The 72,089-nt window shown below is 39.7% G+C and overlaps 2 protein-coding genes across 2 annotated transcripts; one reads left to right on the top strand and one right to left on the bottom strand.

Annotated features, from left to right (window-relative positions):
- Nucleotides 1–4,291: 4,291 nt before the first annotated feature.
- On the bottom strand, nt 4,292–5,357 carry LOC132363465 (heterogeneous nuclear ribonucleoproteins A2/B1-like). The gene is given in 2 exon segments (XM_059919153.1): nt 4,292–5,027; nt 5,029–5,357. Coding segments are annotated over 2 exon segments (1,065 nt in total).
- Nucleotides 5,358–29,793: 24,436 nt separating this feature from the next.
- LOC132363984 (zinc finger protein 709-like) lies at nt 29,794–56,601 on the top strand. The gene is made up of 4 exons (XM_059919718.1): nt 29,794–29,911; nt 53,253–53,379; nt 54,308–54,368; nt 54,749–56,601. The coding sequence occupies exons 1-4, from the start codon at nt 29,873–29,875 to the stop codon at nt 56,226–56,228; spliced, it is 1,707 nt and encodes a 568-aa protein (XP_059775701.1). The 5' UTR covers nt 29,794–29,872; the 3' UTR covers nt 56,229–56,601.
- Nucleotides 56,602–72,089: the final 15,488 nt, after the last annotated feature.

Consider the following 72,089-nt stretch of genomic DNA (forward strand, 5'->3'; position numbering starts at 1 on the left):
TTACTAAAGACTCTCACCACTCCCACCACAGTGACCTCATGGACAAAACAGGTTCTCTCTTTCCTTACACAGTGCCTGAGATCATAGAGGTGCCTTCACCGGCTGATGGTCACTTCCTGCCACCCTAGCCTTGGTAGAGGGCAAATAATCAGTAGCTTCCACCAAACCAGAGAATATACATACCTGAAATAATTTTCATAAAACATTCCACGTTATGTTTTGGTAAAAGATACAGAAGCAAGCCGAGAGGAAAGGAAATATGAAATGAGACAACTGGAAGGGACAAAGATTGGGCAGGCAGAGATCCTCGCACAGATGAGAGAAAAGGTCAGCAACCCTCCACTGCAGCAGCACCTGCTCAAATGATCAGTGTTAAGGCATTCCAAAAAGAACCAGTAAGGAAACAAGCACATAGGTTCTAAACGTCTCCTCACTCTTCTGAAGACATGGGCATGTTGAGAAATGTTGCAGAAGCACTGCTTACTCTCTAAACCAACAAAGCACGAACAGAACACAGGATGCCTGATGTAAACCCATTTGTTAAGCATCAATACTGTAACTCAATCAGAGATATGCATGCCACACAATTAGATAAAGTCCAGATTTTAATACAGTGTTCATCATTTTTCCTGGAGAAGTTAATGATATGGATAAATATGAAGGGCTTTAGCCTCTTCTAAAATATTATCTACTTTTCTTCTTTTGGCTTCTAGGATATTGGGCTAAATACCTCATTCTTGATGGGACTAAATGAATGATATTTAGAGGAACTTACTTTTTAGGGTGGTGAATCCAAGCCATGTAGGATCTCTCCAGGGGGGCACATTTCAGCAATGTCTTTGTCAGCAGTGAGCTTCAGGCTGAGCCACTTTCTCCTACGAGTGCCCTCAGGCCAAGGGGATCAGTGACTCAAAGGGATTGTGTGCTTCAGTCTAAGGGCCCTGGCAGTAGGAGGGGCAGGGGTTCAGCAGTCTCACTAATTCTAAGTCTTCCAAGAACTGATCTTGGGTATCCTGCTGATGGAGTGGACAGGAAAGATGCATAATTCTGTCCTCTGTCTTAAGAAAAGTGAGGAGAGGAGCTTCCCTGGTGGCGCAGTGGTTGAGAATCTGCCTGCCAATGCAGGGGACACGGGTTCGAGCCCTGGTCTGGGAAGATCCCACATGCCGCGGAGCAACTAGGCCCGTGAGCCACAATTACTGAGCATGCGCGTCTGGAGCCTGTGCTCCGCAACAAGAGAGGCCGTGATAGTGAGAGGCCTGCGCACCGCGATGAAGAGTGGCCCCAACTTGCCGCAACTAGAGAAAGCCCTCGCACAGAAACGAAGACCCAACACAGCCATAAATAAATTAATTAATTAATTTTTTAAAAAAGTAAAGGAAAATAATTAGCATAGTTAAAAAAAAAAAGAAAAGTGAGGAGAAAAAATTTTTTAAGGTAGTACAGAGACAAAGAAAGGATAGAATGTTCAGAATCCCACTGGTCTACATTTCTGCCATTTCTGTGTGCACCTTAGATCATTTTCAGGGGGATGAAACACACACACACATATGCAAACAAGAACTTACAAACTGGGTGACAGTTGTTTTGGCCTTCTCAGGAAGGAGAGCTGGAATTCGTCTGCTTCCTGATTCATGAAATAAAGGGGAGAAACCCACCCACTACCAGATTCCCATCTCTGTAGACACTTGGCTTCTAGTATAGCAAACAGTCCTCAAAATCCACTGTGCATGCACTGTGTAAAGGCTGCAGGAATAGGAAAAGGCAAATCAGAGAGAATGACATGGCACAACAGAGAGACAAAACCCTGTGTCTAAGCTGAGCTGAGGAGAAGATGGATCAGGGGCGAGTCTACAGGCTCTGCTTTAAGAAAGGAAAATCCCCCCTCGTGTACACCACAGCCTATGCCCACTACCACTCTGTCTCTCAGCCTGTGGAAACACTGCAGGGCATGTGCCAGGCTGGTGTGCCAGACAAGGGCACAGTCAGAATCATAAAGTAGGTATTTATAAGGGAGTCACAGTGCAGAGACCTCACCCTCAGTGTCACTGTGACGGGAGCAGCCTGGCTTCCCCTTCTTTTTACTGCTTCATATCAGTCCCAACAAGGACCTCTGGGAATGCTCCTGTCCTGGGGCTCTGCACCTGTCCCCCTCCATCTTGGAGAAAAACAATGAGAAAAACATGTTTTTTCCCCTTGCCTCTATGATTTCATCATGAGTGTGACCACAAGACTTCATGGATGGGGAGGGAGTGGAGAGGGAGGTGTGGAGGAGACAAGCCCATCCTGACCCTGAGAGCTCTGTCATCCTGTGTCCATGACTGATGTCCCTGCAAGGAGCTCCTGGTGGTTGTGTCAGACACACCAAAGGGGAACTTTGTGCACGCTTGGTGAGAATGTCAATTGGTGCAGCCATTTTGAAAAACAGTATGAAAGTGTGTCAAAAAATTAAAAATAGAACCACAGTAGGAACCAGCAATTCCACTTCTGGGTATATATCTGAATAAAATAAAGCCACTGTCCCAAATAATCGCCTACACTCACATGATCATTGCAGCATCACTTCCAACAGTCAAGACATGAGAAAATGACCTAAATATCTATCAAAAGCTGAGTATATCAAGAAAAAGTGATTTCATGGGACTTCCCTGGTGGTCCAGTGGTAAAGAATCCGCCCTACAATGCAGGGGACGCAGGTTCGATCCCTGGTCAGGGAACTAAGATCCCACACGCCGCAGGGCAACTAAGCCCATGCACCACAACTACTGAGCTCGCATGGCTCAACTAGACAGCCTTCATGCCACAAACTACAGAGCCCACGTGCTCTGGAACCTGCGCGCCACAACTAGAGAGAGAAAACCCACACGCCACAACTAGAGACAAGCCCGTGTGCCACAACTAGAGAGAGAAAACCCACACGCCACAAACAGAGAGAAGCCCACACGCTGAAACAAGATCCTGTGTGCCTCAATGAAGATCCCACATGCTGCAACTAAGACCCAATGCAGCCTAAAATAAATAAATAATAAATAAACCTTTTAAAAAAGTGATTTCATATTTTATACATATGTAAGTGTCTGTGTATATATACACACACATATTTTATATACAGATACAGACACATATATATATATACACACATGCAATGGTATACTATTCAGCCATAAAGAAATCCTCCATTTGAAACAACATGGACGGCAGTTCTGATAAGTGAAATAAATCAAAGACAAATATTGTCTGATCGTATTTATTTGTGAAATCCAAAAACAAAATAAACTCATGAAAAAAAAAATCATGCATTGTGCTCATGGTTCCCAGAAGCAGAGAACTGGTGGGAGGAAATACAGAATGGAGGTTGTCAAAAGGTACAAACTTCCAGTTATAAGATAAATAAATACAAAACAGGTAATGTACAACAAAAACTCATATACCACAATAGCAAATAATCAAACTATAATATGGACTAAGGAACTGAATAGACATTTATCCAAAAAAGATATACAAATGACCAATAGGCACATGACAAGTTACTCAACATTACAAAAGATGTAAGGTACAGGATGACCAAAATTAGCCCAGCTGTAGGATGTATATCAAAGTTGTTAAGGCAGTAAATCCTACAAATATTCATCGCAAGAAGAAAAACTTTTTTCTGGTAATCATTTCATAATGCATGTAAGTCATATCACTACCCTGCAAACTCTGATATCATACAACAAGAAAAATATTTAAAAGGTAAAAACTAAAAGTGCAAAATTATCAAAGAGGACAAACTACTACTGTTTTACCTTTAGAATTATTTTATTAAATCTTAAAGGTGCAACAGTTTCTTAACTCTGCACATGAACTAATTTTCTTTAGAAGAATGATGTTATGTCTCATCACACCATGATTCTAGCTAATAGTTTTTCAAAATTTTGAGAAAAGTCTTGAAAAAGGATTCAAATATCATCCAAAACTTTGAAATTTAACATTATCAAAGAGGGGATGCTTCCACATTCTTACAGAGACCGCTGGAGAGACAACAATTCAAAAGCTAAGAAACGGTCTCAAAAGCATTTTTTCATAGTCTTTCCTCCACAGGAAGGTATTGTTCTTACATAATCGAGTCTACTCACACAACGGCTCTCTGTACCTGCTCTGGTGTCTTCTGCCATATCACTGCATATTTATGCATGACTGAGATAAGAGTTTCCCGAACGCTGTTATTTCGATAACCTAAAGCTCTTCTGTTACCTCTGGGCTCTCAACGTCTCCTATTTATACAGCCAAGCCCATGGCAAATAGAAGCTCAGTATCGGCTGGTCACTGCATAACGCCCACGTCTTCCACCGCCTCCTGGACCATAGTTTCCTCCACCGTATGATCCTCCCACATTCCTGCTACCACTCAGTTTTCCAGTCTTCAGTAAATCGTACTTAGAAGGTTTCTGCTTATAATTTCCCAAATCATTGTAATTACGACTTCCATAATTTCTTCCTCCATAGCTGTCAAAACCACCTCTGGAGCCCCCATCCAGGTCGCCATATCGAGATCCTCTACCACCGTATCCTCCTTGTCCTCCTCCATAACCAGGGCCAACCCCCAAATTGCCACCTGCAGATCCTCCTCCACACCCATGATAGCCATCCCCAAATGTATGTCCTCTTCCATATCCATCAGATCTTCCTCCAAGTTTCCTTCCTCGTCTTGGTCCTGCTCCAACATTTCCACCACCACCAGGAGGGTCTCCAAAACCGAAGTTGCCTCCTCTTCCACCTCTAGAACTTTGGACTCCCTGCATTTTAGGTCGAGACAAGGCCTTTCTTACTTCTGCATGATGACCATTGATGCTATGGTCTTTCTGCAACACAAGCTTATCCACGGGATCATGGTCATTAAAAGTAACAAATCCAAAGCCTCTTTTCTTTCCAGACTCTCTATCGGTAATTATCTCAATGGCATCGATTTTTCCATATTTCTCAAAGTAATCTCTAAGATGATGCTCCTCAGTATCTTCTTCAATTCCACCAACAAACAGCTTCTTCAGTCAAGAAAGCGCCCCGCTGTCCAGAATCCTCTCTTGGGACAGCACGTTTGGGCGCAACAGTTTTCCCATCAATGGAGTGAGGTCTGGCAGCCATGGCAACATCCACCTCAGCCATGGATGAAAACGTGACAAAACCAGATCTTCCTGGTTTTTGGCTGGCAGGATCCCTTATTAACACACAGTCTGTAAGGTTTCCCCGTTGCTTGTAGTAGTTCCTCAGACTTTCTTCCGTGGTTTCAGAGCTTAAGCCACCAATAAAGAGTTTACAGAATTGTTCTTTTTCTTTCTTACTCCTCTCCAAAGGAACAGATGTTGAAGTTTTCTTCATCGCAGGCTTACTCGCTTGAGCCATTTTCCCGAAGCTGAGGGGGATGAGGGAGATCTCCGAAGACTAACATGAACCGGAGGGTCCCGGCCCCGCGGTGAGAACCGAACCTCCGCTGCTCCAGCAGCAACACCTGTAGGAGAACCTCCACCGGGGACCTGGTGATGTGCTACTGCTCTGGAGCCGCTGCCACCCTTGAACCAATCTTGAGCAACTTTCAGTTTTTCTGCACAACATCATTTTGAACCGAGTGACCTTTCCTGATCCAGTAATCAAACTTCTTATTACATTTCCTCTACATTGATTTTTTTTTCTGAACTTTTAATTTTCTCTGCATTGTTATCTCTTTTTGATACAGTTTTCCTCACTAAATTGGATATTCAATGAAGAGATCACTAATGTGGACTTTAAAGTTTTACACCAAAATACTTACCTATTGCTTTGCCCTTACAATGAGTTCAGATATCTTTTTTGAAAGAAACTATTCAGACTACAAAAAGGATTTTTCTAAATTTTACAAATAAATTCACTTAGCTGCAATCATGTAATGATATAATCTCTTTTGTGGTAGACTGCAATCAATTGTCATTAGGATTCCAAATCCTTTCTCTGTCTAATCCATAAGACTCTATGATCAAAATAATATCTTTAAAATTTACATTTAATCAGTACACCTTTCCTCTTAAGTCTCTTATCTGTCCTCAAAGATATTTTTTAAAGGGGAAATCAGTTCATTCCTTTTCTTCTACCATAATTGTTAATACTATCCTTTTCATTACTCAAGATATCCCAGTTTTCAGGGAAAATTATTTGATCCTCCTAATGATAGAGCACCTAATATACGCGAAGTTGTGTCCAAAAACCCAGGGTTCAGAATTTCACTTAACAAAGTCATTGCCCCAGTTTATTTGGATCTTGGTGAGAGGAGAGGGGTAATATACTAATGAATGTCTAATCTAGTGTTAGGTATAAGAAGTGTTGTGGTAAATAGTAAGGTCCACACTGAGACAGAGAATGAGGGAAATATGGGGGAAGTGAAATAAGGGATAAAGGGAGGAAGAAATTAAATAAAATTACTGATGATGAAGAGCTTAGGGAAAACCTAACTGAGGACATATATGAGAAGAAAACTTAATTTTCAAAAAAAGAAAGAAAGAAAAAAAGATCAAGCACAGTGTGGGTAAAGAATTTTTCAGAGAACAACAGAGCAGAGACAAATATACTTCCACTTCCTAGTGATGTCAATATTTTTTTTTAAATCTCTCCTGTTATTCCAAGAAAGTTTTAAATACAAAAATATACAAAACCTTGAGTATTTTGTAATATTAATACTTAGGATATAACTTTCAATAACATAATTTCTTTTAAGAGCTAACTTAAATAGATTTTACCAAAAAAAAAAAAAAAAAAAAAAATACAAATGAACATTCTTGCCTCAATACAGATGCCACACTCACCAGAACAGGCTGATTTGTGAAAGAGGTCAATGCTGGTTCCCCCGGTTCCAAGAGCTGTCCTGTGACCCACTCCTGAGATGCAGACAGCCTGTGGCTTGCAGACAAAAGCAATGACTTCTGCCTCTGATTCCCCTTTTATAGAGCGAATGGGTAATCCAGTCCGTGGGTAATTCAGAGACACACCCTATCTCATATCAAAGGGATTTGAGAGATTCCTCAATCTTTATACACTAATGCAAAAATATGGGGTTATTAACACTGTCAGAAAGTATCCCAGGTGAAAAAATGTAATACATCTGTGTATGGGGTGGTATTTGCAGTTTCTATCAACGTGTTAACATTTCCTTTTTCTCCCACTATGGACACAGTCAACAAAAATAGGAATGGAAATTCTATATATAAAGCTTTCCAGAACGGATGTTTTAATAGCAAAAAAAAAAAAAAGAGAGACTGTTTAAATGTTTATCAATAATAGAATATCCACAATGTTTGTTGACAAGTCTGTAATGTCTATATCACACAGCCATTCTAAAAAACAAAAATTAATGTTTTGTGCATTTACCTTTCAACTAATTCCTGGTAAATTTGACATGAATTCAACTACCTTACTCTTTCCTTACCCTTTGACCTAAATAGTCTCTTTATTCCCTTTACTTCATTGACTAGGGTTTAACTCTTTTATTAATCCATTTTTTCTCTTGAAACTTGTTAGTCGAAATTATATACACATCATTGTGTAGTTATATTAGTGATTAAATGATGAATCCTTCCCTTAATAGTCTAATACAGATAATTACTTTTAGCACCTTTCCCAAATGCTAATACCTTAGAACACTTTCAATACCATTTTAACTTTCCTGAATTTCTATTACTGTTGTCTTGCATTTTAATGCCACAAGTATTTTAATGTCCATGAGATGTATCTAGAATTGCTTTATAAAACAAAATTTATTCATATTTATTTCTAAATGAGCCTTTCCTTTCCTCTTCATTTCTTCCTGCATTCTGGTTTTCAGTCTGGGATTATTTTCCTGTGGACTTAATAACTCACTCTAGTATTTTGTCTAATGCAGTGCTGCTAACAATGGAATGTTTCATTTTACATTTTTTAAGACATCTTTATTTGGGGCAATATTGATGCTGGGTATAGAATTCTGGTTTGTCAGGAGTTTTTCCGGCACTTCAAAAATGGTGCCCTGTGGGTATCAAATTTTTATTTATGTTTAGACATAACCAGTTAGCCTTTTTTGTGCTTATTTGGTCTCTGTAGTCTCTCAAATCTTTTACATTAATGTTGGTTTTTAGACCATAGTGTAGCATATCAATTCTTGTGTATTTATTTGACTCAGGGAATGTTGAGTTAGTTGCATCCGTGGGTTGATGTCTTTCATCAGTTTGAAGCACACTCATGTATTTTCATGATACCTCTGATATCTGTTCCTCCCCCACTTTCTCTCTATTCCCCTTTTAATCACATCCCACTTCTCTTTTAGCTCTGTTCTTAGTTTTCCTATATTGCTCATTCTTGGCTTTTGCTGGCATATTTGTTCTTGAACTATCTTGCAGTTTAGTAATCTGGTCTATCGCTGGAATCAATACCTTCTTTTTTTTTTTTTTTTTTTAAAGATTTATTTATTTAATTGATTGGTTGCTATGTGGGGTCTTCGTTTCTGTGCTAGGGCTTTCTCTAGTTGCGGCAAGCGGGGGCCACTCTTCATCGCGGTGCGCGGGCCTCTCAGTATCGCGGCCTCTCGTTGCGGAGCACAGGCTCCAGACGCGCAGGCTCAGTAGTTGTGGCTCACGGGCCCAGTTGCTCCGCGGCATATGGGATCTTCCCAGACCAGGGCTCGAACCCGTGTTCCCTGCATTCGCAGGCAGATTCTCAACCACTGCGCCACCAGGGAAGCCCTCAATACCTTCTTAATTACTAAATTCTTAATTTTAGTTCTAACAAAAACACTATACCCAGCTTTAAGTTTTGAAAAAGATAAGTTTTGTAATGAGGAGAAAATATATTCCCTTTAATACAATAAAACTCAAATACATAGGGGAAAATTGTAACTTAGATCATATTAAGATATATTAGGAATCAGTATTTATCAAAATTCACAAGGACATAGGGGGTGGAAACCCTGTGTGTGGGGAGAGATAAGCGTTACATACATCTGGTAATATACATGAAGTCCAATAACGTAAATACAGTAGTTCTGTCAAATGAAACACACGACTGAAAACCCCCTGGAAAAATAGGTCAAACTCTATAATAAGTACTCCATAAAAGAGGATGAACTAATATTCTGTGTGAATGTTCTCTTACAACTGTAAATCATATGAAATCTCCATAGAGATCAAATAAAACAGGGTCAAATTTAACTTTTAAATTGACATGTGCTGTAAGCATAAAACATTATATTTCAAGGCTCAGAAAGAAAAAAGGGATATAACATATCTTGTTCTTCGTTCTGATGTGGACTACATTTTGAAATGTTAATATATCAGTTTTTTTTGGTTAAATACAAATGTTATAAAAACTAGTTTCTTCTGCTTATGTTTATATTCTTTAATGTGGGTTCTATAAAATTTTAAACTACGTAGGTCACCTTGTTATGTTTCTATTGGTGTTGGCTGGATAAAGCCATGTGTGATGGTCAGTATTTTGTGACTGTGCTAAGGGATACCAAGTTAGGTAATTAAGCATTATTTTGGGTGTGTTCTTGAGGGTTTTCTGGAAGAGGTTAGCATTTAATTGGGTAGACTGAGTAAACAGATCCACCCTGTCCAATATGAATGTGTTTCACCCAGTTTTCTGAGGGCCCAAATGGAACAAAAAAGGTGAAGGAAGGGCGAATCTATTCACTCTTCCTTAGCTGGGACATCCATCTTTTCCTGACCTTGGAAATCAGATTTCATAGTTCTCATGACTTCAGACTTAGACTCAATTATACCACCAGCTTTTCTGGTTCTCCAGCTTGGAGATGGCAGTTTCTGGGACTTCTCCACCTCATAACCCTGTGACCAATCCATGTAATAAATTACCAGATATATACAAAAACTTTTGTTGAACTGATCAATTTTGTATTTTAAACAGATGATTGAGACTAGAATCTTATAACTGGATTAGGTGGAGAAAGAATTTGGAATCTTAAGCTCTATTTGCCAACTTACTGTAGTGTATCACTGAAAAGATGACATCTTTGCATAAATATAGGTAGCAGATGGATTTTTAAATTTTTGAGAAAGTAAATTTTAGTCTTTGAATAATTTATTACATAAATCTGTCTGGATTTGACCAGACATTGGGTGATGACCTTTATCTTTCTGTCCTTGTTTCACATCCGCTTCATAATGTCCCAAAATCCTGGTCTCAACGTGTGGTGCCTGTTGTGCTTCAACATCACCTGGGAATCTCTTAGAAATGAAAATTCTCCATTCCCACCCCAGACCTATTTGAGTTGAGGTCCAGTAACCTGAGGTTTAAAAACCCTCTAGACGATTGTGATGCACTCTATACTTTGAGACACATTTCTCCAGGGAGAGAAGAAGGGCAGAATCTCCAAATGAGCTAAGAACATTCTCCATGGATGGCAGATTTTGTTCCCATTTTGCTCAAATTTCACAGTTTATGTTATTTTTAGAAAGCTCAAAAAAAATGCCCCAACTTCACAGGGGATACAAAAGACCATGAAACTGAGGCAAAGCAGAAAAACATGGTTTGAGTTCTAGACACCTAGTAAGGCTGATGAGCTGCATATTCCAGAGGTCAGTTAATGGAATAATTTCCCAGACCAACTTTTGTAGCTTTGATTTTGGAACCTTAACAATGATCATACTCCAAGGAGGAGTGTTTTCCACTTGCAGAACCTTGACAGGAATCTCATTGCCTTCACTGCCACACTAGATCCAGAGTCAAGGAAATTCATTGACCTGGCTCACAGCATAGAACACAAAATAAACATGTTTACTCAATAAATGTTTACTCAGTAAACATGTGATAAGTGAATAATGGGTGGCTTCTTAATTCACAGGAGCCAGACAGAGAAGTAGCTTCACTTGGTCAGGAAAGCAAAGAATTCCTTTATATTTGCAATGTTTCATTTTTTTAGTATTGTAATGTGAACAGTTAGTATAATATTTTATTAAGATTGCATTCTGAAAATTTTTCAAAAACCTCCAAATCTGAAAGTATAGAAAACTAACTTCTGTGAACCCACCACTTCCTTCAAATATTGTCGACTAATCAACAGTCTGGCCTTGTTTATCCTTACATCCACTTCCCAATAATTAACCAGCTGCTTATTGCTGAGAGCACATCAGCAATATTTCACTGAAATATATCAGTTTCTCTTCCAGATGAGAACTTTTGGAACACAAGCACAACAACATTATCACACACAAAAATAAAAATAAGTTGTTTCCGTAATCAATCATCTAGTCAGTATACAGAGGTTCTAGTTTTTCAACGTTGTTTCTTGAGTTTACATTTTATCAACATTTGAGTCAGGATTTTATTAAAACCCATATCTTGCAATTGGCTGATCTGTTTCTGAAGTTATTTTTAATGTCTGTAGTTCATAATTCTTGGAGTACAGCTGGGATATCTGTGTGGGTGTGCACCAATGTGTGAATTATTAATTGAAGGAATCAAGGTGTCTTGCAAAGTTTACTGTAGTTTGGGTTTTGGTCCTTGCCACCCATTTACCTTTTTCCTCTGCCATTCACCATCTCATGAAAGTCATTGTTGAAATTAGAGGCTCATGTTCAGTTTGGGGGTTTTAGCTATATACACTCATATGTGGTGTTACAGCCATTCATCAGAAGACAATACAATGTCTTCACTGCAGTTTTTAAATTTTAGGAATTTCTGACAGTTTTACACATTTCCTAGTTCCTTGCTGTTCACAAACTGAAACATTCAAAATATATTATCCTATCTCCCTTTTTTATGTAGAATCACTATGTTCTTTTTAATTTATTTTATTGAAGTACAGTTGATTTACAATATTGTGTTAATTCCTGCTGTACAGCAAAGTGGTTCAGTTATACATATATATATATATTCTTTTTCATATTCTTTTCCTTATGGTTTATTACAGGATATTGAATATATTCAATAGTTCCCTGTGTTATACAGTAGGACCTTATTGTTTATCCATTCTCTATATGATAGTTTGCATCTGCTAATCTGCAACTCCCAATCTATCCCTCCCCTACCCCCACTTCCCCTCGGCAACCACAAGTCTGCAAGTCTGTTCTCTATGTCTGTGAGTCTGTTTCTGTTTCCCAGATAAGTTCATTTGTGTCATATTTTAGATTACACATATAAGTGATATCATATGGTATTTGTCTTTCTCTTTCTGACTGACTTCGCTTAGTATGATAATCTCTAGGTCCATCCATGTTGCTGCAAATGGCATTATTTCATTCCTTTTTATGGCTGAGGAGTATTCCATTGTATATATGTACCACATCTTCTTTATCCATTTGTCTGTGAATGGACATTTAGGTTACTTCCATGTCTTGGCTATTGTGAATAGTGCTGCTATGATCACTGGGGTACATGTGTCTTTTTTTGTTTGTTTGTTTGTTTTGTTTTTTGTTTTGTTTTGTTTTTAATGTGTCTTTTTGAATTATAGTTTTGTCCAGATATATGCCCAGGAGTGGGATTGCTGGCTGGAATCATTATGTTATTTATGCCTTCAAACTTCCATATTGGAAGCACATTAATTGCATAATACATACCCATAAAAATGGCCACAGTGAAAATTGCTGACGATACTAAAGGCTGTTTAAGCCATGGAGCAACTGGAGCTCTCATCCATTGCTGGTGGGAGTGCAAAATAGTACAATCACTAGAGATATTGGTGCAGTATTTTCTTTTATACTATTATATCACACAACAATTGATGCAACTTTCCCACTCAAGATAGTTTCTTTGCAGGAATAAAAACTTACATTCATGAAACCTGCAGGTAGAAATGCTTCTTAGAAGCTTAATTTGTAATTGCCAAAACCTGGATGGTACTCCCACATCCTTCACTGCATGAATGGATAATCAACAGGACCCGTTACTACAGTGGGATACCCCTCAAAAATAAATGCAACGTGGTTTTCTTTAAATCTAATTTCAATTTTAACAAGTGTAAATTTACTGTATGTATTGGAAAAGTTATAACATGTAAACAGTAATAATATTGTATTGGCCAAAATGTTCATTCTGTTTTTTCCATAAGATGGCTCTAGTAGCACTTGGTTGTCTTTAACTTCATTCAAAACAGTTTTGTTAGATTGTATTGTGAAAGCTGTTATATCAGTGTGCATTCAAAAAAAACTTATCAAAATTGGTGAATTTTTGTGTAGCCATTTTAATATTGAAGATGGAAGAAAAAAGCAATATTTTCGGCATATTATGCTTTAATATTTCAAGAAAGGTAAAAAAGCAACTGAAATGCAAAAAAAAAGATTTGTGCAGTGTATGGAGAAGGTGCTGTGACTGATCAAACATGTCAAAAGTGGTTTGCAAAGTTTCGTGCTGGAGATTTCTCGCTGGATGATGCTCCACGGCTGGGTAGACCGGTTGAAGTTCATAGCGATCAAATCAAGACATTAATTGAGAACAATCAATGTTATACCACGCAGGAGATAGCCGACATACTCAAAATATCCAAATCACGTGTTGAAAATCATTTGCCCCAGCTTGGTTATGTTCATCACTTTGATGTTTGGGTTCCACATAAGTTAATCGAAAAAAACCTTCTTGACCGTATTTCCACATGCGATTCTCTACTTAAACATAATGAAAATGTTCCGTTTTTAAAACAAATTGTGACAGGTGATGAAAAGTGGATACTGTACAATAACATGGAATGGAAGAGATCATGGAGCAAGCGAAATGAACCAACCACACCAAAAGCCGGTCTTCATCCAAAGAAGGTGATGTTGTGCATAGGGTGGGATTGTAAGGGAGTCCGCTATTATGAGCTCCTTCTGGAAAACCAAATGATTAATTCCAACAAGTACTGCTCCAAAGTAGACCAACTTAAAGCAGCACTTGTCGAAAATCGTCCAGAATTAGTCAACAGAAAACGCATAATCTTCCATCAGGATAACGCAAGACCGCATGTTTTTTTGATGACCAGGCAAAAACTGTTACAGCTTGGCTGGGAAGTTCTGATTCATCCACCGTATTCACCAGACATTACATCTTTGAATTTCCATTTATTTCGATCTTTACAAAATTCTCTTAATGGAAAAAATTTCAATTCCCTGGAAGACTGTTAAAGGCACCTGGAACAGTTCTTTGCTCAAAAAGATAAAAAGTTTTGGGAAGATGGAATTATGAAGTTGCCTGAAAATGGCAGAGGGTAGTGGAACAAAAAGGTGAATACATTGTTCAATAAAGTCCTTGGTGAAAACGAAAAATGTGTCTTTTATTTTTACTTAAAAACCAAAGTCACTTTTTGGTCAACCCAATAGTAATAATAAAATCCCGAGTATCTGTATCTGTGAAATAAAGTATATTTTGTATCAAAAAAAAATTACTAGGGACAAAAAAGCACATTACCTGATGATAAAAAGTCAATCCACCAAGAACATAGTGATTACAACAGAGAATCAAAATATTGGGTTGGCCAAAAAGTTCCTTCGGGTTTCTGTACGCTCTTATGGAAAAACCCGAACGAACGGCCAACCCAATACATGAAACAAAAAAATGATATATCATGATATTGTGCATCTTAAAAAGAAAAGAAACCACATCGTACAACCTAAGTAATATAAATTTAATTTGTCAATCCTACCTTAATAAAGCTGGAAAAAAAGAGTGAGACACATCAAAACATAACGTGGTTTCCTTGATATATTGTTCATAGCTATGAGACAAAGCAAGTATTTAAAATGGTAAAATCTATGTTGTGAGTATGCAGGTGTTCACCTAAAATTCTTTGAGGTTTTCTGTACTTTTGAAAATATTCACGATAAAATCAAGATCTAAAAAAATAACTGACATAACTGAAAGTAAAAATAGAGTAATCCAAAATTATAACTGGGGACTTCAGTACCCCCCCTCAGGAAGTGACAGTGTTACTCAACAAAAAGTCAGCAAGAATATAGAAAAACTGAGCAACTATCAAACATCAGTATCATGTTGACATTTATAGAACACTGGGTTGAAATTTATAGTACACTCCATTCAACAACATCAGAATACACGTTACTGTCAAGCCCCCATAAAACATCCACCAAAATAGAACATATTCTGGGCCATTAAAAAAACACTCAAGAAATATAAAAGAATTGAAATCATACAGAGGATGTTCACTGACTATGATGGAACCAATTTCAAAGCAATAACATAAAAATGACTAGAAAATCTCCAAATAATTGGAAATTATTCAACACACTTATAAATAACCTATGGTAAAAATTGAAACCCTCAAAAAAAATTTTTTTAAATAGACAAAAGTAATGAACATGAAAATACAGCACTTCAAAGTTTGTAGAATGGAAATAAAATAGTGCTGAGAGGGAAACTTATTGCACTATATGCTTATGTTAGAAGAGAAGAAATGTCTGAAATCAATAATCTGAGCTCCGCCTCAGGAAATTTTAAAAAGAAGAGAAGAGTAAATTTGGAGGATTGGAAAGAAGGTAATCATAAAAATAATGACAAATCAATGAATTCTAAACAAATACAACGGGGACTTCCCTGGTGGCACAACGGATAAAGACTCTGTGCTCCCAATGCAGGGAGCCTGGGTTCAATCCCTGGTCAGGGTACTAGATCCCACATGCATGCCACAACTAAGAGTTTGCATGCTACAACTGGGGAGTCCATGTGCGGCAACTAAGGAGCCTTGGAGCTGCAACTAAGGAGCCCACCTCTGCAACTAAGGAGCCCACCTGCCGCAGCTAAGACCCAGCAACCAAATAAATAAATATTTTTTAAATAAATTAACAAATACAATAGAGAAAAGGAAACACATTATGATGAAGTAATATGGCAGGAAATAAAATCCCTGATTAAGTAGAGATGTACCATCTTTATCAATGGTTACAGTATTGGAAATAGCTGATTTTCACCCAAAATATTAGATTTAATGTAATATAGTTAAAACCATAATGTAATTTTTAGAAAGTAAAGATGTAGATTCTCAAATTCACAAGGAAGGGAATTTTTCAAGGAGAACTAAGACATTTTGGGTGGGGGAACATGAGAGAGAATATGGAAAATAGTAATATACCAAAATAATCTCCAGAGTTCATTATCAGAGGAAAAAACCAAAATACTGAATAAGAATACAGAGGCTCTAGAATCAATCCCTTGTTAGTATAGAGGCTTACTATTTGATAAAGTTGCCATTTCGTTTAGAATCTGCCTGCTTTGCATACCCTGTGAAACTGCACACAACATGTGATACCATAAAAAAGATAAACCCTGTGGCTGTAAAATGCCTTAATCCCTGCTGTCCTTTAGAGCTCTCTAAGACAGAGATCCCCACGAGGCTGCTGACTGACATCAACTAGACATGTAAGTTTCCTCACTGACCACCTCCCCTCTCTCTAGTGACAGTTCCCTTGCCCTTCTACCCTTCTGAGTAGTGATTTCCGTGCCATAACCTCTTCAAAATGTCATGCTCCCAGGTACTTCCCCTGCATGCATACTGGTCCAAGTGTTGCCTAGTAAAGCTTGTGTGTGCTGCTGCCACCTTGTGTGTGGTCATATCTTTTTTCTTGCTCAACCCTGAAATCTTTCAAAACCTTTATGCTGGGTTGGATTGGCATGGGAACATATGAGAAATAGGTAGTCAGGAAGAACAACTAGTCTTGGCTTGAGCCCATTTCTTCCTCCTACCAGGGCAACTTTGAGGACACTCCTGGACATGTTTATGCTTCAATGCCTCATTTGAGAACTTGCCTGAGGAGCAATTTGCCCACTAACATTTTTTTCCAATTTACCCAATTTTCTCATTTAATAAGACTTACTTTATGAATAATTCCTTTCAAGTATAGTTTTATTCAAGAGTATATTTAAAGCAAGCAAAGCCAGATTCTGTTCTGGCGTCATTAAGAGTCAATGTCATAATAAAAAACAGGGGGGAGGGAGGTGAGGTTCTGAGTAGGACTAAATCAAAAGACACTAAAAAGTCAATAACCTAATTGATATAGGAAGGTGGATTGAATCCTAGTTTGAAAAAAGCCACCTACAAAAAGGAAATATTTGAAGACAGTTGGAATACGGTAAGTCCCCTACACACGAACCTTGAAGTTGCGAACTTTCAAACATGCGAACATGGGTTTGCGTGTCCAATCATGTAAGTTAGTTCACGTGTCTGGCATACATTGTCATGTGCATGTATCCTCTACAAGTGGTTGTGCTTTTGTGTACTTTACTGTACAGTACCGTATACAGTACAGTAGCACAGCATCTTTATTTCAAGCCCAGGATGTCTGGAAGCAAGCATAAAAGCAGCGGTGATGTAGCTGGTACAGTGAAGAAGCACCAAGGGATAACAATGGAAAAAGAAGTGAAAATAATTGAGAGAGTGGAGGCAAAAAGATGTTTTTTATGTATTATTTGTGTGAAAAGTATTATAAGTCTATTACAGTACAGTACTATATAGCCAATTGTGTTAGTTGGGTACCTAGGCTAACTTTGTTGGACTTATCAACAAATTGGACTCCCCAGTGGCTTTAACAGAAGTGTTTTATAGATAGAGGAAGAGGGTCACGCTGCACAATTCTCTGATTGGTGGATGGTGAGGTAACAGGGTGGTATTTCAGGAGTTAACAGCATCAACTTTCTGGTTCCAGCCACTCTGGGGTCCATGTGTTTGTGGTCAGCATGCAGTTAACTTCTTCCACCTGGTGGGAGTTTTATTATCAGAAAAACAACTCAAAGATACAGCTCAGATTATTATACATACCCTTGAGGAGGAACTCAGGTCCTTGACTTTGTTTTCTGGCTAAACTATTATTATTTTGTCTTGCTTGACCCTTTTCCTTTGTTTCAGCATTCTCCCCCTTCTCTTATTAAATTTGCTCTTTGGAACTCCGGGAAGGTCTAGGAGGCTAAAGATTTTCTACAATATAAACATCAGGTGGGGGATACAGGGGTCTGTCCCCTGTAAAGTCCCCACAGGCTCTGCTTGGCTTGATACGGACTGAATATTAGATGATACCAAAATAGTCTCAACTTTTGAAGCGTGGTATTGGTATTATGGTTACACAGGACAATGTCCTGATTCTGGGTGATTCATGCTGAAATATTTAATGGTGAAGTGTCATGATATTTTCAACTTTCAAATGGTTCAGAAAAAAATTATATCTACATCTACATGCAGTCAGTTCTGCTATAATGCTTGTTTGAAAACATGATATTTTTCTGGGTATTGATAAATTTGGAAACAATTTGAACATAATGTAAATTTCATGTTTGCTTATGTGCAATTTCACCTGCAAGGCACACAAGAGAAACTGGAGTTAACTGCAGAAAACTACCCAGGTGCACCTAGCTGCTCAGAAATACACAGAACACATGCTCACAGCTCAAGACACCGCCAGCTCATTCAGTGCCTCTCAGGTGTTATGAGGGATCCCTGTATCCATCTGGGTTCTGACTTTCTGTGTGATTTTAGGTAACTCTCCTTCCACCTCTTCATTATAACTCACAAGTGTCAACCCTTCTGATGATCACTTCTACAAGCAAAGGACAGGCCTCTTTCAAGGTAAAGTGCTCTGTTTCTTGCAGTGCTTTTGTATTTCTTAACCATTCAATATATGTAAAATGCTGTTTTATTAGATTCCTTTTTTTTTAATGTCAGTGACAAGTTTTGAGTGTTGAACCCCACCCAATCCCATTTTTCCCATAAGCCCTGTGGCTTTCACTGTGTGATTATGCATAATATTGGTTAGGAACACCTATGAAAAAGTCTTGTTTAAAAGCAAACTTCCCTGGAGGGGGCAAGTTCCAGCCCACTGGCTGAAACTCATTATGTTCAACCACGTGACCTTCTGCCCTGTTGTCACTCAGGGAAAGGGGGTGGGTTCTCATGAATTGTCCAATCAGGGGCGCAGCACGGGAAGGTGGGTGGGGCAACACTTAGCCGACCGCTTAGAGGCTCCTGGAGGTGCTCAGCGTCGCGTTTCATCTGCTCTCCCGGTTCCCAGCTCTGCAGCGTATATGATGCCGTGAACTGCAGAGGCGGCAGGAGTGGAAGGGAGGACCCCAGGGGGACCCCAGAAGCCAGCAAATGGTGAGTTGAGGGGCCAGGTGTCCCAGACAGGGAGGAGGGGTTGAGTCGGAACCTGACACTGTGGGACCCGGACCCTGCTGCGGTCAACTCCGGAGTCTGCAGACCCAAGTCCGCCCGGGGCTCAGCTCAGACCTAAGCCCCCTCCAGCTCTCAGCGCGGGGGCTGGGCCAGCAGCCGAGACTTCGGGCGTCCTGTCCCATCACTGTGCGTGGTGACTTTGGCCGCGGAGCCTCTCTGGGCAGCTCTGCGCCCGCAACCCGTCTCTCCTCAGATTGTGCATTGACCTCGGGTAGAGTCTTCAGACTCTGTGTCTGGTCTTTAAGTGTGGGTGGAGCTTTAGTCTGTGGGGACCCCAGTGCCACCTTTCTCCCCAAGAGGACCCGTTTTCTCCGGAGTTTTCCAAATGTTTGGGGAAGCAGAGTCTCAAATCCACGAACCTGTCGCCCCAGCCTAGCTCTTCCTAGGGCTGGCATTAAATCCATAAATTCCAGGTCCCTCCCCGCCTTCCCAAAGCCAACTGCGTCTCTAATTCACAGCATCATTATCAACTATTTGTCCTCCGTGGTGCATGTCAAACAGACGCGGTATTTCTTTTTCCAGGGAGGAAAATTTATGCGTTCATTTATTTAATAATAAAATCAATAGTATTATTAATGGAAATAAAAAGTATTTAATGCTCACCATATATCACGGACTGTGCAAACACCTTACCCAGATCTCATTTAATCCTAACACCTAATAAATATTAAGCTCACTTTTTAGAAGCAAACATTGAAGGATCCAAGAAGTTAAATCCTTACACAAGGTCCCACAGCTACTCTTTGGCAGAGGGGGATGCAGAATTTTGTCATTTTCCCACAGCCAATGAATGGCTCATGTTTAAAGGTGTAGTTTTTGGTTTGTGGATACTTTACCATGAGAGGAAAGCAGAGAATAACCACCTGTAACTAGGCTGTATGAAATCCTTGGGTGTCTCCCCCCAGAGTCTTTCCTGGGCACAGACATCCTGTATCCTATGGGAAGCCCATGGGTGTAGCTACCCCTTGAGAAATGTTCCTGCTCCTCCATGGGTTTGTCACCCTAAAAAGTTTTATTCACTTTTTAGTCACCGTTTTACAGTAACTGTAAACTAAAGAAAGAGGTGAATTTCAGAAAAGTAAAATGTAACATTAGTACATGGCCTGTGTTAAAATTTGTTTCCCTTTTTTCCTGCCCTTAGTGGGTGTTTCTGAAGTCTATTTCTTACTTTTGGGTGCTTTCGAATGTATCAATAATTCCAGGGCTTAGGCTTGCAGAGCAGAAGTGCTCAAGTATGATTGTTTACAAAACAGTTTCTTGCCATGGAAATAATAACCAGCATCATTATTTTCTGGAATCAATAGATACTTGTGGCTTTTCTTGTTGAGCTAGCAGAATGCCTTACAATCTTCTTTTTTTTTTTCCTTCTTCATTTTCCACGAAGTGTTGTGTTGCTGTCTTTGCATTTGAAGAAACAGTCACCTCCTCCAGTTTTTACTGACTGGCTTTGGGAGAGAAACACCTCTACCGTTAAACCCAGATAGGATATTCTGAGCTTCTCTCAGGCTTTTTCTGTGGATACCCACTTCATGCCTCTTGTTCCCTCTTTTGGACAGAATTCTTAAGATTCTATGCCTTCCCTTGATCCCTCACATCCAGGCTGAATGCTGTGTTTGCTTCCCCTGAAATGCTCACGTTTGTATGTCTTCCCAATCCCACCTAGTCAAGCCGGCTACATGTGTGTGCTTATGAGCTACACGTGTGTGTTTACTGTGCAGTCTTGCGCTCCTCATCTGGGGGTCATGTGAGGAGCCAGACGTAGGGTGGGGGTTGACATATATGGAGCACTGGGTGTGCCCATGGCCAGTTGGAAGTGTCTGCAGGCAGAGTATCCCAAGCAGCTGGTGTGCAAGGCTCCTGATGGATTCAGCGAGCAATTAGTAGGGTCTGCAGCCCTTTTTTGGATTTCCAAGCCCTGGTTGGTGTGAGTCCTCATGACTTCCTGGTACCAGCCTTCCAGCCACTCATCCATGCTGACCCCCTTGGTATTCTTTTTTCTTTTTAATTAAGTAATTAATTTTTGGCTGCGTTGGGTCTTCTTTGCTGCGCGTGGGCTTTCTCTAGTTGCGGCGAGCGGGGGCTACTCTTCGTTGCGGTGCGTGAGCTTCTCATTGCGGTGGCTTCTCTTGTTGCGGAGCAGGGGCTCTAGGGCACGTGGACTTCAGTAGTTGTGGCGCACGGGCTCTAGAGCGCAGGCTCAGTAGTTGTGGCGCACGGGCTTACTTGCTCCACGGCATGTGGGATCTTCCCCGACCAAGGCTCGAACCCATGTCCCCTGTATTGGCAGGTGGATTCTTAACCACTGTGCCACCAGGGAAGCCCAGCTTTGTGTTTTTTTTTTAATCCACTGTGACAGGTTTTATTTTGTTTCACTTATTGTATTTAGACCACTGATGTTTAAAGTGATTATTGATATAGCTGGATTAATATCTACCATATTTTTAACATTTTTTATTTGTTGCCCTTGTTCTTTGTTTCTTTTTTGTCTTCCACTTTTCTTCTGTCTTCTCTACCTTTTAGGGGACATTTTACTTGATTCCATTTTTTCTCTTCTATTAGCATATCATTATAACTTTTACATTTTAAGTCATTGCCCTTGAGTTTGTAGTATACATTTACAACTAACCCAACTCCTCTCTGAAGTAATACCATAGCATTTCACTGGATGTGCAAATTCTCTCGTTTGCCCCTTGTAACATTTCTGTCATTCATTTCACTCATCCAAAAGCTATAATTACTGAATATGTTGCTGCTGCTATTATTTTCAACAAAATGTTATGTCAGATTAAGAATAACAAAAACAAATGATTTAATTATTACCTTCATTTGTTCCTTCTCTAACACTTAACCTTTATCATTTACCTTCTTCCTGATGAATTTCTTTTAACTTTTTTTGCAAAGCAGGGGTATTGGTGACACATTCCCTCAATTTTTTTGGAAGTCTTTATTTCTCCCTCACTTGAAAGATAATTTTGCTTGACACAAAATTCTAGTTGGGTGGTTTCTCTTTCAACACACTGTGTTTCACAAAACTCTCTTCCTGCTTGCATGGTTTCTGAAAAGAAAAGTCCAATTTACTTCTTATCCTTGTTTCTCTGTAACTAAGGTTTTTTCCCCCTGACTTCTTTCAAGATTTTTTTTGTTTTTGTTTTTTCTTGAGTTTGAGTATATATTTCTAAGTGTGCATTTTTAGGGTTTTTATCCTGTTTGGTGACCTCTGAGCTGCCTAGATCTGTATTTTGGTATCCATTATTAATTTGGGGGGAAATCTCACTCATTATTATTTTACGTATCCTGTTTATTTCTTCTCCTTCATGTATTCCCATTTTGTGTATGTTACACCTTTTTAAATTGTCCCAAAGCTCTTGGATTTCTGTTCTGTCTTTTTACCCTTTTCTTATCTTTGCATTTCAGTTCAGAAGGTTCTAGTGATGGCTCCTCAAGGTTGCCGATTCTTTTTTCTCACACATTTCCACTGTAATGATAAGGTCCCCCCCAAAAGGAATTCTTTATTTTTGTTCTGTTCTTTTGGTTTTTTTAAATTTCTTTGATTTCCCTTTGGTTCTTTTTTAGAGTTTCCAGCTCTGCACATGTTACCTGTCTGTTCTTGCAGGTCATCCATTATTTCCATTAGAGCACTTAGCATATGAATCATGGTTGCTTTAAATGACTGGTCTGATAATTCCAGCATATCTGCTTCATCTGAATCAGGTTCTTTTGCTTGTCCTAATCCTGGAGATGTGTTGGGGTTTTTTTTTTCTGTTTTTTTTCCCCCTCTTTTTTTGGTTATTTTTTTAGGAGATGTGTTTTTTAAGTCTTTTATTGTGCCTTTTAATTTTTTGTTGAATACGAGACCTGACATACTGTGAAAAGGAACTGAGGTTTTTAGGCCTGTAGTATGAGATTTTAGGTTTATCTGACTAGGGTTTGGACTTGTTTATTATTTGCTGTGGCTGTCAGAGGCTAAAATATCTTCAGGTGTCCTTGCTTTTGTCTCCCATGTCATCTTTAGGAGTACTGTAGAGACTTGTAAATAAGTTCTGAAACATACAGTTCTGTCAGTGTTTTATACTGTTATTAGGTGTCTTCTTGATGTGGTGGTACGTTGAGGGTGGAAAGGAAATGTTTTATAGTCCCATGATTGGGTCTCAGTATGTGACCATGGACTGTGGCCCTTCTGTGGTATAAGAAAGATATTTGGTCTTTGTTCATGGTTCTTAGCAAAGACCTCCTAAAGCCCTTGGAATTTCCCATGTGATAAGGGTGATAGTAGCATCTTATGTTCTAATGAGGCAACTGTTTCCAGACCCATAGATGATTTCATGATGGGGGATGGTTACCAGGAAGAACAAGCTATGATTAGAGGCTTAGAACTTTCAGCTCAGCCCACCCTCAAGCCCCCAATGTTGAAAACTCCATCAAAACCCCTAAACCTCGGGATTCAGAGATATCTGAGTTGGTGAACACATCACTGTGCTGGGAGGCTGTCATGCCAGGAGAGGGCATGGAACCTTCCTACCCCTGTTCCCCTACTTTGCCCTGTGCACCCTTTCTATTTGGCTGTTCCTGACTTGTATCTTTTAAAATAAACTGATAATAATAAGTAAAGCATTTTTCTTAGTTCTAATAGTCATTCTATCAAATTAACAAACATGAGGGGTTATAGGGAACTTCCGAATTTGTAGTCAGCTATCCAGAAATGTGTGTGGCCTGGGCCTTGCGTTTGCAGCTGGCATCTGACATGGGGGCAGTCTTGTGGTGTTGCAGGAAGGGGGACCCCTTCCTGGGCCTGAGAATGGGCTCCTGTCTAACACTCAGAAATGAATTGTGCAAGGAGACACACGTGCTGACAAAGCAAGAGATTTCACTGGGAAGGGGCGCCCAGGTGGAGAGCAGCAGGGTAAGGGAACCCAGAAGAACTGCTCTTCCACATGGCTCAAAGTCTCACGTTTTATAGTAATGGGGTTCGTTCCTGGGTTGTCTCTGGCCGATCATTCTGACTCAGGGTCCTTCCTGGTGGCACGCCCATCACTCGGCCAAGATGGATTCCAGTGAGAAGGATTCTGGGAGGTTGGTAAGATATACGGACTGGCATCTCTTCTCTCCTTTTGACCTTTCCCGAATTCTTACGGTTGGTGGTAGCTGTTAGTTCTGCATTCCTTACCAGAACCTCCTGTTGTAAGATAACTCATTGCAAGTGGTTACTATCGTGTCTGGCCAGGGTGGGCAGTTTCGGTTAGAGGTTCCCCCAACAACAGGACTGGGCCCTTCAACTGTGGAATTTGATGTTAACTTTGGTTAGTGGTAGAATTGAGTTGTAAGACAGCCAGTTGGAATTGGAGAGCTGGTGAAGTGGTTTCAGAAAACACACCACGTGTTTGCTGTTGGGGTTTAAACAAAACTCTCAACCTCACAAGTCTTTCTGAGGTCTCTCTCTCCCTCAACTTAGGTCAGGCAGAAAGGCTAGAGCGGACTCAAGTTAGCAATTTCCCCTGTTGCCAAAAAAACCTTGGCTCTCTGTGCACTGATGCTGAACAGAAATATGGAGACAGAGTTTTTGGAGGAAACGAAAGATAGCTTTTAATTCTTTGCCAGGCAAAGGGGAAAACACAGCAGGCTAGTGCCTCAAGAACTGTGCCCTCACTTCCCGAGGAATCAGAGGAGATCTTATAGGTGGGGCTCGAAGTCCGGGGGTGTATGATAAGGATCGAAGTCATGAAGGTCTTGCATTTTTCTTCTTGCATTATTTCAAAACAGGCACAGCTGGCGTCAGGCGGCCCCGCCGGTAATTGGGCCTGTTTGTCTCTGGTTTATTGGCCTGTGACCTTCTTTCTGAAATGCAAAAAGCGACAAGGGGTGACTTGTTACAAGGGAGTGCAGGGAGCTTAAACACCAGGTGCAGGATGTAATTTACATCACACAGAGTTAGGCGGTGATAGGTGCAGGATGTAATTCACATAGTGAATTTGCTCCACTTGACAAACACCAGCTGTCTGGCCCGGGGGCCCATCTATCTCCTACTTCACCCTCCCACCATGTCAGTTAGGCACTGGTAAAACAGAATCTTTTGAGGACAGGCATTGTTAAGAGCAGAATATTGTGGGCATATTTCAAAATTGTTATTTTACTGTCTCTCCAATTTTGGAGACAGAAGTCGGCCCTGTGATTAATGGTTTGATAGATCCGAGTCGTTAATTTTAAGTTTGTTTGCTTTTTTCTGGTGAGGCTTATAGGAATGTCACCTTCTAAGCTCTTTACATGCCAGATGAGAATCTAGAAGTCTGACTCCATTTTTTTATGTTTGACTGCTGACAACTTTTAAAGCCTCATCCTTCCTTCTCCTGGTGCCCCACATCTGTAGATGACAAGAAGCCCTGGGTGCTTCTTTGGTGCTGGTAAGAGATTAATCCTTGGTAGCCCCTGCCTTTAGGTGCAAAATCTCATGCTAGCCCACCTCCTAATCTCAATGAAAACAAACAGACAAACAAAAAAAACCCTCAGGCCAAAATTTGCAGCAACATGGATGGACCTAGAGATTCTCATACTGAGTGAAGTAAGTCAGACAGAGAAAGACAAATATCATATTATATCGCTTATATGTGGAATCTTAAAAAATGGCACAAGTGAACTTATTTACAAAACAAATAGAGTCACAGATGTGAAAAACAAACATGGTTACTGGAGGGAAAGTGGGGTGGGGAAGGTTAAACTGGGAGATTGGGATTGACATATACACACTAACATATATAAAATAGAAGGACTTCCCTGGTGGTCCAGTGGTTAAGACTCTCCACTTCCAATGCAGGAGGCACAGGTTCAATCCCTGGTCTGGGAACTAAGATCCCATGTGCTGCATGGTGTGGCCAAAAAAATTCTGCTTTACCCCTGATTGGCCCAACTTTTCAAATGCCTATGTGCTTGTTGAATACATCAAACTCTCCCTTAATTCCCACAATTTGGAAAGGCATGCATTATATTTAAACCCTGAGTACATTACTTGGCACCAGAAATACATAATGCAGTATTTGGAATATGAGGTCTGTTTATAACATTGCTTCTCTGAGGACAAGTTAGAAGATTAGTGACAATTACTATTCCTTATTCACCTTCAGGGTCTCTGACAAGAGAGCATAGAACAGGAAGCAATTACAAAGAGCAGGCAGAATGTCAGCAAAGAGGCATAATGTGGCACCTTCCAGAACCACCAAGGAGAAGGATTAAGGAAAATCATCCAAAGTAATTATCCCAGAGACCACTGGGCACAAGGCAAATCTCCTGCAAATTTTCAAGATGCATCCTAATGTCACTGAACCCAGGAGGACTAAAGGAATGTTTGAGGGAATGATCTGATAGAATAAAGAACACAGTTCAGAAAGCTGGCAATTAAATGTGCACCTGTAAATTCACTCTACCTGTGGTGCTGTTTTGCTCACTGCTTTTCTAATCTGCATGTCCTCTCTCTCTCCCTCCCCCCTCTCTCCATGTATCCACATGTATGTTTGTATGAATACACAAAAAGCTTTTTTTAAATTTTTAAATAAAAGGAATTTTAGAATTTTTATCAAAAAAAAAAAAAAAAAAAAAAATTTTTTTAATTAAAATAAATAAAATAGATAACTAATAGGGACCTACTGTATAGCACAGGGAACCCTACTCAGTACTCTGTAATGACCTATATGGGAAAAGAATCTAAAAAAGAGTGGATATATGTTTATGTATAATTGATTCACTGTGCTGCACAGCAGAAGCTAACACAACATTGTAAATCAACTATACTCCAATAAAAATTAAAAAAAAAAAAAAAAAAAAACAGAAAAAACTCAGGCCAGGCTCCTTTCCTTGTTCTGTCAAGGCACTGCCCACCTGCTTAAGAGGCCTTCCCTGCCCTCCCCAGACACTTCCATTATGGAAGTAGTAAACTCTTTCATACGTTCCTGGCAGTAATGTGTTGTCAATCAAACCTAGGGTAGGGACCCCCCTAACACAGTAGGTTACCATAACAGTTATAGAAGGGGTAAGGTATTGTCAACTGAAAAAAATATTCACAACCTGAAAGTTGAGAGTTGTGTTTTCTTCAGTGGACATACTGAGGACTTCAAGTCCGGGAGGCAGCATATCAAGTAACCCTGAGAAAACTGATCTGAGGAGGCAAGGCGGGGAGCTAGGATATATAGGAGTTTTGCAACAAAGGGCAGGTAGTAGGAACAAAAGATTACTGTTAATAAAAGAAAACTAGATACAGTAAGTCCCCTACATAAGAATGAGTTCTGAGTTCTGGTTCTGAGAGCACGTTCATCAGTCCAATTTGTTTGTAAGTCCAACAGAGTTAGTCTAGGTACCCAACTAACACAATCGGCTATATAGTACTGTACTGTAATAGGTTTATAATACTTTTCACACAAATAATACATAAAAAAACAATAAAACATTTTTAATCTTACACTACAGTACCTTGAAAAGTACAGTAGTACAGTACAACAGCTGGCATACAGGGGCTGGCATCGAGTGAACAGGCAAGAAGAGTTACTGACTGGAGGAGAGGGAGGAGGTGGGAGATGGTAGAGCTGAAGGATGGTCAGCAGTAGGAGGTGGAGAGCAAGCTGCAGTTTCACTCACGTCTAACGTTGATGGAACGCTCATTTGCATCTTTGAAAGTTCGCAACTTGAAGGGTCATTTGCAGGGATTTACTGTATCTCAAGTTAAGTAATTTAGCACTTTTCTATGTATGGGAAGATGCAAGAGTCTGGGCTCACTGAAATCATTCCTTTGATATGCACCTCAGCTGTCTGGCGCCAGTATCCTGTGTTTTCACATCCTGAGTTTCCTCCGGGCTCACCGGCTTACCGTTTTGGCGCTGCAATCGCTGATGACTGTGACATCCTTTGCTTACTGATATGGCAGGCAATATTTTATTTCTCAGTATCTTTATCAATACACTTTGCTTAATTGTTCTATTGATAAATACTCCAGATTTTTACATATCAATGCATGCCACCCTTTATTTTTAAAAGGTACATATGATGATGAACTTATGTAATCCATTTTTTCTAAATATTGGGTTGGCCAAAATGTTCGTTTGGGTTTTTCCATAAGGTGGAAAAACCCAAATGAACTTTTTGACCAACCCAGTAGATACATGGCTTGTTACTGTGGATGAAAAATGCTGCCTGCCACATCAATAAACAAAGGATGTTGCAGCCATCAAGTCATCAGCCATCAAGCCATCCCCACTGTGCACCCGGAGGGGATTCAGGGTGGAAAAAAGGATACTGGCCCTAGATAGTTAAGGTGCATATCAAAGGAATGTTTTCAGTGAGCCCAGACTCTTGCATCTTCCCACATGTAGAAAAGCGCTAAATTCATTATCTTGAGATATCTGGTTTTCTTTAATTAACAATAGTCTTTTGATGTTCCACTACCTGGTTTTTATCGCAAAACTCCTGTATATCCTGGCTTCTCCCTTACCTCTTTGGAGCAGTCCCTCAGAGCTACCTGAGAGACGGCCTCCCAGGCTTGAGTCCTCAGGAAGTCCGCCAAATAAAACATAATTCTCAACTTTTATATTGTGCATTTTTTTCAGTCGATATTACTAATTTTTGCTGCCAAAACCATGAATGAAAACTCAGATTGCCACCTTACAGGGCAAACATATACAAATTAGGTTATTTTCCAAACTGAATTTCTTCTTAAAATTTTTATCATAAAATATATTCAGGGAAAAAATGTACAAAATGTTTTGTGGTAAGATTTAGTAATAATATACACATCCTTGGAATCATCATGAAGATTCTTAAATGGCCTATGGGCAGTGGTGAGAGTGTCCGGACGTTCCCATCCCTGACTCATCTCCATCCTGCCCCATTCATGACCACTGTCCTGAGTTTTTGCCTATCTACATACCCTTACCATCTAAATATTATTTTTCACTCAGCAGTGTTCTTTCAGTTTTACCTCCTTTGACCTTTCGACAAACGAGTATTAATGGAATTCCATTGAAAAGGTTTTCCGGTGGTTTCTCTGCCTGTGTTTCACACATGCTAGTGTCTGAGGCTTCAGGGCTGGTCTAGGACTGCGGGGTTCATCCTCCCACCAGAGCCAAGTGCCCCTGAGGCCAGGGGACTTTTTAAAGTACCACATGAGTAGGGGTGGGGAGGGAGGGACAGAATTCTCCTAAAGGAAATGGTGAAAGATGAAAGTGGAACAGAGTCTTTTTTTGGGGGGGTAGGAGCTGCTCTGCGGGGCTTGCGGGACCTTAGTTGCCAGACCAGGGATCCAACCCGTGCCCCCTGCAGTGGAAGCACGGAGCCCTAACCACTGGACGGCCAGGGAATTCCTGGAACAGCCTCATTATTGCCGAATAGTGAGGACACAAAAGTGCCCATGTTTGTGGAGAGTCACAGTTCTGTGCCAGGCCTCAGTGGCCTTATGGTTTGACGATGTGTCCTTGGAGAGAACATTTCCCACCCACTGCCAGGACAAGGTCGGCTCAAAGACACGACCTCCGACCTCCTGTCACTCAGGCACGGGGGGGCGGGGCCTTGTGAACTGTCCAATCAGGGGAGTCGCCGATATTTTACGTGGTGGCGCTGCTCCGATGACACCGGAGGTGTGGACTGCGTGCTCAGTGCGGCTGGCTCTGGCAGTGGCCGCATCAGCTCCTGCTGCCCTTAAAGGCTCCAGGTGGTTCTGCCGCATTCTGTGTCGCTGTGACCGGCACTTGCCGCGGCGGTCATGGGGTGGACAACCGGAAACTCCAGACACCGAAAAATGGTGAGTGTGCGGGGTCTGGTGTTGGGAGAGGGGGGCGGTGGGACTGATGGAACCGGGCCTCCCCCGCGGCCAACTCCAGAGTTTGCGGACCCGAGTCAGCCGGTGGCGCGCCACACAGCCTAGGGGCTGGGTCGACAGCCGGGACCCCCGGGTGTCCTGTTCTGTCCCTGCGAACCCGAGTCTCCCCACACGGCGCGGTGGCCATAGGGAGGGACTCGGGGCAATCGTGACTCGGTCTCTGGGGTACACGTGTGGGAGCCACTGTGGTCTGGGGGTGTCCGGTTCCCCCTTTCTCTCCAGGGGAATCATTTTACTCTCACTTTTTTAAATGTTTGAGGAGCAGGATCTCAAGTCCACAACCCTGTCCCCCCAGCCTAGCTCTTCCTAGGGCTGGCAATAAATCCCTAAATTTACAGATGTTTCCCCGCATTCCCAAATCCCGTCATCCTGTCTGCAGTTCATAGTATCACTATTAACTGTTTTTCTCCGTGGTAAGTTTCAAACGGATGCAGTATTTTAATTGTTTAATCATTTATCAACAGAGCCATGGATGGCTCTTTTAAAGATTTATTGTTATGGCTATTTTACTTAAGAGGAAAGCAGAGAACCACCACCTGGAATATGTTATATGGAATGCTTGTGCCTCTCCTCTCAAAATCTTTCTTAGTCACGGACATCCTGTGGGAAGACCTTTGGGTGGAGGATCCTCTTGAGAAACTTTCCTGGGTGATCTTTTTTCAGCACTGCCTCCATTCCTGAGTTTCTCTCTTTGAAAAGATTTATTCACTTATTTGAGACTCAGTTTTTCAATAAGTGTAAATTTTATTTAAATTTAGACCTGGGGAGACAGTATAAAGTTTTTCCAAAGAGGCAAGAAAGGTGAATTTCAGAAAAAAAATTTCATTATTACATTCTGTGTATTAAAATTGTTTCCCTTTTTTTTTTTTTACCCCACCCTGAGCGGATGTAGTAATATTCTGAGGTCTTTTGGGTGATTTCCAGTGGCATATCAGGACTTAGATTTGCAAAATCTAGAAGTGTTCCAATACGATTGTTTACAAATCAGTTTCTTTTTTTGGAATTAATTCATTGACATCTTCATTTTCCGATAGGACTAGATGTTTTGGGATTTTCCTGTTGAACAAATAAAATTGCCTTACAGTCTTCTCTCTTCCTTTACACATAAACACTGGGTTGAGTGATTTTTCTGGATTATTGAAACACGGGGTTTATGTCATTTAAATTATCATTGGTGATCCAAAGTATTGTGACTGGAGCAGAGGCCTGAGGCCAGTGACTCCAAACTAAAGTTTCCATCTGGAGCCGGCAGTGGGGGGTTTTCTTTGGCCTAGATGTTTTATGTTTGAGTTCTGCATCCATGATATAGGTGCACTCGGAGTGTATTTTGTGTATTAAAAAAGTCTGTGGTCAGGAGTTCTGTCTCCTGGACAAAAAGTTTATGAATTTGGGAGTTTAAGTCGGATCTTAAACTGAATCTGCCTGAGAGTTTCCTCACTTGTGAGAATGTGAGGAGAGTTCTCTCCAGTGACTGCTCAGGTGTCCCTACCCTCCTTCACCAGGGACTGACCCACCTTAGGGGTTATATCTCAACCTGGGTATCTAGACCCCAAGCTTGGGAATGTGTTTAACTTTATGAATGAGGGTTTTCATTCTTAACTGTGGGCAAGCAGGCTTCTTATCTGAGCTGATTTGAATATTTGTGTTTCTTTTCTTTAGATGCCTTTATCTATTGGATATTTCAGTCCTTTAACTCTAGTTTCCCTTAGCAGTTTACAATTTTATATTTCCTTGGTGAGTGTATACGATTTTTGATTTCTTAGGCTTTGAAAAATATAAGTTGATTGAAAAATATTTGTGTAAGGCAAGAAAATCCTGGAACCAAACAGAATTTCTGCTCCTTTTAGGCAACAGAATCTTAAGCTGTGAGATGGGTATGTTTGGGTTCTCAGGCACACTTTTCATTTTTAGATCAGTTTTTGTATGTGCTTGTCCCTAGAGAACTTTGATATTTAAAAGGCTGTACAATTCTTAAGGCAAGTGAATTTCTACTTGTATTGATGAGTGAAAAAAACTATTGAATTTGTTTTAATTGATATGAGAAAAACTATTCAAACTTAGGAAAATCTTTGAAAATCCTAGTAGGTTTCTTCATGGATTAAATGCAAACCCCTAATGCATTATAATATGCTACTCATTCCTGACCATATCCTGAGTGTGAAATATAGTGGAGGGACAAACTATGATGTCGTTTGTCCTTTTAGTTAGACATTTGAAGTTTTTCACTTTCTACAGTTTGCAGTTTTATACCCAATAGTGTTTAAAGAATTAAATTTAGAATGATTTCCTATGTAGAAAAATTAAAATAAATTTAAAGTAGCAAAAGTTAATTACAAACAGACTACTAGGTAGGAAAGTATGGTGTATATAAATTTCTCTCAATTTTAAATAATGCTTGTAAAGGATTTTAAAAATTGTAAGGTATGAAACAGTGAGATTTCCGTTTTTTTAGAACATTTTAGACTTACAGAAAAATTGATCAGAAAGTACAGTGTTTCCACTTGACCCCTCTGCATCCACACAGTTTGTACTATTTTTTTACATCTCATATTATTATGGTATATTTGTTACAATTGATGGATCAATATCAATGCTATAAAGTCCACTGTTTATATTAGCCTTGACTCTTTGTGTTATACAATGTAGGGATTTTGGCAAATGTATAATGACATGTGTCCATCATTTCTGTATCATATAGAATAGTTTAACTTTGCTAAGGATACCCTGTGCTTCACCTGTCCATTCATCCCTCCCTCAAACCCCCAAATCCTTCCCAAGCAAAGATCTTTTTACTGGCTCATAGTTTTGTCTCTTCCAGAATGTCCTGTACCTGGAATCATACAGTATGTAGCCTCGTCAGAGTGTCTTCTTTCACTTAGCGATATGCTTCTAAGTTTCCTGTTTCGTTCAGGCAAATTATGCTCAGAGACTGAGACTGTCTTTGCCAGTAATTTATTTAACACATGTTCACTGCGGGAATTATAATTTATAATATTTCACAAGCCAATAGCAAATAGGATAATGTCTCTTAATAAGCCCGTAAAGACATAACATACCCCAAACCAATGATAGTTTAATTACACTGTTGTTCCAGCCAAAGGGAAGATGAAAGAAATAAAGTCCAAATTTAGTTGAGTTGCACCTTTATATGAATTGGTTCTTGATAGCGTCAGTCCTTCCAACTAAAAGCTGGGTATCAGATGCCCGCTTAGATCCCTCCCTGCTGGGCAAAGGCACTAGTGTTGGCAGGCAAGGTAGGCTGCTTGGTCCAGGGGCCATTTCATGGCTTGCACCACTGCCTATGAGGAGTAGGCTCGCCAAGGCAGAAACAAATATGTCTCTTCTCTTCCTGAGACTGCTGCTTGGTTTAACGCCACTGCTATCCAAGAGTAACCTGGCCACAGCAGGAGCAAGTGTCTCATAATCTTCTGAGAGTTTTTTAGATTAGCAAAGAGTAGCCTTACCCAGACTGAACACTCAAATTAAGTCGTCACAAATTCTTGGTGTTTAAAGTTTAAATGTCCGTCATATAATTGTCACTCCTCCACATGTTCATAATGATAAGCACAATTTTGATGGCGTCATCCTGACATGGCCTCCCAAAGTAAACAAATTCACTCTTGGACCAAAATATCTTTACTTGACCCATAAACAAGTAGATCAAAACAACTTCACTTAAGCCATAAATGCATAAATCTGAAATTATAACAAACCAGTACACATCAGTTTCCTCCTTGTCTGTTCATGGCTTGATAGCTCATTTCTTTTTATCACTGAACAATATTTCATCATATGGATATACCACTGGTTGTTTATTCATTCTACTATTGAAGGATATCTTGCTTAACTCTAAGTCTTGACAATTATGCATAAAACACCTATAAACACTGATTTGCATATTTCTGTGTGAAGACAAGTTTTCAACTCATTTGGGTAAATATAAGTATACAAGGAGTATAATCTAGGCGCTAGATCCTATGATAAGGGTATGTTTAGTTTTGTGAAAAAACCTCCTGTCTTCCAAAGTAGGCATACCATTTTCCATTCCCATCAGCAATGAGTAAGGATTCCTGTAGCTTTACATCTTCGTCAATATTTGGTATTCTGAGTGTTTTGTATTTTACCTGTTGTAATAAGCGTTTAGTGGTATCTATTTGTTTTATTTGCAATTTTCTAATGACATTTGATGTTGAGCTTCTTTTCATATGCTTATTTAACATCTGTATATCTTTATTTTATTTTATTTTATTTATTTATTTGTTTATTTATTTTTGGCTGTGTTGGGTCTTTGTTACTGTACAACGGTTTTCTCTAGTTGCGGCGAGCGGGGGCCACTCTTCATCGCGGTGCGCGGGCCTCTCACTATCGCGGCCTCTCTCGTTGTGGAGCACAGGCTCCAGACGCGCAGGCTCAGTAGTTGTGATTCACGGGCCTAGTTGTTCCGCGGCATGTGGGATCTTCCCAGACCAGGGCTCGAACCCGTGTCCCCTGCATTGGCAGGCAGATTCTCAACCACTGTGCCACCAGGGAAGCCCTGTATATCTTCTTTATTGATGTGTGTGCAAATCTTTTGCCCATTTTTTTCCTCATGTTTGGGACTTTATTTTTTTTCCCCAGGGATTCTTGCTTCATTTTCAATTTTGCCCCCCCCTTTTTTTTGGCTATGCCACACAGCATGTGGGACCTTAGTTCCCCAAACAGGGATCAAACCCGTGCCCCCTGCATTGGAAGCGTGGAGTCTTAACCACTGGACCACCAGGGAAGTGTCCCGAATTTTGCCCATTTTTAAACTGGATTGTTTGTCATCTTACTGTTACATTTTAAGAGTTCTTTAGATATGTTGGATACCAGTCCTTTGTCAGATAAGTGTTCTGCAAAGATTTTTTTCCCAATCTGTGACTGTCTTTATATTCTCTTACCACTATCTTTTGTAGCACAGGGGATTTTAATGAAGTGAAGCTTATTGTTTTCTTTCTTGGATCTTGCTTTTGGTGTTGTATCTTAAAATTCATCAGTTAACACAAGATCACCTTGATTTTCTTCTATGTTATCTTCTAGAAGTTTTTTACTTTTGCATTTTACATTTAGAGCTATGGTCTATTTTAAGTTTTGTGTAAGGTCTGTGTCTAGGTTTACTTATTTGTTTTTGCATGTGGATATCCACTATTTCCAGCACTGTTTGTTGAAAAGACTTTCTTTTTTCCATTGAATTGCCTTTTAGTCCTTTATTGAAGATCAGTTGGCTATATTTTTCTGGGTCTATAAGAAAGCAGTTGACTTCTGTATTCTCAGTCTTGCTATACTCTCATTAATTCCTGGAGTGATCTCTAGTGTTATGGTTTCTTTCAGATATTTTACATAGAAAATCATGTCATACACAACAAAGACAGTTTTATTTCTTTCTTCCCAATCTGTAAACATTTTATTTCCTTTTCTTGCCTTATTGCATTAGCTAGGTCTTCCAGTACAATGTTGAATAGGAGTGGTGAGAGGAGACTTCCTTACCTAGTTTCTTATCTTTCAAACAAAAAGCATCTAGTTTCTCACTATTGTGATGTTGCCTGCAAGTTTCATGAAGATGTTCTATCTCAGGAGCCTGAACTCCCCTCTATTCCTAGTGTGTTATCATAAGTGGATGTTAGATTCTGTCAAATGCTTTTCCATTTTACTTACACTCCTTTCATTCCTGATATTACTAACTTCTGTCTACCCTCTTTTCTCAGTTAGCTTGACTAGACCTTTATCAATTTTACTGATTATTTCAAAGCACACCAGCTTTTGGTTTTGTTGATAGTCTGTATTCCTGCAATTTTTATGTCTTCCCTAATTATTTCTTTTTTTGGTCATTTTACTTATTTTTATTGAGATATAATTGATATATTACTTTCAAGTGTACAACATAATGATTTAATATTTGTATACATTGTGAAGTATTACCACAATAAGTCTAGTTAACTAGACTAACATCATCACACATAGTTACAGTTTTTTTTTCTTGTGATGAAAATTTTTGAAATTTCCTCTCAGCAACTTTCCAATATGCAATAAAGTATTATTAATTATAGTCACAATGCTGCACATTATATCCCCTGACTTATCTTATAACTGAAAGTTTGTAACTTTTGATCTGCCTTCACCTATTTCACCCACCCCTCAACACCCCCCTCCCCCCCACACACACCTTCACGTCCCACCTCTGGCAGCCACCAATCTATTCTCCGTATCTGTGAACTTGGGTTTTTTGGTTTTTTTGTTTGTTTGTTTTGCTGCGTGGCTTGCAGGATCTTAGTTCCCTGAACAGGGATTGAACCCAGGCCCACGGCCGTGAAAGCACCACATCCCAATCATTGGACTGCCAGGGAATTCTCAGGGTTTTCTTTCTTTGTTTCAGATTCCATATATAGGTGAGATCATATGGTATTTTTCTTTCTGACTATTTCACTTAGCATAATACCCTTAAGGTCCATCCATGTCACAAATGGCAAGATTTCCTTTTTTATGACTGACTAATATTCCATTATATATATATGTGTGTGTGTGTGTGTGTGTGTGTGTACACATTTTTAAAATCCATTCATCCATCATTGGGCACTTAGGTTGTTTCCATGTCTTGGCTATTGTAAATAGTGTTGCAGAGAACATGGGGGTGCAAATATTGGGTTGACCAAAAAGTTTGTTTGGATTTTTTAATTTTTTGAGGAACCTCCACACTGGTTTCCATAGTGGCTTCATCAATTTACATTCCCACCAACAATGCACAAGAGTTGCCTTCTCTGCACTTCCTCACCAACACTTGTTTTTGTCTTTTTGATAATAGTCATTCTAACAGACGTGAGGTGATATCTCATTGTGGTAGTAATGTTGAGCACATTTCATGTACCTACTGGCCATCTGTATGACTTTGGATGAGTATCAGTTCAGATCTTCTGTTCATTTTTTTAAATCAGATTGTTTTTGTGCTGTTGAGTTGTATGAGTTCTTTATATATTTTGGATAGTAATTCCTTATCAGATATGATTGCAAGTATTTTCTCCCACTCAGTAGTTTGCCTTTTCATTTTGTTGATGGTTTCCATTGCTGTGCAGAAGCTTTTTAGTTTGATGTAGTCCCACTTGTTCACTTTTGCTTTTCTTGCTTTTGTTTTTGGTGTCAAAACCAAAAAAATCATCTCCAAGACTGATGTCAAAGAGGTTACTGCCTGTGTTTTCTTCTAGGATTCTTATGGTATCAAGGCTTATGTCAAGTTTTATGCCATTTTTAAAAATTTTTTTATTGGAGTATAGTTGATTTACAATGTTGTGTTAGTTTCAGGTGTACAGCAAAGTAAATCAGTTATACACATATCCACTCTTTTTTAGATTCTTTTCCCATATACGTCATTTCAGAGTATTGAGTAGAGTTCCCTGTGCTATACATACAGTAGGTCCTTACTATCTTTTTTTTTGAATAAATTTATTTATTTATTTTTGGCTGTGTTGGGTCTTCGTTGCTGCATGCGGGCTTTCTCTAGTTGCAACGAGCGGGGGCTACTCTTCGTTGTGGTGCACGGGCTTCTCATTGCGGTGGCTTCTCTTATTGTGGAGCATGGGCTCTAGGTGTGCAGGCTTCAGTAGTTGTGGCACGTGGGCTCAGTAGTTGTGGCTCACGGGCTCTACAGCGCAGGCTCAGTAGTTGTGGTGCATGGGCTTAGTTGCTCTGTGGCATGTGCAATCTTCCTGGACCAGGGATGGAACCTGTGTCCCCTGTATTGGCAGGCAGATTCTTAACCACTGCACCACCAGGGAAGTCCTCTATTTTTTATATATTAGTGTGTGTATGTCTATCCCAATCTTCCAATTTAGTTAATCCATTTTGAGTTGATTTTTGTGTATGGTGTAAGATAGGTCCAGTTTCATTCTTTTGCATGTAACCATCCAGTTTTCCCAAACCGTTTATTGAAGAAACTGTCCTTTCCCCATTGTATATTCTGGGTTCCTTTGCCAAAAATTAATTGACTATATAAGCATGGGGTTTTTCCTTAGACTTTTTATTCTGTTCCGCTAATCTATATATGTCTGTTTTAGGCCAATACCATACTGTTTTGATTACTTTAGCTTTGTAATATAGTTTGAAATCAGGAAGCATTATGTTACCAGATTTGTTCTTTCTCAAGATTACTTTGGCTACTCAGGGTCTTTGTGGTTCCATACAAGTTTTAATATTGTTTGTTCTATTTTGTGGAAAATGCCATTGAAATTTTGATAGGGATTGCATTGAATTGTTCATTGCCTTGGGTAGTATGGACATTTTGCAATGAGGGCAAAATACCTTTCCATTTATTTGTATCTTCAATTTCTTTCATCAACACCTTATAAATTTCAGTATACAAGTTTTTCACGTCCTTGGTTAAATTTATTCTCAGATATTTTATTCTTTTTAATGCAGTTGTAAATAGGATTGTTTTCTCTTTTTTTTTTTGTCATTGAAGTAGAGAATTTTTTGTTTTTTTTTTTTTTACAAAAGATAAAATTTAAGTTTAGACTGATGTTTCCACAGGACTACAGGATTTTAGTCTGTCTAGTAAATGTGTATCTCTTTTCTCTCAGACTGAAATTCCTGGTTTTCAAGAGTTTGATCTAATTAGAGTATGATCTGATTTGCTAATTACTAGTTTGCTTTTTTTTAAATTGAGTATACTTGATTTACAATGTGTTAGTTTCAGGTATACAGCAAAAGTGATTCAGTTATATATAATCCTTTTTCAGATTATTTTCCATCATAGGTTATTACAAGATATTGAATATAGCTCCTTGTGCTAAATAATAGGTCCTTATTTATATCTATTTTATATATAGTAGTGTGTAACTGTTAATACCAAACTCCTAATTAGTATAGTTTTCTTAATTTCTCTTTTTGATAATTCATTGTTAGTGTATAGAGATAGATTTTTGTATATTGTTATTGTATCCTGCAGCTTAACAGGATAGGTTCATACACCTTGTGAATTTGCTTATTGGTTCCAACAGATATGATGGAGTCTTTAGGGCTTTCTATATATAATGTCATGTCATCTGCAAATAGTGATGGTTTTACTTCTTTCTTTCCAATTTGGATGCCTTTTGTTTCTTTTTCTTGCCGAATTGTTGTAGCTTATCATCCAGTACTATGTAGTGGGCATCTTTGTCTTGTTCCTGATCTTAGAAGAAAAGCTTTCAGCTTTTCTGTATATTAATTTTGTATCCTGCAACTGTACCAAATTCATTAATGAGCCCTAGTAGTTTTTTGGTGATGTCACTAGGATTTTCTATGCATAGAAATTTTACTTCTTCCTTTCCAACTTGGATCCTCTCTCTCTCTCTCTCTCTCTCTCTCTCTCTCTCTCTCTCTCTCTCTGATTGCTGTGGCTAGGACTTCCAATACTATGTTGAATAAAAGTGGCAAGAGTGGGCATCCTTGCCTTGTTCCTGATCTTAGAGGGAATACTTTCAGCTTTTCACTGATGAGTATGATGTTAACTGTGGGCTTGTAATATATGGTCTTTATTATGTTGAGATACATTCCCTCTATACCCACTTTATTGAGAATTTTTATCATAAATGGATGTTGGATTTTGTCAAATGCTTTTCCTGCATCATTCGAGATGACCATGTGATTATTTTCCTTCATTTTGTTAATGTGGTGTATCACATTGATTGATACGCAGCTGTTGAACCATCCTTGCATCCTTGGAATAAATCCCACATGAACATGGTGTGTGATCCCTTTAATTTTTTGTTGAACTTTGTATAATAATAGTTTCTTCAGGATTTTTATATCTACATTCTTCCTGGCCTGTAATTTTCTTGTGGAGTCCTTGTCTCGTTTTGGTATGAGCAGAATGTTGGCCTTGTAAAATGAGTTTCAAAGTGTTCTGTCCTATTTTTTGGAAGAGTTTGCAAAGGATTAATATTAGTTTTCTCTAAATGTTTGTTAGAATTCACCAGTGAAGCCAGCTGGCCCTAGACTTTTCTTTGATGGGAGGTTTTAGATTACTGATTGAATCACCTTACTAGTAATTGGTCTGTTCAGATTTTCTATTTTTTCATGATTCAGTCTTGGGAGGTTGTATGTTTCTAGGAATTTCTTGTAGGTTGTCCAATTTTGGGGGCGTGTAATTGTTCATAGAAGTCTCTTCTGATCCTTTGTATTTCTGTGGTACCTGTTGTAACATTTCTCATTCCTGATTTTTTAATTTAATTAATTAATTAATTTTTTAATTTATGGCTATGTTGGGTCTTCGTTTCTATGGGAGGGCTTTCTCTAGTTGCGGCAAGTGGGGGCTACTCTTCGTCGTGGTGCGCGGGCCTCTCACTATCGTGGCCTCTCTTGTTGCGGAGCACAGGCTCCAGACGTGTAGGCTCAGCAATTGTGGCTCACGGGCCTAGTCGCTCCGCGGCATGTGGGATCTTCCTGGACCAGGGCTCGAACCCGTGTCCCCTGCATTGGCGGGCAGATTTTCAACCACTGCACCACCAGGGAAGCCCTTCATTCCTGATTTTATTTATTTGGATCTTCTCTTTTTTGTCTTCGTGAGTCTAGCTAAAGGTTTTCCAGTTTATCTTTTATTTTTTTAACATCTTTATTGAAGTATAATTGCTTTACGATGTTATGTTAGTTTCTTCTGTATAACAAAGTGAATCAGCTATATGTATACATATATTCCTGTATCCCCTCCCTCTTGCATCTCCCTCCCACCCTCCCTATCCCACCCCTCTAGGTGGACACAAAGCATGGAGCTGATCTCCCTGTGCTATGTGGTTGCTTCCCACTAGCTATCTGTTTTACATTTTGTAGTGTATATATGTCATTGCCACTCTCTCACTTCATCCCAGCTTACCCTTCCCCCTCCCCGTGTCCTCAAGTCCATTCTCTACGTCTGCTTTTTTATTCCTGTCCTGCCCCTAGGTTCATCAGAACCTTTTTTTTTTTAGATTCCATACATGTGTGTTAGCATACGGTATTTGTTTTTCTCTTTCTGACTTACTTCACTCTGTATGACAAACTCTAGGTTCATACACCTTGTGACAAATAACTCAATTTCATTTCTTTTTATGGCTGAGTAATATTCCATTGTATATATGTGCCACATCTTTTTTTTCCATTCATCTGTCGATGGACATTTAGGTTGCTTCGATGTCCTGGCTATTGTAAATAGTGCTGCAGTAAACATTGTGGTACATGACTCTTTTTGAATTATGGTTTTCTCAGGGTATATGCCCAGTAGTGGGATTGCTGGGTTGTATGGTAGCTCTATTTTTAGTTTTTTAAGGATCTTCCATACTGTTCTCCATAGTGGCTGTATCAATTTACACTCCCACCAACAGTGCAAGAGGGTTCCCTTTTCTCCACACCCTCTTCAGCATTTATTGTTTGTAGATTTTTTGATGATGGCTATTCTGAACGGTGTGAGGTGATACCTCATTGTAGTTTTGATGTGCATTTGTCTAACGATTAGTGATGTTGAGCAGGCTTTCATGTGTTTGTTGGCAATCTGTATATCTTCTTTGGAGAAATGTCTATTTAGGTCTTCTGCCCATTTTTGGATTGGGTTGTTTGTTTTTTTGATATTGAGCTGCATGAGCTGCTTGTATATTTTGGAAGTAAATCCTTTCTCCGTTACTTTGTTTGAAAATATTTTCTCCCAATCTGAGGGTTGTCTTTTCGTCTTGTTTATGGTTTCCTTTGCTGTGCAAAGGTTTTTAAGTTTCATTAGGTCCCATTTGTTTAATTTTGTTTTTATTTCCATTTCTAGGAGATGGGTCAAAAAGGATCTTGCTGTGATTTACGTCATAGAGTGTTCTGCCTATGTTTTCCTCTAAGAGTTTTATAGTGTTTGGCCTTACATTTAGGTCTTTAATCCATTTTGAGTTTATTTTTGTGTATCGTGTTAGGGAGTGTTCTAATTTCATACTTTTACAGGTAGCTGTCCAGTTTTCCTAGCTCCCCTTATTGAAGAGGGCTGTCTTTTCTCCATGGTATATTCTTGCCTCCTTTATCAAAGACAGGGTGACCATAGGTGCGTGGGTTTATCTTTGGACTTTCTATCTTGTTCCATTGATCTATATTTCTGTTTTTGTGCCAGTACCATATTGTCTTGATTATTGTAGCTTTGTAGTATAGTCTGAAGTCAGGGAGCCTGATTCTTTAGCTCCGTTTTTCTTTCTCATGATTGCTTTGCCTCTTCGGGATCTTTTGTGTTTCCATAGTAATTGTAAAATTTTTTGTTCTAGTTCTGTGAAAAATGCCACTGGTAGTTTGGTAGGGATTGCATTGAATCTGTATGTTTCTTTGGGTAGTATAGTCATTTTCAAAATGTTGATTCTTCAAACCCAAGAACATGGTATATATATATATCTCCATCTCTTTGTATCATCTTTAATTTATTTCCTCAGTGTCTTACACTTTTCTGCATACAGGTCTTTTCTCTCCTTAGATAGGTTTATTCCTAGGTATTTTACTCTTTTTGTTGCAGTGGTAAATGGGAGTGTTTCCTTAATTTCTCTTTCACATTTTTCATCGTTAGTATATAGGAATGCCAGAGATTTCTGTGTATTGATTTTGCATCCTGCTACTTTACCAAATTCACTGATTAGCTCTAGTAGTTTTCTGGAAGCATCTTTAGGATTCTCTATGTATAGTATCATGTCATCTGCAAGCAGGGAGGGACAGTTTTACTTCTTTTCCGATTTGGATTCTTTTTATTTCTTCTTCTTCTCTTATTGCTGTGGCTAAAACTTCCAAATCTATGTTGAATAATAGTGGTGAGAGTGGGCAACCTTGTCTTGTTCCTGATCTTAGAGGAAATGGATTCAGTTTTTCACCGTTGAGAACGATGTTCGCTGTGGGTTTGTCATATATGGCCTTTATTATGTTGCGGTAAGTTCCCTCAATGCCTACTTTCTAGAGAGATTTTATCATAAATGAATTTTGTTGAAAGCTTTTTCTGCATCTGTTGAGATTATCATATGGTTTTTATCCTTCAGTTTGTTAATATGGTGTATCACATTGATTGATTTGTATACTCAAGAATCCTTGCATTCCTGGGATAAACCCCACTTGATCATGGTGTATGATCCTTTTAAAGTGCTTTTGGATTCTGTTTGCTGGTATTTTGTTGAGGATTTTTGCTTCTATGGTCATCAGTGATATTGGCCTGTAGTTTTCTTTTTTTGTGACATCTTTGTCTGGTTTTGGTATCGGGGTCCTCCCCTCTGCTATGTTTTGGAAGAGTTGGAGAAGGATAGGTGTTAGCTCTTCTCTAAATATTGGATAGAATTCCTCTGTGAAGCCATCTGGTCCTGGGCTTTTGTTTGTTGGAAGATTTTTAGTCACAATTTCAATTTCAGTGCTTGTGAGTGGCCTGTTTATATTTTCTCTTTCTTCCTGGTTCAGTCTTGGAAGGTTGTGCTTTTCTAAGAATTTGTCCATTTCTTCCAGGTTGTCCATTTTATTCACATATAGTTGCTTGCAGTAGTCTCTCATGATCCTTTGTATTTCTGCAGTGTCAGTTGTTACTTTTCCTTTTTCATTTCTAATTCTGTTAGAGTTTTCTCCCTTTTTTTCTTGATGAGTCTGGCTAATGGTTTATCAATTTTGTTTATTTTCTCAAAGAACCAGCTTTTAGTTTTATTGATCTTTGCTATCGTTTCCTTCATTTCTTTTTCATTTATTTCTGATCTGATCTCTATGATTTCTTTCCTTCTGCTAACTTTGGGGTTTTTTTTTTTTCCTCTTTCTCTAATTGCTTTAGGTGTAAGATGAGGTTGTTTTATTTGAGGTAGGATTGTATTGCTTGTTTCTTGTTTCTTGAGGTAGGATTGTATTGCTATAAACTTCCCTCTTAGAATTGCTTTTTCTGCATCCCATAGGTTTTGGGTCGTCGTGTTTTCATTGTCATTTGTTTCTAGGTATTTTTTGATTTCCTCTTTGACTTCTTCAGAGATCTCTTGGTTATCAAGTAGTGTATTGTTTAGCCTCCATGTGTTTGTATTTTTTACAGATTTTTTCCTGTAATTGATATCTAGTCTCATAGCATTGTGGTCGGAAAAGACACTTGATACGATTTCAGTTTCCTATATTTACCAAGGCTTGATTTGTGATCCAAGATATGATCTATCCTGGAGAATGTTCCTTGAGCACTTGAGAAGAAAGTGTATTCTGTTGTTTTTGGATGGAATGTCCTATAAATATCAATTAAGTCCATCTTGTTTAATGTATCATTTGAAGCTTGTGTTTCCTTATGTATTTTCATTTTGGATGATCTGTCCATTGGTGAAAGTGGGGCGTTAAAGTCCCCTACTATGATTGTGTTACTGTCGATTTCCCCTTTTATGGTTGTTAGCATTTGCCGTATGTATGTATTGAGGTGCTCCTATGTTGGGTGTGTAAATATTTACAATTGTTATATCTTCTTCTTGGATTGATCCCTTGATCATTATGTAGTGTCCTTCTTTTTCTCTTGTAATAGTCTTTATTTTAAAGTCTTTTTTGTCTGATATGAGAATTGCTACTCCAGCTTTCTTTTGATTTCCCTTTGCATGGAATATCTTTTTCCATCCCCTCACTTTCTGTCTGTATGTGTCCCTAGGTCTGAATTGGGTCTCTTGTAGACAGCATATAAACGGGTCTTGTTTTCGTATCCATTCAGCAAGTCTGTGTCTTTTGGTTGGAACATTCAATCCATTTACATTTAAGGTAATTATCGATATGTATGTTCCTATTACCATTTTCTTAACTGTTTCGGGTTTGTTTTTTAGGTCTTTTCCTTCTCTTGTGTTTCCTGCCTAGAGAAGTTCCTTTAACATTTGTTGTAAACCTGGTTTGGTGGTGCTGAATTCTCTTAGCTTTTGGTTATCTGTAAAGGTTTTAATTTCTCTGTCTAATCTGAATGAGATCCTTGCTGGGTAGAGTAATCTTGGTTTTAGGTTTTTCCCTTTCATCACTTTAAATATGTCCTGCCACTCCTTTCTGGCAGAGTTTCTGCTGAAAGATAAGCTGTTAAGCTTATGGGGATTCCCTTGTATGTTATTTGTTGTTTTTCCGTTGCTGCTTTTAATATTTTTTCTTTGTATTTAATTTTTGATCGTTTGATTAATATGTGTCTTGGCATGTTTCTCCTTGGATTTATCCTGTATGGGACTCTCTCTGCTTCCTGGACTTGATTGACTATTTTCTTTCCCATGTTAGGGAAGTTTTCAACTATAATCTCTTCAAATATTTTCTCAAACCCTTTTTCTCTTCTTCTGGGACCCCTATAATTCGAATGTTGGGACATTTAATGTTGTCCCAGAGGTCTCTGAGACTGTCCTCAATTCTTTTCATTCTTTTTTCTTTATTCTGCTCTGCAGCAGTTATTTCCACTATTTTATCTTCCAGGTCACTTATCCTTTCTTCTGCTTCATTTATTCTGCTATTGATTATTTCTAGAGAATTTTAAATTTCATTTATTGTGTTGTTCATCGTTGTTTGTTTGCTCTTTAGTCCTTCTAGGTCCTTGTTAAACATTTCTTGTATTTTCTTCATTCTGTTTCCAAGGTTTTTGGATCATCTTTTCTATTATTACTTTGAATTCTTTTTCAGGTAGGCTGCCTGTTTCCTCTTCATTTGTTTGGTCTGGTGTGTTTACCTTGCTCCTTCATATGCTGCGTATTTCTCTGTCTTCTCATTTTGTTTAACTTACTGTGTTTAGTGTCTCTTTTTTGCAGGCTACAGGTTCGAGTTCCCATTGTTTTTGGTGTCTGCCCCCAGTGGTTAAGGTTGGTTCAGGGGCTTGTGTAGGCTTCCTGGTAAAGAAGACTGGTGCCTGTGTTCTGGTGGGTGGGGCTGTATCTTGTCTTTCTGGTGGGCAGGGCCGTGTCCAGTGGTGTGTTTTGGGGTGTCTGTGAACTTAGTATGATTTTAGGCAGTCTCTCTGCTAATGGGTTGGGTTGTGTTCCTGTCTTGCTAGTTGTTTGGCATGGGGTGTCCAGCACTGGAGCTTGCTGGCCGTTGAGTGGAGCTGTGTCTTAGGGTTGAGACAGAGATCTCTGGGAGAGCTCTTGCTGATTGATATTACATGGGGCCGGGAGGTCTCTGGTGGTCCAGTGTACTGAACTAGGCTCTCGCACCTCAGAGGCTCAGGCCTGGCACCAGGCTGGAGCACCAAGACCCTGTCAGCCACCTGGCCAGGTATGTGGGGAGTTTCTTGCCCTCTGGGAAGTCTGAGGTCTTCTGCCAGCGTTTAGTAGGTGTTCTGTAGGAGTTGTTCCACATGTAGATGTATTTTTGGTGTATTTGTGCGGAGGAAGGTGATCTCCACATCTTATTCCTCCGCCATCTCTACTGGATATCTGTCTTATATTTTAAAAGCTCTTAGTTTCATTGATTTTTTTTTTTACTCTCTTTTTAGTCTTTTTCATTTATTTCCACTATGATCTTTGTTACTTCCTTCATTTTATTAACTTTGGCATTTGTTTTTTTCTTCTTTTTCTAATTCCTTGAGGTGTAAAGTTAGGTTTTTTGAGATCTTTTTTGTTTCTTGATTTATCAGTGTCACTATGAACTTCCCTCGTGGAACTGCTTTTGCTGCATCCTGTAAGTTTCAGTATGTTGCACAATAGTCCCCCTTTATCTGCAGTTTTGCTTTTTACAGTTTCAGTTACCTGCAGTCAACTGTGCTCTGAAAATATTAAATGGAAAATTACAGAAATAAACATTTTAAAAATACTTTAAACATTTTTTTAAATAAAGTTTTGAATTGTGCATTGTCCTGAGGAGTGTGATAAAACTTTGTGCCATCCTGCTCCATCTTGCCTGGGATATGAATCATCCCTTTGTTCGTTGTATCCACACTGTGTGTGCATGTGTATGTATAGGCAAAAACATTATATTTGTGGGGTTAAGTACTATTCATGGTTTCAGGCATCCACTCAGTGTCTTGGAATGTATCCCTCACAGATAATGGGGTTCTACTATATTTCCAGTTCATTTGTCTCACGGTACTTTTTTAAATTTCTCTTTTGATTTCTTTAACGTATTGGTTGTTCAGTATCATGTTTAATCTCCACATGTGAATTTTCCAGTTTTCTTCTCATAATTGATTTCTAGTTGTATTGCATTGTGGTCGGGAAATATGCTTAATATGACTTTAATCTTAAATTTATTAAGACTTGTTTTGTGGCCTAACATATGCTCTCTCCTGGAGAATGTTCCATGTGCCCTTGAGAAGACTGTGTATTTTGTTGCTTTTGGCCGGAATGACTGGCCTAATATGTCACTGAAGGCCAATGTTTCTTTATTGATTTTCTACCTGAATGATGTATCCACTGATGAAATTGGGGTATTAAAGTCCCTTTCTGTTATTGTATGGCTTTCTACTTCTCCCTTTAGATCTGTTAAATTTTGTTTTTTATATTCAGATGTTTCTATTTTGAGTGCATAAATGTCTACAAATGTTATATCCTTTTTGGATTTACTCCTTTATCATTATATAATGACCTTTTTTGTCCCTTATACCAGTCTTTGTCTTAAGTCTATTTTGACTGTTACAAGTATAGCTACCCCAGCTTTCTTCTGGTTTCCATTTGCAAGGAATATATTTTTTCCATTCTTTCAGTCTTTGTGTGCACTTTTATCTCAGGTGAGGTTTTTGTAGCCAGTATATAGGTGAGTCTTTTTTTCTTTAATCCATTCAGCCACTCTTGTGTTTTGATGGGAGAATTTATTATTTCTTTTACATTTAAAGTAATTATTGATAAGTATGTCCTTATTGCTATTTTGTTCACTGTCTTCTGGCTGTTTTGTAATTCCTATTTTCCTGTCTTCTTCACTTGCTTAGATTCCTGTCTTTTTTGGTATGCTTAGATTCCTTTACCTTTATGTTTTGTGTATCTACCACAGGCATACCTCAGAGATATTGCAGGTTCAGTCCACTGCAATAAAGCAGTTATCACAATGAAGCAATTATCACATGAATTTTGGTTTCCTAGTGTATATAAATCTATGTTTACCCTATATTAAGGTCTATTAAGTGTATAATAGCATTATGTATAAAAAGTGTACATACCTTACTTTTAAAATACTTTAGAGCTAAAAAATACCAACCATCATCTGAGCCTTCAGTGAGTCATTGTAGTAACATCAAAGATCATTGATCACAGATCACCATAGCAAATAGTATAATAATTTAATAATTTGAAAGGAGAAAGGGGAATCAAGATGACAGGGTAGGGGGATGTGGAACTCACCTACCCCTACAGACACATCAAAAATACTTCTACAGTTCTCACAGAAAATTAACTGGAACCTGGCAGAAGAACGTTTTTTTTTTTTTTTGGCCCACGCTGCACAGCTTGCAGGATCTTAGTTCCCCAACCAGGAATCGAACCCACACCCCCTACAGTGGAAGTGCAGAGTCTTAACCACTGGACCACCAGGGAGGTCCCCAGAACTTCTGTACAACAAAAGCTGCAAGAAAGATCTCCATGTAACTGGGTAGGACAGAAAAAAAGACATCAGGTTGGGATCTGTGCTCCTGGGAGGGATCTGAAAGGAAGAGAAGGTCCACACGGGCAGCCCCTTACCTTGGGGAGCAAGCAGGTGGAGCCACAATCTGTGCATCCCAGTCCTGGCATCCTGCGGAGAGGAGACTAGCCCCCTTGGCTGTTCGGAGAACTACTGGGACAGTCAGAAGGGCTGGAGAATCCAAGACACTACTCGCAAGGAGTGTGCACATGCTGACTTGTCAACAATCAGGGCAGAGAGAGCCTGGCACTGGCAGCTGCTGCCTCGCCACTCCCCAGTCTGAATTGGGCGAATACCCCAGCCCTGCACACTCCACGCCACAGCCTGGTGGGAGATCTGGGCCAACTGGGCCCTGGGAAAAGACTCGGTCTGGACACAAAGACCAAGGGTCTTGAGTGTGATCTTGGTGGGGCAGCTGGAAGCAACCATTGTCCTTGTGCACACAGGGCGGCACCCCAGGAATCCCGGGCAGACAGGCCCTGGGAGAGGACTCAGTCTAGCTGTGCAGAGACAGCCCGGAGAGCCCGGGGTGTGATCCAGTAGGGCAGCAGCAGACGTTGTCATGCGTACAGGAACATGCAGCAGCTCATCTCTCGTTGCCCATAACTGGCGATTCCCTATGCATAGGGCAAATGAGAACACCCACATCAAAGTGGGTGGAAGCTGAGGCACAGTCTTACCATAACCACCCCACCTCCGCATGGCACTCCACCTTCAGGAAGGGACTCAAAACTCCAGGCTTCTCCTTGAGGAGCAAAGGGTTTAGATCCCACACTTGGCACCCCAGCTTTTACGAGTCACACATGAAGACAAGCCCCCCAAACATCTAGCCTTTCAGGGGTCAGGGGCACAACTGCACAGCATGTGGGATCTTAGTTCCCTGATCAGACATGGAACCCGTGCCACGCCCCCTGCAGTGGAAGGGCAGAATCCACTGGACCACCAGGGAAGTCCAAAAACATCTAGCTTTGAAAACCAGTGGGGCTTGTGTCCATGAGACCAACAAGGCTATAGTGAACTGAGAACAGTTCTTAAAGGGTCTTTTCTAATGTTTCACCTGTTTATATCTTTTTCAGACATAGCTTATTTTATTGCAATTCACTTTATTGCACTTTACAGATAATGCATTTTTTGCAAGTTGAAGTTTGGTTGTAACCCTGTGTGAAGCAAATCTATTGGCACCTTTTTTTCAATAGCATTTTCTCACTTTGTGTGTCTGTCACATTTTGGTAATTCTCACAATATTTCAAATTTTTGTTACATTTGTTATGGTGGTCTGTGATCAGTAATCTTTGATGTTACTGCCACCACTTGCTGAAGGCTCTGATGATGGTTAGCATTTTTTAGCAATAAAGTATTTTTTTAAACATCTTTATTGGAGTATAATTGCTTCACAATGGTGTGTTAGTTTCTGCTTTATAACAAAGTGAACCAGTTATACATACACATATGTTCCCATATCTACTCCCTCCTGCATCTCCCTTCCTCCCACCCTCCCTATCCCAGCAATAAAGTATTTTTAAATTAAGGTATGTACATTGTATTTTTATACATAACGCTAGTGCACACTTAACAGAGTACAGAATAGTATAAATATAACTTTTACATGCACTGGGAAACCAAAAAATTCATGTGATTTGCTTTATTGTGGTAGTCTGGAACTGAACCCTCATTGTCTCCAAGGTATGCCTGTACCTTCTAATGAATTTCTTTTACTGTTTCTTGTAAAACCAGGTGTATTGATGTCAGAGTCCCTCAACTTTTCTCAGAAAGTATTTCTCTGTCACTTTTTTTTCCCGAGATGCAGCAGTCCTAGAGATGTTTTTTTTATTACAAAGGCTTATCGGCTTTTTACATTTTTTTATTGAAGTTTAGTTGATTTATAGTGTGTGTTCATTTCAGGTATACAGCAAAGTTATTCAGTTATTATATATATATTCAGTTATTTTATTTATATATATATAATTATTTTCCAGATTCTTTCCCATATAGGTTATTATAAAATATTCTCCCTCACTTTTTTTTAAAGTATTTATTTATTTACTTATGGCTGTGTTGGGTCTTCGTTTCTGTGTGAGGGCTTTCTCTAGTTGTGGCAAGCGGGGGCCACTCTTCATCGCGGTGCGCAGGCCTCTCACTATCGCGGCCTCTCTTGTTGCGGAGCACAGGCTCCAGACGCGCAGGCTCAGTAATTGTGGCTCATGGGCCCAGCTGCTCTGCGGCATGTGGGATCTTCCCAGACCAGGGCTCGAACCCGTGTCCCCTGCATTGGCAGGCAGATTCTCACCCACTGCGCCACCAGGGAAGCCCCTCCCTCACTTTTGAAGAATAATTTTGCTTGACACAGAGTTGTAGGATGGTGTTTTTTACCTTGTGCACTTTAAATATTTCATTCCATTCTCTTCTTGCTTGCATAGTTGGGGTTTTTTTGTTGTTGTTTTGTTTGTTTTTGGTATGTGAATGTTTACAGCAGCTTTTATTCATAATCACCAAAACCTGGAAACAACTCAAATGTCATCTGGTGAATGAATAAATTACAGTGCATCTGTACAATGCAATCCTACTCAGCAATAAAAAGTAATGAACTATTAATATATGCAACAACATGGGTAAATCTTATATATATATTTATTGCTAAGTGAAAGAACCCAGATTCCAAAGGATAAATACAGTGTGATTCCAGTTATATGATATTTCTTGCTTGCATAGTTTTTGAAAAGAGGTCTGATTTAATTCTTATCCTTAAGTAAAACTAAGGTTTGTTTTTTCCCTCTGGCTTCTTTCAGAATGTTCCCTTTGTCTTTGATTTTTCTCCAGTTGAAAATGATGTGCTTGGCAGTGCAGTTTTTGGTGTTCTTTTTTTGTTTTTCATGTTTTGTGTTTTTCTTAGCTTCCTGGATCTGCAGTTTGCTGTCTATCACTAATGTTAGGAAAATCTCAGTGATGATTGCTTCACTTATTTTTTTGTTCCTTTCTGCTTTTCTATCAGGTATTCTCATTGTGTGTATTTTACACCTGCTGTCATTGTTCCGAAGTTCTTAGATGTTGTATTCTTTTTTGTCTTTGCATTAGGCCCTGGTGGAATAGTCTCTTTTGAGGATAGGCCTTGTTAAGAATAGCTGTTTCAAAATAGCTTCTTTCTGTCTTTCCAATTTTGGAAACAGTGGTTTGCTCTGTGTCTTCAGTTCTTTGTTTTTTTTCTTGTGAGGTTGGGAATGATGGTTTCTAAGTTCATTATACAATGAACAAGAAAAGAGAAGTCTCTGTCTCCAGTTTTTTATGTTTGACTGCTGACAGCTTTGAAGCCTCATCCCTCCTTCCTCCTCTTGTGACCCACATGTATCCATGATGATAGGAAAGCCTTAGTTATCCTTCCTTTGGCAGTGACAAGAGATTCAATTCATGCCTGCTCCTGCCCTTGTATGTGAACTCTCTCTGCAGTCCACCCACAACATCAACTAAAAAATAAGTCCATGTACTTTTCCTTACACTCTCAAGCCATTTCATGCCTTCTTGAGAGGCCTGCCTTACTCCCCAGAGACCTCAGTTATGGAAGTAATAAACCCTTTTGTACACTATTGGCAGTGTGTGGTGTCATCAACTTACGTATTCCTATACTCGGGGCTGGGCTGTTATGCTTCTGTGCACCATATGGGAGCTCAGAAATGAGAGATGTTGGGAGGATTGCCTCTGGAGTGGCTGGCCAGGAAACTTCCACCTGAAATTAGAGAATGGAGGTTTTACATTCTTTGGAGGAAAGTGCTGTGAATCCTTTATGTGTTATATAATCATGGGCAGATTCACCATCAGACCTTTGTGGAGTGTAGTGAATTCCTGTGCAATATGCAGCTCTTAACCTGTTCCTCAAGGTTATTTAGCAAGGGCTTTGACCAAAAAGAAATCTTTTAGCACTTTATCATTTCATTATGTGTGCCTGTGTGTGCTAAAAACTGGTGAGAAGCAGCCCTGAGGCTCATTGTGTATAGGGTTTTGTGGAGGTCTAAGTAATTTTGTCTTTTTAGCATGTCATATCATGTGAAGTTGTCTGAGCCTTAAGTTCTGAATATTCCTAGCTCCATGAATGGGACAGAGAGAGAATGGAGAAAATGAGTCTGCAATAAATTTTACACAAGCTAAAATACTACTTCTTTACAAGAATATTTTAATCTAGCCAGTTGCACCTGGCTATTTCTAATCACCTGGAGTAATTCTCAGGCCAGTATGGCAAACTGATCCTTGTCACAAGTTGGATTTCCACAGGCCTCCTGGACTCTCATGTTTGGTGATGGGAATAGAAGAAAAAGCTTCCAGTTCTTCACTGTGTTTTATTCCTTAAAAACACCTGCAGATTTGACCTCATACATCAATGGAGTGTACTGAGTTAAATGGTGTGTAATAACAAAGGAGATGAGTTTTTTTCACAAGAGATTGATTTGTTTAAAATGATATTTGATTCATTTGTGTAGCATTTCTCTCATTTCTCCAAGGTGCTCTAGACCCTGACATCAGAGAGCAATAACATTTAAAGTGATCACAGTGAAAATGAATAAATAATTTGCATGTGTTCATTATGCTGTTAAATTCATGAAGAAGTAAGGACATAGAGTCAGTTTCTGATGACCAAGACATAAAATAAATGTTTGAAGGTGACAGAATCATATGTAATCTTCCTGTAAATTGAGTATAAATCCCCAGTTCTGTCAGACTCGCACATCTTACTGGAAACATGTTTGGGATGTTTTAGGACCCAGTGACCTTCGAGGATGTGGCTGTGAACTTCACCCAGGAGGAGTGGGCTTTACTGAATCCTTCGCAGAAGAAACTTTACAGAGATGTGATGCAGGAAACCTTGAGGAACCTGGCCTCAGTAGGTAAGCATGACAACATTCCTTCACTTCTTCAGTTAGGGAACAAGTACTTCTTGCCCATCAACACTGTTCCAAGATGTGGAATATGGAAAAGGAATACGGTAGTCCCCCCTTATCTGCAGGGGATACATTCCAAGACCACCAGTGGATGCCTGAAACTGCAGATAGTACTGAATCCTATACATACATACCTATGATAATAAGTTTAATTTAGAAATTTGGTGCACAGTAAGAGATTGATAACAATAACTAAGAATAGAACACGTATAATAGACATGAACTTAACATGCCTAAGTGTTAAGTGTCCATAACTTTTGCAGTTTGAGATCAGACAGCAAAACTAAGATCAATTTCTTTTTCCTTCTTCACAATTTCACGATAGAAGATTCATTTTTCCTATAGATCTTAGCAACATCAGTGTATGATTTTTTTCTTCCCTTAAATTAAGAACTTTCATCTTTTCACTTGAAGCACTTTATAACTTTTCTTTGGCATATCCTAATTACCAACATCAGTATTCCTGCACTATGGGGCCATCATTAATTAAAATAAGGATTACTTGAACACAAGCACTGCAATACCACCACAGTGATCTGAAAAGTGAGATGGCTGCTAAGTGACTGATGGGCAGGTAGCATATGCAGCATGGATACACTGAACAAAGGGATGATTCACATCCTGGACAGGACAGAGCGGGATGTTGCAAGATTTCATCATACTACTTGGAAGGGTGCACAGTTTAAATTAATATTTTCAGACTGCAATTGACCATAGGTAACTGACACCACAGAAAGCAAAACTGTGGGTAAGGGGGGACTGCTGTACATTGGTAAATAAACTAAACATGGTCACAGCTCATCATGGACCTAGAATCTAATATTTTTCTATAATTTCCAATAATTTGCATTATTTTTCTGGGTCTGCATTTTAGGAGAAAAATGGGACAATCATAACATTGAAGATTGGTACAAAACCCAAGGGAGAAAACTAAGGTGAGTCACACACACAACAGATAGCAGTGTGCCACATGAGAATCCTGGTATGTCATAAACTTTTTAAAATAAGCAAAAAAACAACCCCAGCTTCAAAGTTATCCTTAAATTTTTTTCACCAAAAACATTTACTTAAACATGACATAGATGTCCAGTGTTTTTGGAAACAATATTAAGAAACCCAATATATTAATATTATTGTTTTCATAATAGCTATGTCAAGTCCTCTTACAGAGCTTTCAGTATAAATCACCCTCAAAAAATTCAGAAGAGCAAAAAACCTTCCCTTTTGCTATAAAATATAAAAATGTAATTCTAATACCCTACTAATAAATGTGAAATTGTTAAAGAAATCATTAATAATTTCTCATTTTTTACAGAAGTCATATGGTAGAAAAACTCTGTGAGAGCAAAGAAGGTAATCAAGATGGAGAAACTGTCAGCCAGATTCCAAATCTTAATCTGAACCAGAAAACTCTTCCTGGAGTAAAACCATGTGAATGTAATGTGTGTGGGAAAGTCTTCATGCGTCATTCATTCCTTAATAGGCACATCAGATCTCACAGTGGACACAAACCATATGAGTATCATGAATATGAGGAGAAGCCATATAAATGCAAGGAATGTGGGAAAGCCTTCAGTTACTGCAAATCTGTTCACAGACATGAAAGGACTCACACTGGAGAGAAACCCTATGAATGTACGGAATGTGGGAAAGCCTTCACATGGCTCACAACCTTTCGAAGACACATGATAACACACACTGGAGAAGGACCCTATAAATGTAAGGAATGTGGGAAAGCCTTTAGTTGTTCCACTTCATTTCGAGCACATGAAAGAACTCACACTGGAGAGAAACCCTTCGTATGTAAACAGTGTGGTAAATCCCTCAGGTCTCCTCTAGGTTTGCGAATACATGAAAGAAGTCACACTGGAGAAAAACCCTATGAATGTAAGCAGTGTGGTAAAGCTCTCAGTTGTCCCAGTTCCTTTCGAAGACATGAAAGGATTCACACTGCAGAGAAACAATATGAATGTAAACAATGTGAGAAAACCTTCAGTTCTCCTCTAGGTTTGCGAATACATGAAAGAATTCACACTGGAGAGAAACCCTATGAATGTAAGGAATGTGGTAAAGCCTTCATTTCTCTTTCAAGCGTTCGTACACACATGATAACACACACTGGAGATGGACCTTATAAATGTAAGGAATGTGGGAAAGCCTTCATTTGTCCCAGTTCGTTTCGATCACATGAAAGGACTCACACTGGAGAGAAGCCATATGAATGTAAACAGTGTGGTAAAACTTTCAGTTGGCCCAGTTCCTTTCGAATACATGAAAGAACTCACACTGGAGAGAAACCCTATGAATGTACAGAATGTGGGAAAACCTTCATTTATCGCACAACCTTTCAAGGACATGTGAGAAAGCACACTGGAGAGAAACCCTATAAATGTAAAGAATGTGGGAAAGCCTTCATTTCTCCCTCAAGTGTTCGAACACACATGATAATGCACACTGGAGATGGACCTTATAAGTGTAAGGAATGTGGGAAAGCATTCAATTTTCCCAGTTCATTTCGAATACATCAAAGAACTCACACAGGAGAGAAACCCTACGAATGTAAACAATGTGGCAGAGCCTTCAGTTGTTACACATCTTTTCGAACACATGAAAAAACTCACACTGGAGAGAAACCTTATGAATGTACAGAATGTGGGAAAGCCTTCATTTATCGCACTACCTTTCGAGGGCACGTGAGAATACACACTGGTGAGAAACCCTACAAATGTAGAGAATGTGGGAAAGCCTTCAGTCGACCCAATTCCTTTCGAAGGCATGAAAGATCTCATACTTAATAGAAACCTCTCGAATGTAAGCAATGTGGGGAAAACATCAGTCGGCCTTCATTCTTACATGTGAAAACTCCCACTGGAAAGAAATCCTATATGTGTAAGAAATCTGAGAAAGCCTGATACAAATTAATCCATGTATAATGTTCCAGAAAAAAATAACATGAAAATAAGTCTTAGAGTTATATTGTTTTTATTAGTGCCTCATTCTTAAAGGGGATCTCTCGACTGGATATTTACTACTTACGTTCAGAAATGAACACTGAAGTGAGAGAATTCTGTAAGTACTCTGTAAGCAGTACTACATAATGATTAACAGGTATTGTTTTGCCCTTAAATCAGTTAACATTTTTTTCTTTTCATTTTGAAGCCTGTTTGATCCATGGTTGAATTGACATGTATTTCTAATATGCAGGTTGGTTTAATTTTTATGTTTTGATTGTTTTGTGTGGGGATATTGATAAATGACATTTTGGTATTTGTTGGGATTTTCGTACTGGCCTCCTGTAGTGCCAGGTATTGGATATTCCTTACCCATATATAGTTCATCCTCCTTATGAGAAAATCTACTCTTGTTTTGGCCGGAAGAGCCTTATTTCATTTTCCTTGCTAGTAAAAGATGGCATAAATTTGTAAATATCATAGTGTATATAGTCTCATGTGAATTATTTCTATGTTTTGCCCTTTGCTCTTTGTCATTCCTTCTGGCTAGGATTTGAATAATAAAGAGTTTGCATTAACACATTATTGACCAGGGGATTTTTGCAGAAACTAACACCTGTGGCCGGTGATTTGTTATGTAAATGAATATTGAAACACCCACATTTGAGTAAATATCAACAACTTTTTTTGCACTTAATGTATTTATTTGAAACTTCGTACCTGTCTTACTTAAAGCATTCTAATATTTTTTTAGAGTGTGATAGGCGGTATAGCAAGCACCTCTGTGCAGGGGAACAAAACATCTATTACAAACATAGTGTGTTTCACTGCGCTTTCCCTTGGAAGAGCAGACTTTCTGGCAGCATTTTTTTTTTGGTCCTATGGGTATTATTTTCTCTAAAATATGTTCTTTTATTTTACCTGATAGTCAACAAGGTGGATCTTTGCGGGGTACTCTTTTAAAAAACGCCACAAGAAGGACCAGGTGCGGGACTACCACTGCATTCACCAGAATGGTCAGTTACACATTCTCTAGCTACTGCTAACAAAAATTGCTTGTAAGTCATTTTATTCTGTGCATTAAGGCTACAATAAATTTTAAATGCATTGAATAAACCACAGTTACTCAAATGGAAACCCACTTTCTTATACCATTTTCAAGTTTTCCAGAGGATATTGAAGTTTGCCAGATACTGATCAGATCAATCAACTCCTTTCATATATTTATTATACTCTAATATACAAGTGGGCTTAGTTATCTGATGGCCAGTCCTCCTGTCTTCCTTTCCTGTAGATGCTATGATGCATCATGAATAGTTGTCGCCCTGCAGACTAGCCTCTTGTCTTTCCATGTAAGAAGAATCACTTCTCCTTTCCGTAAGAATGTCATTTTTCTCCTCTGTAGATTTTTAGATTTCTCCTTTAATTGGTTTGGTAGACCATGATTCTCTCTTATAGTCCCACAAACTCTGGTTTTAGTTTTCAACAATATTTCAGATGTGGACACACTGTTGTAATAATTGTCTTGGTAAATATGGTGCCATGAACCAAGATAAGGTTGTAGGACTGATAATATTGTTTCTTGCAGTTTCTTTACTTCACCCATGTAAATCTCAAGGTTGCATATATACCCAGTTTCACTTTCACTAACAATCCTGACCAAAATTCCATATTTTGTAAGTTTTCCAGGATTTGAATCTGAGTTGTCCTTTCCACTTTATCATTCTCTCATCAAGTTATAGTTCTTGTTTGGGTATACAGATTGATTGAAATTTTGGTAGAAAATAGTCCAAAAGAGGTTTAACTTTTGAAATTCTGCAGGAAGTGGAGTTTTCCGAATTATCATTAAAGTAAACAAATGTCATTATTTGTTCGAACCTTCTTCTCATCATAATCTTTGGGAAGATAGGTGTTTCAATTAAGGGATCAGTCGACCAATATTCTTTCCAGTGTGATTTTCTTATTTGTCCCATCGAAAGTATTAACCCAAGAAACTTCTTCGTGTCACTATTGGTTACATCAGTCCATTTTAAAGTCTTATCATAATTTTTATATGATTTTTCATTCTGTTGGTGATACAAGTTTGTTTGAGAAGGAACCAGCTCAAAAAAGTTGTTACCAAAAATTAATTCTGTTATTTCACTAACGCTTTGTGGGTTATTTGCACCTGGCACACCTGTAAAGTCTTCTGATTTTTGTGAAATGTTGTCTTCAATCCACTCTTCTGTAGAAGCAAAGGAGCATTCTCCAGCACTGTGAGTTTCATTTTCATTTCCTGTATCAGAATCAATCACTAAGGTTTTTTGTCTTTTTTTGGTCTAATATTCACATTGTCTGAATCAGAACTATATTCTGAGACACTAGTATATATGTCACGTGGACAATCAGAGAAAGTATCTGCATAAAATTCACCAAAAAATTCTTCACTCAAAATCTCACGATGTGTCATTTTTGAAAATTTTATGGTCATAAACTTGCATTTATAATATATACAAGGTTGGAACAAAAACCTAACGGAGTGGGCTTCCCTGGTGGTGCAGTGGTTGGGGGTCTGCCTGCCGGTGCGGGGGGCACGGGTTCGGGCCCTGGTCTGGGAGGATCCCGCGTGCCGCGGAGCGGCCTGGGCCCATGGGCCACGGTTGCTGGGCCTGCGCGTCTGGAGCCTGTGGTCCGCGGCGGGTGGGGCCGCGGTGGTGGGGGGCCCGCGCGCTGCGGTGGGGTGTGGTCCCCGCTCGCCGCAGCTGGGGGGGGCCCTCGCGCAGAGGCGAGGACCCGGCACAGCCATAAATAAATAAATAAAATAATAATTAAAAAAAAAAAAAACCTAACGGAGCAAAATGTGAATGATAATGACAATCACAAGTTGTATAATGAACCTTGATCAATTTTAAGCTCTAACAACTTTGCACAGTGCTGTTAATTGTATCACTGTCTAAAAACTTATTGGTACACTTCTGGTCAATAACATTCAGGTAACGAAAGATGTATTAATACATCTCCTGTCAATATTGTGGACTTCCCTGGTGATCCAGTGGCTAAGACTCCGCACTGCCAATGCCGGGGGGCTGGGTTCAATCCCTGGTCAGGGAACTAGATCCCACATGCTGCAACTAAGAGTTCACATGCTACAACTAAAAAAAAAAAAATTCCACATGCTGCAACTAAGATCCAGTGCAGCCAAATAAGTAACTACTAAAAAAAAATAATTGTTAAGACAGACCTGTCACTGAACAATAAAATGTAGAATTGGAGTTGGCTCTCCTACATTGTTTTGTCACTGGGTAATGTGACATTTTCTATCATCCATTTCTCTTATGGTTCCATGTGAGAATTCACATGTAGCCTCACTCGCATGGGATTTGGAATTCAGAAATACAGGAGGCATTAGTCAGATTTCAGCACCGTGCAGGGAGACAGACATGTGTAGGAACTTTGAGAACACTTGTTCTAGCCTGTTTTCCTGATTCCGTAACCTGCCAATCCAGAGTATCCTGGAAACGACAATCAGCTGGTTGACTTCCATTTTCTCAGACGTGTAGGTTTCCACACATCTTCTCAAGTTCCACATTAAAAATCCATCATATTTTGGATTTTCCTGCAAGTTTCCATGAGTCCACCAGGCAACTAATTCTAACTTTTATGGTTCAGAGTATTCTCTGATGCTTGGACTTCCATCTTCTCTAGATCATATTCATATAAGGTCTAATTTGTGTAGTGAACACCTAATTCTGGTAATACTGCCAGTGACCATGTGTTCCTGATTCCACTATGACAGCTATGGTTGCACAGTCCAAAAGAACCACATTGGAGTTTGTTCCACTGCTGCACTGTGCAGTGACTGCCCTGGCCCAGTCCCTCCATGTGAGAATTGGCACCTTCCTCATATCAGGCAGATTGTGGGTGCTTCCCATTGCTCACAGCTGTACGCAATTCCTCAGTACATTTTCAATTATGTTTGATTGTGATTACAAACAATACATTTTTGTTGAACAAAGTCTTCTGTTGTCTCTTAGAAATATTTTCATTAATTGTTTTCATACAATTTGCATACTAATGTGTTTTTCATTTCCTGAGCACGTATATTAAAATATTCTGTTGTAACTAGATTTTCAGGTGAAATTTGTAATTTGGTCAAGTTAATTGCTACATATTCTCATTCAATTATCCCTTGTATATACATATTCGGGTATTTTTTTCCTCTGGTAAATTTTATTTTTATTTCTACATAGTTATGATTTTTGTCTTGAAATGAATTTCTCATTTGTTTTGTCAGCATGATGTGGCCAGAACCCACTGGGATCACAGCAGCAGTCAACAAGAGTGGTGTCATAAATTGTAGTACTCAGAATGACCACAAACCCTAAATGACTGGATTTATCAGTAAGAGGGTGCTCAAAAGGATTTATGATTTGGGCTTTTGCTGGGTGATTTGATTACTCTTCAGGGAAGCAGGATGTTTCTGGATGTACTGGATGCTGCAAGAAGGTGAACTTAATTCTATCATAGGTGATCATAATCAATGTTTTCTAGAAGACAAAAACAGTGTAGTGAAGCTAAATTTAATTCACAGGAAGCTCCGCAGTCAGTCATATTATTAAGAAGAGCAGAATCTTGGTCATTTTTATGATTTGGAATTGTCTCATCATTTTTAGTAATATGGTTACAAAATACCCTTATTTTTGTCTTGATCCATTTGTGATCACTGAACAGCTTTGTCTGATGATGGAAGTGTTTGACATTTTTCTCTTCAACATGATAAAAGAACACAAGGCCAGCACCCAGTCCCCCGGTGTCGCTTTTTGCCTTTCCTGCTCATTATCTAAACACTCTTACACTTCCTGTGTTATACTGGATGGATAGTGTTTACCATAAAGTACCTCAGTGAAAATATATAAATTCACTTTTTAGTAAAGTATACGATACCTTTTAATATCTCCTTTATAACTCAGCTGAGACCTATATTTTCAGGTAAATTGTGAGGGAACACAAATCTAGCAAGAGAGAAAGACAGGATCACTGTTCCAGTTAAGCATTTCTTGCTCAGAGACTATACTCTTGATGCTGTTTCAACATGCCTGGCACTAGATTCAACACCTACCCAATTTAGCACAAATAAGCCACTCTAGGATTTGGATATAAAGGCATGAAACAAGGTCTTACAGTCCTGGTGCTCATATTTTGTGGGAAAAGGGAGATAGTTAACAAATGATAAAGCTTTGGTTTATAAGATGGAAATGAGAGCTTTGAAGGAAAGTAAACAATGACGTGTGAGACAATAGAGAGGCTGGGAGTGTGTGTATATCTTTCTTATGAGGGTAGGAGCCTCAAGTGAGTGAGGATGTCATTATTGATCACTTGTGTTTCTATTAACTTACAGGAACTGCTTGGGTGTGGAAGTAAATAGAGGGCAGCAATGTAGAAAGTCCTGCTTGCTTTGATTACTGGTAAAGATTCCCGATAAAGGTAAAGATATAGATATGGTTCATCTTCATTTTTGCAGTTTCCTGTAAACAACATGTGATCATGAGTTTGGACATAGGTTTCTGGGACTTGAGACTTTCCTTTGATCTGGCCACAGACATTTGTGGCATCTTTTTGTTTAACATCCTTTAAGAAACTATTCACTTTAACTATTTCAAGTTTCATATTTGGCATTTTCATTTTGCTTGTATACTGACTGACACAGTATATACTCTGTTTAACCCTGGAGTTCCCCCCAGTCTGAGAAAAGGTTATGTTCATCTGCACTGTTCTAGCCCATCCTGAGTTTATCCTGTGAGTAGAGTGATATTTATGTAAGTCTACTGTGATTTCCTGGTGGAAAAAACAAAAAGAGCTATAGATGTTTAGAAGGCAATTATCCAAGGAATTACTGAGGTGAGCTACAGAGAGAGGGTATCATTTTGAGTAATATCCTAATTTAATGTGAAAGGAGATAGCAGAAATTTTTAATGCCTTTCTATAAGAGAATTAGTTGAAAGCTTTTTTTTTTCAGTGACCCACAAAGCCTCATATCCCATCTTGCTGTTCACAGGTATCATTTCCATACGCTTAGACTTCCAGCACATATTCTAGAGTAGGAGGATACAAAAGTAACAGCTCTGAGTTTTATTAAAGAGCAAAGGAAAGCCAAATTCTGTCCATTTTTAGTGCTAACTTACATTTTCTTACCACTGTAAAGATTGTCATTTCATAATTATTAGTCTCCCTTTTGACGTCCCTGCCAATCATTCCTTCCATCATTCCTAACAACGAGAAGGTTAACCATGGTAGAAGAGGTTATTACCCAAACTTACAGAGCTCACAGTAATGGAATCTCAGTTTTGAAAGCCTAATGTATGCCACCAACTTAACTGAACACTTGTCAAAATTTTAAACTCAGAAGAACACTGCAAGGGACTTCCCTGGTGGTCCAGTGGCTAAGACTCTGCGCTTCTAATGCAAGGGGCCCAGGTTCAATCCCTGGTCATTGAACTAGATCCCACGTGCCGCAACTAAAGATCCTGCGTGCTGCAACTGAAGAGCCCATATGCTGCAACTAAGACCTGACACAGCCAAATAAATAAATATTTTTAAAAAGAAGAATAACACTGCAAGAAATTACTCACTTTGAAAGAAAATATGGCATCAAATTTCACAGATGACTCAAGTGGCAGTATGTTCTATTTATGGTACATTCTGGAAAGGTATACATAGGGACCGAAAACATCAGTCAGTGTTGAAGGGGTTTGGTAGAAAGGGGCATCAAAAAAATGTTCTTTTGGGGTGATGGAGTATAACCCATCTTTTGATGGTAGCGTTACTGTACATTTGTGAGAACTCACGACTACACTTAAAATATGGTATATATACGTACTTAAAATAATTAACAAGAAACAAAAACAATGCTCTCACATGCTAGGAAAATGTTAAACTTTGCTGAATCTTGGTTTTTACATGTGCAACAGTTATTTCCACCACCTTTTGGTACTATTTACGAAGAATTGAAGGGCCAGGAAGAAGAACTCAGTCCTCAACAGGCTTCTCTTGAAATCTCATTTTAGAAAACACCCTATAGGGCTGCACTGGCCCTCATCTCATAACAGGAGTGGAGTGAGAGGGCTCCCAGATCTTTTGAGTTTAAGTTAGGTTCCACGGTCAGATCTTTGGAAGTACTATGGTTCTGAAACATAAAGGTGTATCCCACAGTCTCCCCAAGTGGAATCTGCCTGGGAACATCCTAATTCATGATCATCAGCATCATATCTTTTCCAGGCTCATCTTAAGGCCATTTCCAGCTCTACATTTTCCAGCTCAAGCCTACTCTGTGCCTCCTACTGGCAAACATTTTTAGAAGTCCACACCTGCCCCACTCTGGAAAATTTCTCTGTGGCAACACCAGGGGGCTGTGAGCTGAGATGGTGGAAGAAACAGCGGTCAAACCCATGTCATGGGCACATACCTCTCAGCTGCAACAATCCCAGGTGTCCCATAATTATCGTCTCTACTTGCTTACTTACTTTCTACTTGCTTACTTGCTTATTTTCTAGCCAGCTTTCCATTTTGTCTTGGGTCATGAAGCCAGGATCCCTCAGGCTTTTTTCACCACAGAGGCTTCCTCATTGTAAAGACAATGGTACCTACAGGATAAAGCCAAAAATGGGACCTCTGGCACATCTCAACTACAGGAGGAAGTGTGTTCCCTTCTGAGTAATGCAGTTGTTCTGGAGGAGGTCACCCCTTTTCTAGACTCATTGGCCATTTGAAGAGTCGCTTAGGATCACATGAAGGACCATGAGAGTTCATATACTTTATAGACCATGTGCTACCACCACACCTGATGGAGTCCACTGGAGAGAATGGCAGGTTCTGCCCCCGATCAAACAAGATATCCCTGATAAAAACTGCACCCAAGCATCCGCTCAAATTCCAGCAAGCACACTAGCACTACAGGATGCCCTGGCAAATAGTCAAACTCATCTGCACATTTTCACAGAGCCTGTGACCGTTGTCAGTGATCTTGCTATCCAGTCCCACCAGTAGTGACAAGAACTCCTTATCTAACTCCTTATCACTGCTCTGGAATAAAGAACTCTGGGAATATCTTGCCTCACAGTTACCCAATCAAGGTCACTCCTAACTGCACGTATGAAACCTTCCAGACCTGATGGTATTAATCTTGGCCCTGTGGGCCCATGAAATGTGAAACCATTGAGAGACCTCTACCCTAAAGCTGTAGGCAGAATGCAAGGGACTCCCCTCCTCTGCCATGGCTAATTTACTAACTGCCAAGTTTACCTGATAAGGAAAAAAATGCCCCTAGTAGTATAATCAGTGGACATAATTTCCAGGCTGAGGAAGGGGTCCCTACAGCTGATGGAAAATAGACTTAATAGGACCCTTCATCCCCTCAGCAGGACCACCTGCTATGCTCTGACCATGGGATATACTTATATAGACATATTCCTCACTTATCCTATTAGACATGCCACTGGTGAAGCCAAAACGGAAGGACTCACCAAGACACTGATGTGACCTACTCATTTCTCAAAAACAAATTAAAAAAACCCTCAAGACACTGGGCTCTCGAAAAAGGCATTCAGCGGCACTTTTACTTCTTATGACCCCAGGATACAGCCCTCATAGAAGCTAGAATGGCTTCCTTAGACAAACCGTGTTAACTTCTAAATGAGTCTTCCTGCTGTTTGAGGCATTAGTTAGACCCTCCCACCCACCCACCTCGGTACATGGGCCCATTACTTTGTTCTGATCCTCAGGCTTAGTGACACCTTATAAATAGAGGCCTTTCTGCACGAGACTTTTCTGTCAAATGGTCATTCTCAACAATCCTTTTGTTTACTGTAAGAGTTTCCAGTAACAAACACTCATATCCCACCACCGGACCTTCCTCCTAACACCACCTATACTCTGTACCCTGGATGTCAATATTTTATTTGGGGCATCCTCCTTCATAACACGATGTGGCCCTTCCCAACACAAATGTGCCGTTTTCCTACCAATTTCACTCACTGTCCTGAGAGTCACTGGCATTGCCCAGGGTACACACAATGCCATTCAACAAACTCACATCACTGATCTCAGTCAAGAAATATCTGAAACATTCTAAACACATGCAGCAGGCAACTAACATTTTAGAGACTTTCCATGAAGAGGAACTCCCTGGCAGCCATGGTGGCTGTTGACTAGTTGGCTTTAGACTATTGGCCACCCAGGGAAAGTTCTGTTCCCTTAAAGGATTGCTTGCTGCCTGTGGGTAAACAACATGGCAAGGGGCCACCAATAGCTCAACACATGAGAAAACAAATGAAAATAATGAATAACATTACTAAGGTAATTGAATTGAGTTCTGGAACCCCACTGACATATTTTCCTGGATTTCTCCAACTCCTTAGGATGACTGGAATTGGAATGCTTTTTTCAAGACTTCCTCGTCTTAATTATAACATGTTGCTTGTGCTTTTCAAATGGCTATTCAAACTCTTGTGAGATGTGGCATAATTCAGTCAACAATCATCAAAAGCGAACTTTTAATAAAGACACTGATTCCATTTTTGATGTGTGAGTGTTAATTGGTTTTAGATACCCACTCACCCTTCTTGGTATGCAATAGGCAATCAAGTTACAAAGGTAGTCACATGCCTCTTTTCTCTTTGTGCCAGTGGATAGGAGGGTCAAACCTTGAATACCCAAACTCAACTCCTTGAAACATTAAAGGCCCAACCCACTCTCCTCTTTGCTGCAGCCACCTGCACCCACTTACACTTGCCCTACTCTCCTAAAAATTGCCTTTGTGGAATAAACCAGGAGCAGAAGGCACTCGAGCCAGTAAACTGTAGGAACACATAAATTGCTGAAGACACAGTGTAAACTAGCTTGAGAATTAAAAGGTCTGCAGAACCCAGTCTTAGCGGGCCACCCACAATTCATGAATTCTTCCTGCAGGAACCAAACCATGTTCTTACCATAAAGATTAAAAAAAAAAAATTGCTTCATGCTTCATGCAGCAAACAGGGAAATATTTTGATATATACACAGTGCATTTTGTTCTTTGTATCTTAGGCTATTTCTCAAAGGAAGCTAGCTTGCCAAAGCTTTATCTGATTAGAGAAAGCAATTATGCAACTCCAGCCCTTTTCAGCTTTCCTCTCTGATTAAAAAAAAAAGGAAAAAAAGAAAGGCTGAGAACTTTCTCTGATTTTCATAGTCCAGTCCATAGAAACAGTCCTATGCACAGTCTGTTCCACCAAAACTTTGCAGGCTTAATCATAACGTAATAGAACATATTCCATCCCAAATACCTTACCACCATATATCATAAGGGTCCCAATATAGTAACAGTGGATTAAAACAGAGAGCTGCAAGACATAGACTCTACTCAAGAATGAGCTTCTGGGGGCTTCCCTGGTGGTGCAGTGGTTGAGAGTCTGCCTGCCAATGTAGGGGACACGGGTTCGAGCCCTGGTCTGGGAGGATCCCACATGCTGCGGAGCAACTGGGCCCGTGAGCCACAATTGCTGAGCCTGTGCGTCTGGAGCCTGTGCTCCACAACAGGAGAGGTCGCAATAGTGAGAGGCCCGTGCACCGTGATGAGGAGTGGCTCCCACTTGCCGCAACTGGAGAGAGCCCTCGCACGGAAGCGAAGACCCAACACAGCCATAAATAAATAAATTAAACCTTAAAAAAAAAAAAAAAGAAGGAGCTTCTGGGACTACTCAAACACCAGGAAGAAAAATTCAAGGGCACTAGAGGTTATTGAAGCTCCTGATACTTACAGCTATGACAAGCATTAAACATACTGTAACTCCTGTTTAAGGACACATAAAACCTCACACTAAAGACCTCTTTGCCTCAAATTACCTGATACATCTGGTTTTCAACCAAAAATTAGACGGCATACTAAAAGGTAAGAGAAAACACATTGTGAAGAGAGAAAGCAATCATCAAAACAATTCTCAGATACAGGAGAGATTCTTGAATGACCAGGCTATTAATTTAAAATAACTATTAATATCACACAAAGCTGACTTCAGAACAAGGAAAATTATCAGTGAGAAAGAGGGGCATTACATACAGATAAAAAGTGCCAGTTCTCCAGGAAGACATAATAACCCTTTATTATACATGTGCTGAAACAGATTGACAGAGTAAGTGATGCAAAAATGTACAAAACTGCAATATGAGAAGGAGGAGCTTCAAGATGGTGGAAGAGTGAGACGTGGAGATCACCTTCCTCCCCACAAATACATCAGAAATACATCTACATGTGGAACAACCCCTACAGAACACGTACTGAATGCTGGCAGAAGAACTCAGACCTCCCAAAATGCAAGAAACTTCCCACGTACCTGGCTAGGGCAAAAGAAAAAAAACAGACAAAAGAATAGGGATGGGACCTGCACCTCTGGGAGGGAGCTGTGGAGGAGGAAAGGTTTCCACACACTAGGAAACCCCTTCACAGGTGGAGACTGCGGGTGGCGGAGGGGGGAAGCTTCGGAGCCATGGAGGAGAGTGCAGCAACAGGGGTGCGGAGGGCAAAGCGGAGAGATTCCCGCACAGAGGATCGGTGCCGACCTGCACTCATCAGCCCGAGAAGCTTGTCTGCTCACCCGCTGGGGCGGGCGGGGGCTGGGAGCTGAGGCTCGGGCTTCGGTCGGCTGCAGGGAGAGGACTGGGGTTGGCTGTGTGAACACAGCCTAAAGGGGGCTAGTGCACCACAGCTAGCCAGGAGGGAGTCTGGGAAAAAGTCTGGAGCTGCTGAAGAAGCAGGAGACTTTTTCTTGCCTCTTTGTTTCCTGGTGCGCAAGGAGAGGAGATTAAGAGCACTGCTTAAAGGAGCTCCAGAGATGGGCGTGAGCTGCGTCTATCAGCGCGGACCCCAGAGATGGGCATGAGATGCTAAGGCTGCTGCTGCCGCTACCAAGAAGCCTGTGTGCAAGCACAGGTCACTATCCACACCTCCCCTCCCGGGAGCCTGTGCAGCCTGCCACTGCCAGGGTCCCGTGATCCAGGGACAACTTCTCCGGGAGAATACACAGCGTGCCTCAGGCTGGTGCAATGTCACGCCAGCCTCTGCCGCCACAGGCTCACCCTGCACTCCGTACCCCTCCCTCCCCCCGGCCTGAGGGAGCCAGAGCCCCCAAATCAACTTCTCCTTTAACCCCGTCCTGTCTGAGCAAAGAACAGATGCCTTCAGGCGACCTACACGCAGAGGCGGGGCCAAATCCGAAGCTGAACCCCGGGAGCTGTGTGAACAAAGAAGAGAAAGGGAAACCTCTCCCAGCAGCCTCAGGAGCAGCTGAGTAAATCTCCACAGTCAACTTGATGTACCTTGCATCTGTGGAATACCTGAATGGACAACGAATCACCCGAAATTGAGGAGGTGGACTTTGGGAGCAATGATATAAGTTTTTTTTTTCGTTTTTCTCTTTTTGTGAGTGTGTATGTGTATGCTTCTGTGTGTGATTTTGTCTGTATAGCTTTGCTTTTACCATTTGTCCTAGGGTTCTGTTGGTCCGTTTTTTTTTTGTTCAGTTTTGTTTTGTTTAGTATAGTTTTCAGTGCTTGTTATCATTGGTGGATTTATTTTTTGGTTTGGTTGTTCTTTCTTTTTTAAAAATTACTTTAAATTATTTTTTAATAATTATTTTTTGTTTTTTATTTTAATTATTTTATTTTATCTTTTTCTTTCTTTTTTTTTTTTCTCTCTTTTATTCTGAGCCGTGTGGATGACAGGCTCTTGGTGCTCCAGCCAGGCGTCAGGGCTGTGCCTCTGAGGTGGGAGCACCTAGTTCAGGACATTGGTCCACCAGCACCTCCCAGCTCCACGTAATATCAAACAGCAAAAATCTCCCAGAGATCTCCATCTCAATGCCAAGACCCAGCTCCACTCAAGGACCAGCAGGCTACAGTGCTGGACACCCTATGCCAAACAACTAGCAAGACAGGAACACAACCCCACCCATTAGCAGAGAGGCTGCCTAAAATCATAATAAGGTCACAGACACCCCAACACACACCACCAGACGTGGACCTGCCCACCAGAAAGACAAGATCCAGCCTCATCCACCAGAACACAGGCATTAGTCCCCTCCACCAGGAAGCCTACACAACCCACTGAACCAACCTTAGCCACTGTGGGCAGACACCAAAAACAACGGGAACTACGAACCTGCAGCCTGCAAAAAGGAGACCCTAAACACAGTAAGTTAAGCAAAATGAGAAGACAAAGAAACACACAGCAGATGAAGGAGCAAGGTAAAAACCCACCAGGCCTACCAAATGAAGAGGAAATAGGCAGTCTACCTGAAAAAGAATTCAGAATAATGATAGTAAACATGATCCAAAATCTTGGAAATAGAATGGAGAAAATACAAGAGACTTTTAACAAGGACCTAGAAGAACTAAAGAGCAAACAATCATGAACAACACAATAAATGAAATTAAAAATGCTCTAGAAGGAATCAATAGCAGAATAACTGAGGCAGAAGAACGGATAAGTGACCTGGAAGATAAAATAGTGGAAATAACTACTGCAGAGCAGAATAAAGGAAAAAGAATGAAAAGAATTGAGGACAGTCTCAGAGACCACTGGGACAATATTAAATGCACCAACATTCGAATTATAGGGGTCCCAGAAGAAGAAGAGAAAAAGAAAGGGACTGAGAAAATATTTGAAGAGATTATAGTTGAAAACTTCCCTAATATGGGTAAGGAAATAGTCAATCAAGTCCAGGAAGCACAGAGAGTCCCATACAGGATAAATCCGAGGAGAAACACACCAAGACACCTATTAATCAAACAATCAAAAACTAAATACAAAGAAAAAATATTAAAAGCAGCAAGGGAAAAACAACAAACAACATACAAGGGAATCGCCATAAGGTTAACAGCTGATCTTTCAGCAGAAACTCTGCAAGCCAGAAGGGAGTGGCAGGACATATTTAAAGTGATGAAAGAGAAAAACCTACAACCAATATTACTCTATCCAGCAAGGATCTCATTCAGATTTGACAGAGAAATTAAAAACTTTACAGATAACCAAAAGCTAAGAGAATTCAGCACCACCAAACCAGCTTTACAACAAATGCTAGAGGAATTTCTCTAGGCAGGAAACACAAGAGAAGGAAAAGACCTACAATAACAAACCCAAAACAATTAAGAAAATGGTAATAGGAACATACATATTGATAATTACCTTAAATGTAAATGGATTAAATGCTCCAACCAAAAGACATAGACTGGCTGAATGGATACAAAAATAAAACCCGTATATATGCTGTCTACAAGGGACCCACTTCAGACCTAGGGACACACACAGACTGAAAGTGAGGGATGGAAAAAGATATTCCATGCAAAAGGAAATCAAAAGAAAGCTGGAGTAGCAATTCTCATATCAGACAAAATAGACTTTAAAACAAAGACTATTACAAGAGACAAAGAAGGACACTACATAATGATCAAGGGATCAATCCAAGAAGAAGATATAACAATTGTAAATATTTATGCCCCCAACATAGGAGCACCTCAATACATAAGGCAAATACTAACAGCCATAAAAGGGGAAATCGACAATAACACAATCATAGTAGGGGACTTTAACACCCCACTTTCACAAATGGACAGATCATCCAAAATGAAAAATAAATAAGGAAACACAAGCTTTAAATGACACATTAAACAAGATGGACTTAATTGATATTTATAGGACATTCCATCCAAAAACAATAGAATACACTTTCTTCTCAAGTGCTCATGGAACATTCTCCAGGATAGATCATAGCTTGGGTCACAAATCAAGCCTTGGTAAATTTAAGAAAATTAAAATCCTATCAGGTATCTTTTCCGACCACAATGCTATGAGACTAGATATCAATTACAGGAAAAAATCTGTAAAAAATACAAACACATGGAGGCTAAACAATACACTACTTAATAACCAAGAGATCACTGAAGAAATCAAAGAAGAAATCAAAAAATACCTAGAAACAAATGACAATGAAAACACGATGACCCAAAACCTATGGGATGCAGCAAAAGCAGTTCTAAGAGGGAAGTTTATAGCAATACAATCCTACCTTAAGAAACAAGAAACATCTCAAATAAACAACCTAACCTTACACCTAAAGCAATTAGAGAAAGAAGAACAAAAAAACCCCAAAGTTAGCAGAAGGAAAGAAATCATAAAGATCAGATCAGAAATAAATGAAAAAGAAATGAAGGAAACAATAACAAAGATCAATAAAACTAAAAGCTCGTTCTCTGAGAAGATAAACAAAATTTAAAAATTCGTACAACTCAATGGCAAAATCCTAAACAATCTGATTAACCACGGGAAGCATATCTGAATTTTTCCAATGAAGACATACAGAAGGTCAATGGGTACCTGAAACGATGCTAAACATCACTAGCCATCAGGTAAATGTAAATCAAAACCATGATGAAATATCACCTCACACCTGTTCGAATGGCTAGTATAAAAACATAAGCACTGGGCTTCCCTGGTGGCGCAGTGGTTAAGAATCTGCCTGCCAATGCAGGGGACACGGGTTCGAGCCCTGGTCTGGGAGGATCCCACATGCTGCGGAGCAACTAAGCCCGTGAGCCACGACTGCTGCGCGTCTGGAGCCTGTGCTCCGCAACGGGAGAGGCCGCTACAGTGAGAGGCCCGCTCACCGCGATGAAGAGTGGCCCCCGCTCGCCACAGCT

This window comes from Balaenoptera ricei, chromosome 3 (genome assembly GCF_028023285.1).
Source record: "Balaenoptera ricei isolate mBalRic1 chromosome 3, mBalRic1.hap2, whole genome shotgun sequence".
Classification (NCBI taxonomy): domain Eukaryota; kingdom Metazoa; phylum Chordata; class Mammalia; order Artiodactyla; family Balaenopteridae; genus Balaenoptera; species Balaenoptera ricei.

What these genes read in the sequence shown, in the direction of transcription:
- LOC132363984 (XM_059919718.1), top strand. Translation starts at nt 29,873, where the DNA reads ATGGGGTGGACAACCGGAAACTCCAGACACCGAAAAATG. An exon ending in ACTCCAGACACCGAAAAATG is followed by an intron (nt 29,912 to 53,252) that starts GTGAGTGTGCGG and finishes GGGATGTTTTAG; the next exon opens with GACCCAGTGACCTTCGAGGA. An exon ending in GAGGAACCTGGCCTCAGTAG is followed by an intron (nt 53,380 to 54,307) that starts GTAAGCATGACA and finishes TCTGCATTTTAG; the next exon opens with GAGAAAAATGGGACAATCAT.